Source organism: Primulina huaijiensis, chromosome 16 (assembly GCF_012295235.1).
Source record: "Primulina huaijiensis isolate GDHJ02 chromosome 16, ASM1229523v2, whole genome shotgun sequence".
NCBI lineage: Eukaryota > Viridiplantae > Streptophyta > Magnoliopsida > Lamiales > Gesneriaceae > Primulina > Primulina huaijiensis.
In genome coordinates, this window is record NC_133321.1 from 14,531,628 (window position 1) to 14,597,739 (window position 66,112).

Genomic DNA, 66,112 nt, shown 5'->3' on the forward strand with positions numbered 1-66,112 from the left:
CAACTGCAATTCGTCCTCAAATAAATGCTTTTATGGATGGCTTCAACGAGTTAATTTCTCGTGATTTGATATCGATTTTCAATGATAAGGAATTGGAACTCCTGATAAGTGGGCTGCCAGATATTGATTGTGAGTGTTGAACTCTTGGTCTTTATTAGTTCCCTTTTTTGAGAGTTCTCTTGGTCTTTATGATGACCCTTTTTGGAGAGTTCTTATTTGGGCCGATAATTTTGGGCCTGCATCGTTTCTTATTTTGATTGTCGAAGTTGATTATACTACCCCAAATCCAACAAAAGAATGTTGTATTTCAGTGGATGATCTGAGGGCGAATACAGAATATACTGGTTACACTGCTGCTTCCCCTGCAATTCAATGGTTCTGGGAAGTTGTTCAAGGATTCAGCAAGGAGGACAAGGCTCGCCTCCTGCAATTTGTTACCGGAACCTCAAAGGTGCTTCACTTTCTGTTCTCATTTAATCGTTTATGCATGTGAAACAAATCTCTTTTGAACTGTTCCTCACATCTAAATTATATTGAATCCTGAATTGATAAGATTTGATGGCCTTTTTTTTTAAGTTTTAACATCTGATTATGAATAGACGATGTATTTTTCCTTTGCCTGCTGGATTAGTCCATTTTTTGTTTGGTTATAGGTATTTATTTATCTGTATCTGGGAAGTGGCATAAAGTTGTTTTTATTTTGTCCTCGCCCCAGGTGCCTTTAGAAGGATTTAGTGCCTTGCAAGGAATTTCAGGATCTCAGAAATTTCAAATTCACAAGGCTTACGGCACTCCAGATCACTTGCCTTCTGCTCACACATGGTAACTTAATTTTTTCACAGGCTTGTGATTTTTTATCCGAATGGTCAATTCCTATCCCTTGTGGTGGCCCTGTTGGTCACTGTAGAAATCCTCTATTATGGGAGTACCTCAAGGTTTTCAGTCGAGATCTTATCTCAGTAACTATTTCTAAGAACACTTTGCAATAACATCACATGTGGGGCTCATCATTATCTCATCTCTTATTTTGTTGCTCTGATGATCTAAATTTGTACGTGCTGTGACTTATTATGGAACCAATTATAAAGTTTTTGAATTTAATAATGCAGTTTCAATCAGCTTGATCTACCAGAATATCCATCGAAGCGACGTCTGGAGGACAGACTGCTTCTTGCTATTCATGAAGCCAATGAAGGATTTGGATTCGGTTGAGTCTCTCACCTTACCATCTTTGAACGAAACTTTTGTATAGATAGTGTCATCATCATCATGTTAAAACAAACATATTTTACAGTAGAAATTCTTGATGCCATCTTTTCATTTCTAATTAGATAAAATGTTACAATGTATAGTGCATTTTTTCTTCATGGCCATAATTTTTTCGGATGTGGTTTTCTTGAAGATGTGCCCGTATCCAAGTTTTGTTTTCATTATTGAAATTTCTAAGTTACATGCTTTCCAATGTTTTTGTTCCGAGGAATAGCGTTATTTGTACATATATTTGTTTTACTTTTTTTATGCTTAAAAATATCTGATCAATATCATCCACTATGAAAGATAGAAGTAAAGCAATAATTTTGCTCAAAGTTGCCGGAACATGATTAATTCTCATGATTTCGTTTTTCGTGAACGGGGAAACCGAAAGAAGCGCTGAAATACTTTTAGGAAAATATTAGAAAACAGAGTAGCATACGTTAGGATTCGGCACATATGTTACTTAAATGTAAATTGTGTCAATTTATTTGTGGTGATATTTTTGAGAGACGTGGGGTTAATATTGTTTGTAAAAGTTTATTTTGGATAAAAATGTTAATATCATATGGTTTGATTTTAGATGAAATGTGAAAAATCGAACTGACAGAAAAAAATCAAAATTTAATTAAATTAATAATTATGTTTGAAAAAATAAAAATTTGATTAAATTAACTATTTAATTATATTTTTATTTAGATTATAAATTTTGAAAATAATATTTAGTGAATTAAGCATCATTTTTGTTAATTATTAGTTATTATTATTTGTTTAATTCATTTAGAGTTGATAATGCACAAGTTTGATTTAAAAAATTAACCAAAAAATAAGATATTATATTTTAAATATATTTTAAGTACTTATTTAAATAATTGCTTAAATTGAATAGATTGAACCGAAATTACAAAACAATTTTAGTAGAAAACTTAATCGAACTGAACTAAGTAGTCTGGATATCGAATTGTATATTTTTGAAACCAAAAATTGAAATAAAATTGTATAAAGCCGACCAGAACCAACCCTACCGATGATCACCAAAGACAAAAGGGAAGAACACATTTGAGAAAACATGAAAACATAAAGAAAATCGGTGATGAAATTTATGTTATTTTTGGGAAGGTGAATGCTTCAAAGGGAGAATGAATAAATACTTTAAAAAAATTTGTTTCTAACAAATATTTTATAAAAAATAATTAAAAGAAAATATTTCGGAGAATAATGTTTTGAACTAAAACACACTCTTGTTTTTTAATTTATTTATTAACTTTTTGTTTCATATTTTTTGTTATAACTAAAAAATTATAAATATGTTACATATCCATTGTGGACACCTATGTGATCATAACGAAACTATGAGGTTTTTACAACAATAATAATACCATAAATAATGGACAACGAGTGATCTTATGGAGGAAGGAACAAGATTTCTAATATTCATGAGTTGTATTGTTTTCCAAAATAAAGTGTACTTCAAAAAAGTAATACAAAGAACGTCGAACAATCCACCACTACTCCGGAGATATGGAAACCGGCTGCCCCTTTTCCCTGAAATTCATCAACGATGGCTTCGAGAGCACACACAAAGGCGAATATCTGCTGAACCATCTCTATTTTCACTTGGAGTATGTTGAGTGCATGGTCACTAGCGCTTTCGCTGTAAACGTATCAATTTCTCAGGTCATGTTGTGCAGATAAATCATAGCAATGAAGAGAGAAAAACTGACACAATGAGCTAAAGAGCATGATATGATTTCAACCAAGATTTCTTGGATATTAATGTTGCACAAGTTTTATCACATATTCAGGCCTGAAAACCGAAACTACATTCCCGAGAAAGAACATGCTTCTAGGCCTTTCAAAAATAGACTGCTAGTCACACCATTTAAGCTGACTCTTGTAGAGTTTTTTAGTTTTTGAATGGACACAGATTACCACGAATCAAAATAAAGGTAATCTGTAACTCATCAAGATCGCCAGCTACTAATGCAACCTAGCTCATCACTCTGGGCTAATTAATTTTGGATTAATAATGTGTACATATTCTCAAATCTAAGCAAAGTCACAATGAATAAGATAAAATATTCAGTTTTCGACCTTAGATGTGTCACGTCGAGATCGACATCCCTCCAACAAAACCATTAATACGTAAATAGAGCATATTAAAGTGCCAAAAGAATGCAACATTGGATGAAGATGTTTGTAGTTCATTTCTCTTGAAATAACGACTAAAATAAAAGAAAAGGGAAAAAACATATACCTTGTGCTTCTTAAATTTTCTATCTCCGTGGCTAGGACTGTCGAAGCTGATTGATTGTTCTGTGATGCTGCCTTCTACAGGTAAAGCTTTGATCTCATCATAGAAACTTTCGGTCAGACCATTTAACCTGACATAATCATAATGGAGGGAGCATCACTTGATCAGTCGGTCAACATTGCAAAGGAGAACTAAATATCATTTGAAAACAAAATTTGTTCAAGATAATGCCACGGAATCTCATAAAACGTTGATCATGTCAGGTCCACACAAAACTTACCCACTTCTGGAATTCTTTAAGTGCCTCATCTTCTTTTTCTCAAATTTTGTGAGAGGAGCACGACTAAAGAGTTCCTCTTCTTGTCGCGCACGTTCTTCCATCTTTGAGACGTACCTCGTCATTTCTCTACTTTCTGTTCCTAAAGTTTCCCTAACCTGTATTTAGCCATGATCAAACACAGATCCATACGGTGGAGACAGAAAATTGTCGAATAAACATAAATGATCCAACAACCTCCTCTGGCCTTCCCTCCATTTCATTCATTAACTCTCTGACATAAGCACTCTCATTTGCTTGTCGCATAGTCTCCTTCTCTTTTCTCAAAGCATTTCTCTCCTTTCGGGACATCTTACCTTCCTCCATAGAAGCAGGAGCAAATTTGGGGGGTCGGTATATGCCAGAATCATCCTGTGATAACAATTTCAATTGATCTTGAAAGTGCAACAAGAAAATGATAGATTCTGACGTGTAAGTCATATTTATATATAAGCGTGACAATGAATCTTGTGGAATATTATCGACTTACATCCTCAGTAGCATTCGTTTTGCTCACAAGTAATTCAGGATTTGGTCGATACTTTAACAAATCCTCTTTCTTCTGGGTCTCATCAGCCTCCTCGACTGAACCTGGTTTCTCCAATGTGGTTGCTGTAGTGTTTGTTAGCTTTTGAATTTGGTATTGGAGCTTTTTGTCAATTGGACGAATCTGCATATAACCAGGTTCTAAAGTAAACATCCTATAGATAAGGAAGATGATGAACCATTTTCAATGCTAAATTATGAATTGGTATCTTGGAACTTGTCTGCATATATATAGCATGCAAAGTAGAATCAATTATGCATAAACACCAGGACACATCAATGATTCTCATCTATTTAAATTAATTTTTTTAGCTGTATTTTCATTCCACTTCCACATTTAGGGAAGAGGGAGAGCGCATAAGGAGCACCTTCTCTAAAAATAATTTTATCTCAATAAGACTTCTGACTACCGGATGCCCCTGAATTGATAATCCTTTTGCCTTGCGAAGTAGATAATAGACAAGTGACTGGCAATAGTTTAAAAGCAGTAGATGTTTGGCCTCGAGATAGCTTATTCCATCCGAAGTGGGGAAATCATCAGCTTTCACCTGTACAAAAAATCACAGGACAATTATGAGGCAACAAATCAAATCCATTAGTTTCTTTTCCCCTATCTTAACCTTACTTTCACAAACTAACAAGAAGGAGTCCAGAATTCATTCTTTTGAGTATACCAGGGTGTATATAACTGTGATATAGACAGTAGACAATCAAGACCCAAAGAACTGAGCAAATAAAAGGTAAATAAAGAGTGTTCACAACTGATACTTGGGGTCCATATATTTTGTTTAACAGGAAATTCCATTTAAAAAGGTCGATAAAAAATGTATCACAACACCCCTAAACATCCAAACCTGATCGCCTTTTCCTGCAATCCCTATTCCTCACTGACTACTCTCGTTTAGCTTTCAAAGGAATCTCAAGGAACTTCGACTAATGCTGAAACTTCAAAACCTGACATTTGATTTGCTTCAAATATCCGACCAGTTTCAGGGGAAAAATGACAGCCTAAATACACAAACATGTCTCCACTAGAGGTCCAAGGGAGGCAGGCACAGGACATCCAAGTAATGTTGAGAACTCGCCTCAAATTCCCACCGGCGAATGGTGATGTAATTTAGCACCAAAAATAAAACACTCAAATCAGCCAAAAAGAGACCAACTAGAAAAAAATCAGGGTATAATTGAAAAACCAACAAGATTTATGAATTATGTAATTCCAGGGTTAGAGCTGCAAGAATTAGAAGTTACGACCACACCCCATCCACCTCAAGGCAAAAATAAAATGGAAAAAATGAGGGAGATTATAATTCCTCAACCAACCAATCTAAGTAGCAATTAAGTACCACGAATCCAATCAATCCCATTAAAAGCACCTAAATCGGGTCTCTTAAAGCTCTATTAAGCAAACCGCATCATCTATATAACCAAGTATTTTATTCTACCCACAATAGAATAATGCAAGCGAGGAGTCATACCTTGACAGTCAAAGCCTGGATTTTACTCCTCACCATATCCAAGCCTTCTTTAATCTCTTTCAACACAGCAACCAACTGTGGAGAATCTCTTGATTTTCACGTCGAAAAGGGGGGAGAAAGCATAGTTTCGATCAGAAATACTGGAAAACGTAACCTGAAATTGAGTATCAAACTTACGAACAAAACAATAAAATAGACATACCTGATAATTCGTTCGTTGCAGAGTGCAGATTTGTCTACCTCCGCCATCCGCCGCGGCTTGACACAACTTCCTAACAAGTTTTCCGGCTAATCAAAGAAGACTCCGACGAGAAGTAGGCTACTTGAATAGGGTTTGTGTTGCTGCTGTCTTCGGGGTTTTAGGGTTTTTTTTAATTAAATAACACAAAAAATATATAAAAAAACAAATTAAAATTTTACAAAGCTAAGGGGCCCAAGTAGGTCTGGCTTAGGTTCGGTCCTGACCCGTGGTCAAGGAGTTTGATCTGGAATCATGACCGTACTCCGTATTAAAGATGGTTGGTTACGGCTTTCGGATTAAAAACCTGTTGACTCGGTAGGTCTTCCGGGTTTTTTTTAAAAATAATATAATTTAAAAAAAAAAAATTTCCAAAACTACTGCAATCCGCGCTTACGGAATATTGTAGCGACGGAATATATATAAAAACTGTCGCTAAACCGTCGCGAAAATGGAATCCGCGACGGTTTATACCGTCGCTAATTTTAGCGACAGTTTTAAACCGTCGCTTTATTTGAATCAGCGTGCACATGTACGTCGCAGATAATCTTGAACTTTCAACGGCTTGCAACTTTGCAGCTTGCAATATAAGCTGCGGAAAAAGAATTTGCGAGCTACGAAAAGCCATTTTTGTTGTAGTGAAGATAGAGAAAAAAACAGACAATAAACTCATCAAAAAATAAGTTTTTTCAGAAACCTCTACTATTCAACCTAGTTTTTTTCAGTGATTCAGGGGTGGTTGATTTGGTCAGCAGGATTTTAAGACTCCGTCTTGGTCGAACATACACAGTTTTACAAATTTGCTTAATGTTGGTCCGCAGCGTCTTGTACATGACATTCGACCACAGAATGATGTTGAGGAAAATGAACAACATTCAATTGAGATATCCCAGTCTTGATGAATTTCTTGTTTGTTTTTTTCTCTGTCTTCACTACAACAAAAATGGCTTGTCGTTGAAAGTTCAATATTATAGGCGTACATGAGCACGCTGTTGATACAAGTATGCAGGGTTAGGGGTGTTCATCGGTTGATTCGGTTCGGTTTTCGGTTTTTATTTTGGTTTTTTCGGTTTTCGGTTTTAGAAATATATAATCCGATATCCGAACCATTTTTCTTCGGTTTGGTTCGGTTTTCTACTAAAACGGTTTGGTTATTTCGATTTTGGTATAATTATTTAAATTAATAATATAAATATATTGAAAAATATAATAAGTTAACTTTCTTTAAGTTTTCTTAGTAAAATATTTAAATATAAGGTCTAAATTAATTAAACAAACAACAATCAACTAAAATTTGTTCAAAATTGTTTTTCATTCACTAAATATCATATCAAAATATATAATATAAATAAAAATATAAAAATATTATTAATTTAATAAAATTTCGGTTTTTTCGATTTTTTCGGTTTTGTTACATATAATCCGAAATCGAACCAAATAAACTTCGGTTTTAACATTTATATCCGAATTACAAAATTCGGCTTCCAGTTCGATTCGGTGTTCGGTTTTTTCGGTTTGGATTTTCGGTTTTTTCGGTGGTATTTCCAATTAGCGACGGTTTATTAAAACCGTCGCGGATTCCAATTAGCGACGGTTTATAAACCGTCGATGATTTAATTTTAGCGACGGTGATTCAATTTTAGCGGGTTAATAAACCGTCGCTAATTAGCGACGGGTTTTGATATATATTCCGTCGCTAAAATATTCCGTCGCTTACGTGGAATAGCGTCCGTGCTTACGAAGCGTGGACGCTGCTCCACGTGAGCAGCGTCCGCGCTCCATAAGCGCGGATCAATCTATCTATCAAGTTATTGTTGGAGTTGATCGACTCCAAAAGTCGACCGTTTATTATTATTTTAAAATTAATTTGAAATGAACAACCATGATTTTTTGGTTATTGATGATAAACGGTCACAACGACGTGGCCGTTGTTCAATGGGTCGACCCAACCCGAGTAAATTTTCAACTATTTAATTTCCGAATCTAAATTTAGAGAAGAAATAGCTAAATATCTTTTAGTTTTAATGATAACTTATCTTTTGAAAATTAGTTTTAAACAAGTGCAAATCCTTATATTAGATATATCCCACGAAATATACTCAAACACACACTAAGGCAAAAACTTGTGTGAGACGGTCTCACGGGTCGTATTTGTGAGACGGATCTCTTATTTGGGTAATCCATGAAAAAGTATTACTTTTTATGCTAAAAGTATTACTTTTTATTGTTAATATGGATAGGGTTGACCCGTCTCACAGATTATGATCCGTGAGACGGTTTCACATGAGACCAAGACCTTAAAAAATAGTTGTTGAACAAAAAAAAGAATTGATTAGAGAATTTGCTAGTTTAAATAGTAAGGTTTCTTTTTGTATGAATATTTGGAGTGATCATTGTCAAAGTTGTTCATATATGAGTAGTACATGTCATTGGATTGACAGTTTTTTGAATGTTAAAAAAAACTCACATATAAATGTTTTAAGGAATCACAGACGACGCAAAATATTTATTAACTTATATTTGTTATTTTAGAAGAATATGGTTTAAATTATCAAGTTTTTTCAATTTTTTTTGATAATACTATTGCAAATTCTTCTATATTAATGAGCTCATTAAAATATGTAAATAATAACTATGTGGAAAATTTTTCATATTAGGTGCAAGTGTCGTATTTTAAGTTAATATGTTCAAGATGAACTAAAAAATTTAGAATAACATATTAAACCAATTAGGACCGCAATTTATTATCTATTGACACATTCCCAAGCTATGAAACAATGAGACAAATTTTGCAAAATAAATGGTATGAGGCCTAACGGTTTGCATGAGACGTTCTAACTAGTCGGAATTCAACATATAAATTGTTATTATCATCTTTTGAATATAAATAACATCTTCAAGTTCGTGATATTTATTTGTTTTCAATCAATTAAACATATATTATTTGTGAAATTTTAAAAGTGTTTACTGAAGTTAGTGACCAATTATCTGGTGTTTATTATCCTACTTCTCATTTATTTTTAACACATTATTGCAATATTGCATTTATTTTTAGTGAACATATTAAATCTAGTGATAATGATTTAGTTCAATGTATTTATGTCATAAAAATAAAATGGGAAAAATATTTTTTAAATAATTTCTAAAATATTATGTGGTTTTGTTTTAGGTGCTAGACTTAAATTAGATGATTTACAAGAAATGTTAACATTATATTATGATTCTTTAGACCCTACTACGGAAGCAGTTTCATCTATCTCATTGATTTTGTTTACTACTAAAACTCATTTATATGAAATTTATCATGAATATAACACCAATTAAATATGGTGGACAAAATGTTCCACATGAGACACCATACATTATCACTAGTAATATTTAGGGGTGAGCATAGTTTGGTTAAAACCGAAATAATCGACCGGACCGAAAAATTCGGTTTAAATGGTTCGGTTTTTCGGCCAGTTACGGTTTCAAAATTAAAGAAATACAGGTTTTTGGTTCGGTTTACGATTTTGATCCCTAGAAAACCGAAATAACTGAACCGACCATATTATATTTAACTATAGGACTTTTTGTATAATGAGTTAATAAATGAGAAAGATCTTTGTTAGTTTCAGTAAGTTTATATATATTTAAGTTATGCTTCAACATTGTGATTCATAATAACTATTGTGATGAATTTAATGTCATTTTTGTTTCTAATTTTGAAAACAAGATTTTGGAATTTGACCATTGAAAGTTCAAATTGTTACTGAAGCTCATATTGTTAAATGTATTGAGATTTGAGATGCAAAATCTATGTACATTTTGGAGTCTTAGAATTGAAATTTAATGAATGTATATCCTTTTATTGAAGAGCTACTGTTTGAAATTGTATTTCAAATTGATATTGAAGCTTAGATTGTTAAGTCATAAGTGTATTGTAATCATACATGTTATACTCATCTAGTGTCATTGTTTATTTTATATGTGTTGCATCCATCAAGCATCAAGTGATGTATAATTTTATTTTTTAACAAAATATTATAAAATCGTATATAACAGACCATATAAACTGAACCGTATTACAAAAAAAATCGGACCGAACCGTAATAAAATTGTTTGTTTTTGGACCAGATATATTCAAAACCGAACCGTTGTAGAGAAAAACCGGACTGAATCGACCGACGCCCACCTTTAGTAATATTACTTCTAAACACAATTTTTATTAAGGGAGTAGACGAAACATACACGAGGATCCTCATGTTCCAGTCAGGAACTTGAGAATCATTTTACTACTACTTCGATTTTTATGAAGCAGATGAGGAAAGTTTCGATGTCACAATCGCAAAAAACACAAATATAACCAATATTGTCTATAATGGGAAAAAAAATTATAGCTTGCCCTATTTCAACAGTTGCAGTGGAGCAATCTTTGGAATCCTAATATTTGCTAAATCATTGATCAAAACCCGATTATAACCGAATACAAAATGTTAAAAGTGATGAAGAAGACCAAGATAAAATTGAGGGAACATCTAGAACAACGACGAGAAGAAATGTGAGTGATTGAGCATCACAACTCCTAAATGTTTGTATGTAAAGGTTAGCGAACTACGTAAACTTTGATTCATCCACATCAAAATATGATAAATTGGTAACTTATATAGTTATAACTATATAAATGTAAATGTAAGGCCCGAGATTTTATCATGTTAATCCGAGATTATTTAATTTATGAATTTTGGAATGTTGAGTCATATTCCATGGTTTTACAATTCCATAGGATTGAAATTGAATTAAAAAGAGTTGTGAGGACAAAATTGCAAATAGTGAAGACTTCAGGGGCTAAAGTGCAATTAATGACTTGAGTGGGACACTTGTCATGCATTTGATATAAATAAAGTTTCATTTCCTTCACCATTTACGGGAAGAACCGAGAGCTCCATAGAATTTCTCCAAGATTTCCTTCCAAAGCCTAGAATTCGATTCTACAAGATCCGGTTATCAGAACTTCGATCCGAACGCAGTTATGTGATCCTCTCGTCAAGAACTTCAAAGAGATGTAAGTTTTATTATGTTCCTTCATGATTTGAAATTATGATATTGGAGGAATTATTATTTGATCATTATTATGTGTTCTGGGAATAATAGACATCGTAGAATCGAAGTCAGATCGAATAACAAGTTGATTTTGGAATTGTTATGATTTTCTGATTCTATCGATTGAAATTGGACAGATTTGGATTCTTGATTGATTACAGATTGTAGCGGATATGGGTTATGATTGTAATTGATATCTGTTGATATTGTATTGACCAGGATATCGGGATTGTGACGTTATGCCGTTGATTTTGAATTAGATTCAAATTGATCAGATTCAGTATTGAATTAGGAATGGAATGTTGATATTATTATTCTCGATATGTCGTTTCAGATTGACAGAGACGGTCTTGAATTCAGAACTTCCAATTCTTCAGACCTAGATTACGAAATAAAGGTATAAGTCAATGTTAATCGGGAGATTAACTTGAGTCAGATTGGACTCTAGTTTCCCTAAAACCACATACTTTATTTTATTGCATTAATGTTTGCAATGTGGTATGCTTGGTCTATTGATTTATAGAAAAAGCAGAGTATAGCAGATAGCTATTGAGCGAGAGTCACTGATAGAGGTGCCTGATGGTGATCGAGTGGTCACGGGCACATTGCACATTGTCAGAATAGGATAGGCGGATGTGCCAAGTCTGTGGCGGATGTGCTAGGATACTGGATTGTTGACTTATATCGATGTGGCTTAGGAGTGGATCGACTCTTATCGCTGAAAGTCGATATATGTGCCAAGGTCCAGGAACCGGGATCCCTAGATTAGAGATGAGTCGAGTCGGAGATGACGAGTCAGAGAGTTTTATCTGTATTCACTAATGTGTCGTAATTTATGATTCATGTTCCTTGATACATGATTTATGCTTTTGTATATGATTTTATGCATCGCATGTATACATGTTTATACGGGATTATATTCTCACCGGAGTTATCCGGCTGTTGTCGTGCTTGTATGTGTGCATGACAACAGGTGGGACATGATCAGGGTCGAGAAGATGAGGAGAGATCGTGATTAGAGTGGAGACTACGGACATTGATGTAAATAGAGTTTGAACACTTGATATTAGTTGTTGAACCTTAGTTTTAGTTGATTGCATGTTGTACAAGACTTGTACTGTTATACTGATATATATATTAGATAAACTCCATTACGTTCTGCACTGTATAAAAAAAAATTTAGACCCAAATTAATTAATTTGATCCAATTATCTCAATGACGATTAAGAAGATGATTAGCGTCCGGGTCACCACAGTAAGTCTATTTTTATATTTTTTGTGATTTAAATATTTATTTAAATAATATTTGTTTAAAAAACAAAAGGGCTAAACCGGACCTAATCGACCAAAAGCGGGCCGGTTAAGGGTCGGAGAAATCTCGACCCAGACTCGTGACCAAGTCTAGGTCCAAGTCTGAAACGATGACTTAAAAAAATATATTTATTTATTTATTTTATTGTCCTAAATTGTAATATTTTTTTAACTTAATGTTATTTGTATTTTTTAAAATTATAATATTTTTTATTATTACTAAAAATATATGAATCTTTAATTATTTTTTTAAAATATCCTCGCTCATTTAATACAAATACAATTGTTTCATATCCAACCATCGCTTTATTATAAACTAGCGATATGTCACATGCGTCGTCATGTAAATTACATGATATAAAATTATTATTATTTGTTTAAAAATATTTTTATTTCATAAATTTGTTTTTAAAGTAAATTGATTTAAATCATCAAACACAAACTTGGGTTTGAGGTCAGTCGNCATACACACACACACACACACACATATATATCACTTTAATTGTGAATAAATATATGTCACTTTAATTGTGAATTTATTTTGACGTCCTTATTAACTATCTTAATTATTTATTATCCAATACATTTTATGTAAGGAATATAATAAACCTTAAAAACTATATATGTTTTGGTTCCATGAGTCGGCTGATGTTGACGTCTTTCTCTATATAAGTTACTTCGTGTGTGTTTTTTTTTAATAACTAATCAATCCTCAAAGAGGTAAAAAGAGTTATTGGACCTCCCAGGAGATAGTAGACAACAAATAAAACCAACAAGGTACCAACAATTTGTTAGAGTATGTGCCCGACAAGCCAACTTGTGGCTAGGGCTTTTATTGACTCTAATGTAAAACAATCTTTATTTTAATAGTATTTTACGATTTCATTTTTTATGGCATTATACTTTATCTGTATACCCATGCAAGCTGCATAGATAAAGTCCTTGAATATACAATAGGTACCATGAGGTCTGCGTCGCAACGTAAGATCATGAAACTCGTTAGGAAGTGTACCGTATATTCTAAACATGTTCCTAGTCGAATCAGCCGCCTAAAACAAGGATAAAGGTCGCTCGAGCTTGAGACTAGCATCTGTGGTGTAAACGCTATGTTTCATTGGTAAGGGCATGGAGATGTCCATTCACACAGATGGGTGATCATATGATGATGCACTGAACAACCCTCCCTCGGACTGTCCAAGTGGTTCTCACTTATCGAGTGGAATAGTCCGCAGTTATGGTTGTACACCATTAGTCCTTTGACCCAGGACAATGTAGGGGCTATACGTACTAGCATGCACTTTGATCCGTTTACCGTCTCCATCGAGGGTCATCAGGTGGCGAGGTTGGGTGTAGTTTCGAAATACGTAGGAGCAAATGCATTGTAGTCGGGGATTCACCGTTCGCTTACGGGTGAAGATATCCCATGTGATCTGATGAATTAATAGTGCAAGGAGTCTCTGGCCAGAGCAAGAAATGTGTTTTAGGGAAATGTGTTTTCCTAGTTGCACATACCATGCCACTATTAGTACTCAAAGATAAATCACATCGTTATCGAATTCATATGCAACTCTCGATATACCAATGGTTGCAGATTCGATCGGGATATATGTGTTGAAGGGACCGTATTGTACGCTAACCATGATTAAAGGTTCTTGCAGGCACTATCAGTGATACCTAGGGGATCATGGGGCGATGTTACTAGACGCTCTTACTATGATCCGATGGGTGCAATCAGAAATGAGTTCTGACATTCTTGATCAAGGAGTTGATGAAAAGAATGTGTTTAACTAGGGTAAACCCGAATAAGAATAAATGTTATTCTGAATCACATAGAGATGTGAACCCACGGCTAGCTGTATCCCTGAACCATTGAGGGTCACACAAGTATCGGATTCCGTGTTCCCGTTGAGATAGTCAAATTTCAAGAAGTTGGAATTTGGCGACTATAGTTTGATGGAGATCAAACATGAAGCTTATAAAGGAGTTTATGAGCCGATTCCATAGGATGGAAGAAGTGGAAGTTAGCATGATTGCTAAATAAGGAAGGAGAGTGGAACTGCCTGTTTTGTGAAGGAGTTCACTAAAACTGGCAGCTGCCCAATATGGTAAGTGAAAATTTTGATCTTCGAAAATTTCAATTTTCATTATATGAACAAGATTTATATCCTTGGTACATCGGCGCTTTCGGATCGTCGATCGGGGTTATAATGAGTTCGGAATTATTTTTTTTGTGAATTTGGAATTTACTAATTAAATGATTGTGCTAGTAGTGGTGACTACTAACATGCATAAATTCTCATATATGTTCTAGAGGAGTCTAGAATTAAATTAACCAAAGAGTTAATTTATAAATTAAATAATGGTTATTTAATTTAATTAATGTACATGTATATTTTATATGGTGATATAAAATATGTGTATATGATATTATTATATCATGTATTATTAAAGGTTAATAAATACATTATATATTAATTATATGAGAATTTAATTATAATGAAAATATAAAGTTCTTGTGGGAGGGGGACTCCTAATTATATTGGGAGTCTCACTCTATAAATACACCATAAGATGGAATAAACATAGAGAGAGATTTTATTCCATAAAATCCACAAAATTCCTTCCCCAATTGCATACACATGTCTCGGCCACCATCTTGAAATTTGGAAGAAAATTGTTGGCCAAAAGCATATTAGATTTGCTTAATTATGGATTGAGAATCTATAATTTTTGTTAATGATTTATTAAGAATTAATTAACATAAAAACCATGATTTTGATTCATGGAGCTCTCGGCCATACTTCAAGAAGATTAGGGAAAATTTCGGCCATGTGATCTCTTCTTCCGTCGCCGCTCCGTTTCGTCTCCGGATTTTGGAAATTCGGAGGCTTTCAGTCTCAACGCACAAATCGCTTGAGATTTCTAGTGCAATCCAAGCGAGAAAAATAGTCTTCGATCGTGGACCTGATTAGATGATCAAATTTGAAGAGCCGTTCGTAGGAATTTAAAAGAAGGGCTATCTCCGATTAAACACCGGAATAGTTTGGAGTCCAGTGTTAAGAACGCAAAGGTATAATTCTAAACGCCCTATGTATGGTTTTACACACACGACGCCCAAGAACAAAATTTTAACTTCCGCTTGCGAGAATACGATGTACCAACACAATTACATCAATATAACAATAGTTCAGTAGCGTTCGGAATACAAGATAAATCCGAATCTTGATCTTCTTCACTATTTCTTGAACATGTAGCTTCTCGCTATCAAACATCACTCTGTTCCGTAGATTACATACATGGTAAACAGTAGCTTAAAGTGCCGTAATACGCATTTTGGTAAGTGTGGAATTACCTCTCTACATAGTCCAAAAAACCATCAATACTGCTGCCGGTGTTCCCATCGTTTTCTTCATGTGCAGCCATTCATGTGTTATTGCTTGCACTCATCATGGCTGGTATTTTTTTCCTTCGCATTTGTATCTACGCGCGTGCAAATTTGTTACATGCACACCGTGTCATCTGCAAGTCTAGAGACGCCTATTGTTTTTGTTATTTCCTCTCTTCAATGGGTCGATTCAAACTTTTGTCCATATATACAAGAACCAGCAGGCTTAGGAATTGCTAAGTTGAAAGTTAGGGAGGTTATGAAGTAATGTTGTGCAGTGTTGTTCCGTTCTTAATTAAATACATTTTCTCCTGTTCGGTTGCTGTTCCAATGCGTATGTTTATTCTTTTATTGGGAGCCAAAAAGTAACAATTTTTTTCTCATGTCATTATCTAATCTTCAGTTAGTGGACGTTGCACAATATTTGCCTTTCAGGTTTTGCTTGTATCTCCGCAGGATTGCCTTTCTAATCTCGGTATATAGCGTGTTTGTTTTAGTCATCATTCACGCTTTGTCATGTGTGGTCCGTGTACATATACCTCTGCGATTTCCGCTTATGCTGCGAGGTATTCAGTGCTTCGTATGTGCTTCATTTGGTTTGTTTATCCATGGTTCGACTTCGATTATATGGTGTTTTATCAGTGAGTTTAATGATTGCAGTGGTTGTGCTGTTGTTGGGTCTAGTGATACATGTGGTGATCGGGCCATCCCGCTCTTTGTTGGCGAGTTACCTTATGGCTCCGTTTGGTTTGAAGGATAGGATAACTAAATGATTAGTAATTAGAGTGATTAAAAAATGAGATGTATAGATTAATAGTATGTTGGAATAAATAACATGGTGTTTGGTATGATTTTAAAATGATGGATTGATTTTGTAAATTTTATCGTAATGACCAACCGTTTTGTTAACAACATTTATAGTTTTATGTTATCATGTACGAACAAATACTGTTGTAGCTATGAGACCAACGATGCCAATGGATATCAAATTCAAGAGGTTTATTGAACTCACTCCTGAGCATAACGCAAATGAAGATCAACGTAAGCTTAGACCAACGTTAGCTTCATCTTCGACCATTATTTCATAATGTTTTCAAAATAATGTTTCATTAACTTTGTGAAAACTCTGCAGATGTAATTGGTTTTGTCAAAAAACGTTCGACCACTTCGTATTTGCACGAGACCGAAGACTGGAACAATTGGACATTTAAGAGAAATTGTCCTCACGAATGAACGGTTAGTCATGATAAACAATGACTGAGTACAGGTAAAAAAAATTCTTATCTTTGTTACTATATTTTACCCATTTTCTGTTACACACTTTTAACGGTTAAATTTTCAACAGGTACGAGACTATAGATATTGGATCGTGGGATGATTTAGCTGTCAATGAAGGCCAATTGATGGGATAAACGGAGGCTCGTACCTATTGCAGCTATATGCAACCTCAGAATGCGAACACACTATAGTTATACTAACCATCGCCTCTCATTTCTACTTTTTGTTAGATGTTTCTCAATTGAAATAAACACCAAAGACATACTTTCTTCTCGATCCACAATGCTCCAGAACAGTTGAAATAACTAATAGTTAGATCACTTTTAATATTTCTTCATCGTAAGGCATTGCATCTAATCGTAGCTATGTTTTAAGTTTGCAAACTTTGTTTCAGAATCATTGTTTGAATACTATCGTATTAACCACTTCCTATATATTAACAATGAAATCAACAAACACTACGTCAAATATTACTGCAGAATAAAGAATAAAATGCTGTTGAAAAGTTTGTGCGAACCAGCGGGGAAATTAAGCCGCTGACTTGGTCTATCTGATTTTTAGTTTAGTTACATTTATGCTTCTCTAATATCTATTTAAATTACACTGTAAAAACACAAAAAATCAGAACCAAAATTCTACATACTTTCACTCATTCACTCTTCTTCATCTATAGCAACTTTGTGCTCTCGAAATATTCTGTATGAAACCATTAAAGAGCATAACAAAGAGACAAGAACAAAATAACTAAATTTGCTCTCTTTGTTTTTTTAGAACAACTACTATTGCATTTAGGAAACAATAAAGAAGACCAAAACAACTCGTCTCTGTTTTATGATGCCTGCATCCATTGTTACGAATCAGCCACAAAAACCAGTGGAATGTCTTCCCTTGACTGTACAAATATACCAATTGAAATAATTCCAAACTTTTAATTAACTATACTTTCGATCTTTGTTAAATATATCCTGATCACTACACATAATGATACGCCTATTACATACCCTCTCAGGTATAAACTTACTGTGTTGATTGAAGATGGAACTGGAATCGCAATAATAACTATGTTTGGGGAAATTTTCGCATTGTTCATTGGTCGTTCTGTTGAAGAATACATCAAAATCTGCAATCATGTAGGCAAACATACATATAAATTGAGATTAACAGTTTACCGCTCATTGGAGAAAAATAACGTTTTTAGCTCATCATATCATTTACAAGTGTATAATATAATGTTATATATCTCACATATGGTATAAGACATCGATGATATAATTATCATAACAAATAGAGTCATAGATTTCTGTTAAAATTGGATATGGCCATCACAAACAATTAAGATATGGTTTCAATAATTGTTGAAAGCGTTCGAAAATCATATCCTCTTCAATCCAAAAATATCCAAACAAAAAAAATAGTTCATTAGGAAAGCTAAATAATACAAGCAAAGAAGGATCAAAGAGCTACACTTCCACATCTTTGAGAGAAAGATTCCCGTTCCAACATCAACTTTATTTAATTTTTTTAAAAACAAATATTAACATAATTTTTTTTCAAATAAAAAAAAATTTAAACATCAGCTAACCATAAAGACTAAAATAAATTTAAAAAACATGAACGTCAACAAACAATATATCTACTTTAGGCCATGTATATCTGCATTTTCTTCAATTATTTTCATATGTCAAGGTAGTTGTCTGTCATTCCACTAGTATCCTTCATAAGAATATCGTAATCTATTTGCTTTAGCCAATTTTTCGTTTTGATATTGTTGCTTTTGTCCCCATTTCATGTTGAATCCTTCATCTTCTATAACTTTGGCTTTGTTTTTTCTATTCCCCCTTTGATCCCTATTGGATGTAAGCCAATTTCAGAGTCGCCATCGGTATTCGGATTGGTTGAAGAAATATGAGCCCTTGATTCAGAAGTCCTCGTCTTCTTGTCAGTGCGACAACCAAGCGACTGGGAGCTCATTTCTCGCCCTTGCGAGAGACGCTCTTTTCTTTGTTATCCTCCTCATCATCCTCGTGGTTTATGTTTTCTATCCGGGGTTGAGAGCCTATCATTGAAATTGGTGTTGTGACTCTCTATCGGATCCAGATAATTGGTCGGAACATGAAAAATGAAGAATTAGGAACAACATTCGAACCAAAGAGAATATTTTGTGAAAATTGTTTTGCATAAGCAAATCGAGAAATGTAAGGATTACGACGATAACAAGTTTGAATTTTTTTAGGAGCCGATTAACATGAATTACCAGCATATCTAGCCTCGATCTCAGATCGGAACAGCTATGTCAAGAATGAGACCAGTATATACATAGCTACCAACTGTTGATACATATTACATCATGCATCTTGCCCCCTCATGGGACGATTTGGCTATTGGAGACGGGGACAAATCTTAAAATATTTATATATCCGATTTGTTGGAGGAGGAAATAATGAGATCGTACAATGGTTACTGCTCTACGGGTGAGTGCCTTACCCCAAAAGAGCGAGCAACGGTGCCAAGCATTCACAATCTTAACCCGATGAAAACATAGATATAATTATTCCAACATAAAAATTATGGCAGACATGCATAATGGATTATCATTTCCCAAGCAAACGCACAGCAAAGAAGGGAAGAGGCACAGCAAACAAAACTTTTAACGGATCACGGAATAAGGTTTCTCAAATTTTCGTCAGCAGAAGCCTTACTCGAGTCAATCCGAGGAAATTTCAACTCATATTTGAATACTCTGGAATGCTTTCAAAAACACGTAAACGTAAAAATATACACAAATATGACAAGAAGTCCACAACTATAGCTTATTACAATTTCGGTTTCAACTCTTTGGTCTAAACTCTTGTACTCTCCGCACGACGCAACACCATTGTAAGGCACTTCACCTATGACTAGTAAGCACTCGTGGAATGATTCATTCCCAGCAGGCAGCAGCCATCACATCTTTATCAAAATTCTTCAACCATGGCAAGTCAAAATCCATAGTAATCAATAAATTCCTACATTGCTAGTGTTTATTCTAAATTCAGACCATATCCGGAAGCGCCATATTTGCCATGTTATATTCGTGATGCAAGAAAATATTTTCGTTTGAGCACTTGAAGACTTCAAAAAACACTATATTTCCCATGTTAAAATAGGGATGCGAGAAAAGATTTTCGCCTTGGAAGTTGAAGACTGGACTTCTGAAAACATCAAGTCACACAAGTCCAACACCGTAACAATTCAAACAAGTAACAGATTTGAAGCGTGTAGCAACTGGAGCTAACAGCTTTACAGTAGAGCATACAACTACAAACTATGCTTCTACTGCCAAAAAATAGTGAAAAGTGATTAGACAAATAGAGAGTACAAAGTTGGACAATTAGATAAGCATTCATTCAGTAAGAAATCGAGCTAAAGCTCCATACAAGAAATAAGGCTAAGGGAGATTATACTTTTCCTTCTTGGCTATCAAAAACCAGAGCGGCTCCGTTAACTAGAATTCTACATAGATGCTGCTACTGTCAAGAAACATAGCTCGGCCAAATTGAGCACAAAGCTACGCTATCACACCACAACATGCAATAAGTGCATCAAATTTCTACAGAAACTAACGAAAAACACACATGGGCAAAGGATCATTCTGTCAACTTAATGGTGAAAGACAGAATGTACAAAAAGATGCAACATTCAGCAAAATGACTAACCTATCTTTCTAGGCCTTCCCCTCTTCCTTTTCCCGTCTGTCGAGACCAAGGATCCCACTGCTGAAACTGGTATTGGCGCAGGAATATTATCCGGGGGTGGGGGAGGGGGCTGGGGTGGCGGCGGCTCTGGTCCACCGACTTCCCCAGCATCCGGTGGCCCTTCATCCTCAAACACTGGTGGTGGCATCCATTTCTGAGGCGATTCCACAATCCCGGCCACGAAACCCATAGGAAAGAACCCCCAGCAGCAGTAATAGGCCTCCTGCCCCGGTACCGTGGGTGGCAGCGACAAAATCTCAGTTGCAGTAAACGCCTTCTTGCAATTCTCACTATCACACCTCAAACAACAACCCTCGTAAGCCCTGGGATACTCGTACAAATTGTAACAATAAGGACATGCCGTCCAAAAACTGGGTGACAGCTTGGCAGTGGGAGTTCCAGTGGTGTTTTTTTTATTCACTTTTGTAGCACCAGAACCTCCGACTCCACCTCCGCTGCCCCCTTTGGTATTGCGTCGGACGGGCAATTTCTGGTGGGAATTATCTCCTTTCGGCTGTTGCGGCTTCTTCTGCTGTTGAAATGATTGTTGCTTCCTAGAAGCGACCAAATCCACCTTTGTGAAACGAGTGAGCTCCCCGTCGTACACAGCTTTTTTCGCCGGATCGGAGACAACGGCCCATGCATCAGAAACGAGCCGGAAAGCTGAATCCGAAAAGGGTAGCTTGTTCTTGTCCGGGTGGAGGAGGAGACAGAGGCGCCGATACTGCTTTTTTATCAGTTCAAAATCATGGGTTCTCTGAGGAGGGACTTGAAGAACGGAGTACCAGTCGCTGTGGTTGTTGACTCCCTTATCTGAAGCTAAAAGAACCTCGGATACCGCTAAGATCTGTTCGGACCCTTCGAGAAGAGGCTCGGTTTCCTGAGCCAGGATGGCGAAATCTCTGCAGCCGCTCAAATCGTTGTTCCGGAGAAGCTTTTCGGCGATTCCGAGGAGCCGTTCTGCCTCCGTGCGGCTGGTGGTCGTGTGATGCTCCATGGGTTTTTTGATTTGTTTGACAATGGTGAAATTCTTTTGGAATTTGTACTACGTGAAACCCAGAGAACCATGAAAACCAAGATCCCAGAATAATTGGGGTTAAAATTGAGATAAAAATAATTATACATTGATCCCTGTAAATTATCTCTCTTGACAATTAATCCCAATACAACAAATAAAATTAAATCAAACGACCACTGTTATTTGAATACTTTTTTCAAAAAAATTAAAAAAAAGATAATTAACAATAACAATATATTAAAAAGATATGTTAAAATAATTTATCTATACAACCATCATATTATCAAAGCATAATAAATCAATCTTTTGATTTCAAAATATTAATGCGAATCATTCTCATTTATTTCTTGATTTATATTTCAAATAAAAAAAACTAATTGCGTACATGAAAATGTACGACTTGCCATTATTATCTTTGGATCCGAGTCAAAAATGTAACGGCCCGATTGATTTGGTTCATGTCCTAAAATTTACTAAATACGACATGATACATTATTATTTGGACAAAAGTTTGTGTGAGACGGTCTCACGGGTCGTGTTTTGTGCGGTAGGGTTGAGAGGTGATCCACTAGATGTCATCTCTGATGTGCGTTTTTATGTGAAATGTTCAATTATTTCTATATATATATATTCTAATATTTCCTTTTTTAAAAAAATTGATCAATTTATTATAGAAATATGATCGAACCGAGTTCATAACGAGCTGAGATGGTGCCTCGACCCATAAATAAGGACTAGTGCGACAATATGTATTCCTAGCTGTAACATAACCAATGAAATCGAGGTTGTCCATCAGGAGCAGCTTGTGTTGAGTAACGGCATATGCAAATTCAGACAGATCGCTTTCTGAATTTCCAAATGCGTCAATCACATTTTTCTAGTCTGATTCAAACACCACAATCTGGAAACCAAACTGCACACCTTCCTTTCTTCGACAGGCAATCTCCCATGAAAGACAGAACATCGACAACCAAGAAAATCACCATATTCATCCTGCAAAACCATTTCCAAACCCAGGCCCCACTCGGAAAAGCCGCATCTATATCACCACAAAAAAATGTGGTTTGCGACGGTCGAAAACGTTGCTAATGAAATTAGCGACGGTTTTTAATTAAGGTTTTTAATTTAATCCATTCATTAGTGACGATTTTTTATTAAGGTTTTTAATTTAATCCATTTATCGGGTTTTTTTTTTAACTATTAGCATTTTAAAAACTGTAGCAAATTTCACGACGATTTTTTTAGCGACTGTTTTTTAATCAAATTGTCGCTATTTGAGCAACATAATACAAAACCGTCGCAATTAGTGGCATTTTTAGTGAAAATCGTCGCTAAAATATTTTTTAAATAAAATAATATTTAAAAAATTTATAATTAATAAATTTTNTATATTTCAAATTCGAGTGATATACAAACTAAAGTGTACAATAAATACAATCAACAAAATATAATAAAATTCTCCAGTGTGTCGGTCTCGTAATCGTCATTATCATCATCATCTCCATCATCGGGCCCGCCGTCGTCGTCGTCATTATAGTCGTAGCCCAAGTCATGTGATGATTCGATATACTGATGTGAGTAACTACGTCCATATAAAGATCTACGCTCGTGCGATGGTCTGGTGACGAAGCAGCCGCTATGTGATCCTCTTTCTGTGAAGCAGTCGATATCGGAGGAGTTGCATGAGTGTAATACACTGTCGTGTTGCTGCATAGGTGCTCCTTGAGACATGTCAGCAACCAGAAGGCGTACTTGTTCTTCCAAAGAGGATATTCTAGTCCTCAATACACATACATACCTAACNTATATGAAAAACTTGTTTGAAGCGTAGACTTATAAAATTGAAGCCGATAACCAGATCTGTAAAATTTAACAAAGACACAAGTTATATCAATTAAAAATGAAGTTTGGGGAACCAAGGCAAGAAATCGTCTATAACATAGAAAAAAGACGAAAATCGTTGAAAAAAATGAAAAGAAAATGGGGTATATATAGTCAATTAGCGACGATTTTTCCAAAAACGCAGTTAATTTGAATATGATTTTCAGAATTCAAAATCGTGACGGCATTTAATTTAGAAAATATGTCGCAATTAGCGACAAGATTATTTGAAAAATCGGCGCTATGTAATTAATGTGACGATTTTAATATTTTGTCACTAAAAGCGACGAAATATTAAATATATTGCTGAAATTAGCGACGGTTTCCTAATTTTACAATTGTTTTAAAAATCGTAGTAATTTGCCCACAGTTTTCTTAAAACAAGATTTTCTGAAAACCGTGGGCAAATTCAATCAAAAAATCGTCGTTAATTTTAGCGACTAAATTTGCAACACAATGAAACAGTTGCTAATTTATTTTGCCACAAGCGTGTTTCTACTTTGTAGACATAGATTGAGCAATCATCATCACCAATTTTCCAACTAACTTCCATACGAAGCAAAACTTGGGAGCTCAAGATGCTACGCCAAGTCTGGGATTTAAGAAATCCCCTTGTGGATAATATTTGGCTTTGAATGACTTACAAACAAATGTGTCCGGGTTGGAGTTAAACTTCCAACCTTGCTTCCCGAGCATTTCCATATTATAATTAAAGAATTTCTGGAACTTCCTTAAGCTCGTATGGCATATCCTATCCGCATCCAATTATTTCTTTGATCCCCACCAAAAGGAATTCTACTTTCTTTGGAGTTCTCCAGCAAGAGACACTGAGAGTATAAATGCACTCATATAATAAACTGAAAAATTGCATTAATGAACACTTATTTGCCCTATTTAGATATAGCTTTACTGCTCCACCCTTGAACTAGCTTCCACATTCGACCCCCGAAGATAAATAAAGATTGTGCGCTTGTTTATGCCAATCAGACTCACAAGGAGAGTGGATCTCCTTAATGCAAGCTTCTCCCCGGAGTTATCGGTCCTACAACAACATCATTGACAATAATACTGTAAGTACCCGAAGAAATGGATAACATAATCTATTGTCGATGAAAATGCATCTTAGTATGAGTTTCTCCAAGAATTCCCAATGTACTCGGTCACAAGCTTTACTTATGTCAAATTCAAAAACTACCTCTTCTTTCTTCGCGTGATTCTTTTTTTTTTTCCTGTATAATGAATGGCCTCGAAGGCTACGAGTACATTAACCAGAATTGATGAACCTCCAATAAAACTGACCGTTCATGTGAGATAATTCTGGGCAAAAGAGTCTTCAACCTGTTGGCCAAGACTTTTGCAAGAATACGATAAATCACATTGCATAATGAGTTTGGCCGCAAGTCTTACATGATCTCCAACGATCACACTTTTGTTACACTGATTATTATTTTATATGTTTGCGAGACAAATATTTGGATTTGATATTTTTATGTTGTTTGGATTTGATATTTTTAGCTTATGAAGATGTATACTATTTGTTGTTTTACGAAACAAATTAAATTTCATTGGAATATCTTTATTCATATATATAAATGTTTTATCGTCTAGTAAATAAATAAGATAACATCTGAATGTTATTTTTTTAATTGGATTTGGTTATTTTGATGTCATATAATTTTATTTCACAAAAAAAAATTCAATTTTGTGATATGAATATCCGACTCATAAAAAATATTACTTTTCATTTCAAATATGGATCGAGTCGAATCATATCATTATCATAAATATAAATATATGAGTATTTCTTTTTTCATTTTAAAATATATACAGGACAATAGAAGTATTTGGTACAATTTAAATAAATTTTCTTCGCCAAACATACTTTATATTTAAAATACAATTTGAAATCCACGTTTATCCAAACAAAAAACATGAAATCTATGTTCATCCCAATCCCAATCCCAATAAGAGATTTGAATTTTAAATCCTACAATACTTGAATAATTAGTATATATAAAATATATAGTGAAACTAAGTGAGATGTATTCAATTCAGAGTTTTGATAACTTTTAATGACTTTTTCAAATGATAGACTTTTATGAATTTGATAGATTTTTATTGACTTTTACAGAATCTAACATATTTATAAACAGATTTACGTGGATTCGTGTAAACTTTTTTACAAGATTTTTATAGACTTTTGTTAAATTTTTTTATATATAGAATTTTATAAATTTTGTACTTAATTATAACATATTATTTTTATTACTTTCTTTGAACCAGTAATTAATTGACATACATAACATATTCAGTTTGAAATAGTTTTTCAATATTTATATTAATAAATAAATTTACTTATTTAAAAGTTTAATCATTTAATCCTTATATGTGTATATATGTGGGTTTGTATGCATGTTTGTAAATTTTTTAAAATACATCAATTGATTAATCGGTAACCTTGTTTTTGAATTGATAATATACATGTGAAAAGAATATTATTTAGCATTATATTATAGCTTACATATTAATTGAAAATGCTAAAAAGAATTTAAAAAATCATTGTTGTTAGGCTATTCAATTATTAAGAATTAAGCGATATTTTTTTGGATTATCTTTTATTATTATTGAATATTACATTAATTTGTATAAATCATAAATTTAAAATCACATAATCAATTCCAGAATTCAAAATTTCATATGATATTAAAATGAAAAAGTATTAAATGAACAATCAGCCAAAAAATGAAAAATTTGAAAAAGAAAGATGAAAATTTATATAGAGATACATTTCGAAAATTTGAGAGAGTGATAGAGATAGATGAGAGAAGATAAGAAAAGAGATGATGTGAAGCAGATAAATAAATAGCTTGTGTATGAGTTAGAACTTTTAAAAATTCATCCAAATCTTTGGGTTGAACAAAATACAAATTTTAACAATTTATAGTTGTACCTTATGCTTTAATGTTGATATGTTAATGAATTCCATGAAGTTATTAAAAGTCTATTGAAAATTTGAATACGTCTAGACTTTTATAGAGTTCTTAAAAGTCAATGTTGAATACTACTTGACTTTTTAAAACTATATGAAAGTCTATTTTGAATATCATTAAACTTTTATAAAATATGTAAAAGTTTTAATCGAATACATTGTAAATTTTAAAATTTACAAAAATCACTAAATATTAATAAATTTCTTATATTGAATATAACCCTAGATATTCAAGGTAATGGGGTAGAAGCAGTCCCTGTCAAATTGACTTGTTAAATTTCGTTCCGGCCACGCTCTGCAATTCGTCTTGCTGCCACGCGCTACCAACCGTAGTCAATGGTATTCTACAAAAATTGGCTCGGGAACGATCGCCGAACCTGCCCGAACCCCCCTATGTTGGGTATTTTATTTATTGTCTGAACCCTAATCAACCAAACCCGCAAAATATTCCCAGTAAGTGGCAGTGCTGAAACCCTAGCCCGATCGATTTACATTTCGGTCTTTATATTATTTTCCATCTCCACGTTTGACACGTTAATTTAGAGTCACTTGAAGAAAAAAGGATGAAGGCTTCGTGCAAATCCCTTGACGTTTTCGAGTTCAGAGAAGAAGATGAGCTGACCGAGATGACTGCCAGAAATTTGGCTAGCAAATTTAGAAAGTCCCATGCTCTTGATCACGAGTATTCTTTTCTCGATTCTGGTAAGTAGTAATGTCTGGTTTTGTTTTTGAGTTTTTATGGGGAATTTTTTGGAGTGTTTCTCTTCTGGGAGCTGAAATTATGTCGTATGAAATTGAGTAGTGATTCTGGATTCAGTATTTGGATAACCGCACCTTTTTTTCTATTGTTTAAGCAAATGTCCAAGTGATTCTTGAAACAATTGTTTTCAGTGCTGGCGATGTGTTCATTATGCATTGATTACAATCTCATAATTGAAGCGGTTATTGTTCAAAAGTGCTGGTAAATAGAGATCGAAAAGTATGAAAAATTTGGAAAAAGATGGAGATTACCGGGTCAGTGAAGGTTAACTCATGCACTAACTTAAATTAGTGGGCATGTGGCCCAAATCCAGTGTCAACAATAATTACCCTTGATAGTACTTTCCATGCTTTAGCGCATCCTCATATTTTGTTAATTTTGGCTTGCTCCTGAAGACCTGGTAAGACAGCCTAGGAACATGTTCACTAGAGAAACAGATCTCTGAAACTTGGAATATGACATAGAAATATGACATCACTCTTGTTCGTCCAGTAATTGTCAGTTAGTGCTACACTTTTTTAAACTTCTATTTTAAGATTAAGATTTTGTGTATTATTTTCGGAAAAAATTAAAGTTAATCAAATTCACGGAAGTCTGTGTTTCTTATTACTATGTTCTTATCTAGATTTTGTTACCTATCTGGCTTACAATTTGAAGTTGGTTTTCTAGTTTCATGCCAAAAATGCATGCAATAGCATTTATCTGCCTCCAGTCATTTTCCGACATGAAAACAGTTTAAGAATGATTCCATTTTCGACGCATGAATCTGGATTATAAATATGAACCCTCTGAAATTGTACACAAGCACCTGGGAGCTGTGTAGACCAATTATATTTTATAGACCTTCAAATTGTTATCATGAGAACAGTGGACCCAATCGTTAAAATGTTAGTTCTTATTGCCACGAGATGCAATTTAGATCTAGTTCTAAGATTCAGTTCATGTTGGAGCCTTTTCAAATCATTCATGGAAGTTAAATCAAGTTGTGTCTTTTCACAGCATTTTCCTTTTCTTTTAAAATTGCTTGAAAATGATTTCTGTTTATTGTTATAGTTACCCGGGGAGCTGAAATTCATACAAAGGAGATTGACACTGTAATGTGTGAGAATGTAGATGCTGCTGACGTTGATCACAATGGTGCTGCTGCTGGTTCGTTTAGTCCTTCGGAGATTGAAAATCTTGACGAGGAAAAGATGCCTGGAGCAAGCAATGAGTTGCACAATAATTTTGAAACCCACGAACAAGCTTCAGATATTAAATCTAATATTCATGAGCCTGAAAGTGTCTGTCCTCTTGTGGAATGTAGCCTAATCCCTGTAGCCCCTGCTTGTTTGAAGGACCAGTCAAAATTTCCCTTTTCAGAGTCGTCGTTTGATGTACTTTTTATTTCATTTTCTTTTAAATTGTTTCCATGGAAGAACGAGTGCTCCTGACAGTAGGTCGTTCTCTTTTGAAATGCATGCAGGATGAGTTTGCTCGCTTGGCTTCAGACGCTGATGAAAACAAGAGTGAGGGATCTTCATCTGCTACATTTTCTTTCTCGCCTTATTTAAGCCTTTTCTTTGTTTTCTTCTTTTGTTTGTTTGTTTACTTTAGTGATGATTGAGTATAGTTTAACTATGGGTGTTTTGCAATCCCGTTTTCTTACTGCATTTGTTGCATATTCCCAGCTTCTTCTGATGGACTATCACCCGTTGACTGCTTCAGTGGCTGGGATATGGTAAATATCTTCCCATTTTTAATTTTCCCATTTAGATCAGTAACTAGTTAATCATTCATTTATACATTTAGCATCAAGGGACAAGATGATACGCAGAAACTGCTGAACACCCGGGCAAGACTGAAAATTGTAAAACGTCTTCGTTATTGAAAATAGAGTAAGATTAATAAGATATTTGAAGTTAGATTACTGAAGTATCTTTTACAATCTATCACTCTTTTGCCAGTTTTCACTTGGTAGGGTAAATTTGAGGCCAGAAACGGAAATTCGATCAAATATGGCGACGACAGACATATATGTTTCTTTAATCTTTATTAATTACAAACATGTTTGTGAAACTATGACAGTTCAGAAATGAGGCCGCCGAATTGACATTGAAGTGATATAACTTGTCCATGGACTCTGCTGTGATGACATTTCTCTAAAGACTGCTTTTTAAATTCCATGACATTGCTTATTTTAGCCGACTGATTTAGCTTGATGTGAATTAAATTACTAAGACATCCACATTGTCTTGCTCCATAGTTGTGTTCTCTTTTCTTATTGATAGGGCGACAACATGTTCGTTTTAAACACTGATTATGTATCTTACAATGGTCCATGCTATCGAGATTCTGTTGTGGCGTTTCTTTAAGGCTGCTTTATTGGTTTCATGATATTGCTTATGTTAGCTCTCTGAGTTAAGGTTGGAATCAATTAAATAACTAAGCCATCCACATTATCTTGCTCCATATTTTAGTTATCTGCTCTTATTTGCAGGGTGATGACAGGGGACGAATCATATTCATCACAGATTATATGTATTACCTAGGTGCACGCTATCCAGATTCTGTTGTGAGCTTTTCAAGAAGTTTTGTTGAAGTTAAAAGTAAAACCACTTATGGAACCAAAGAAAGTATTCGTTTTCAGTTGGAAATTGATGATATTGTCAAAATAGAGTCTCGGTGGAGTGCTCGGGTTAGTTAAGATGTGCTGTAGGTCATTCTTTATGTTTTTCCAGTATAATATTGCGATAAGTTAAAATTTGATATTGGCATTTATGACCTTCTCAGCTTGAGACCGGGATCATTAGTATATTTTTCATCTCAAAAAACATAACTCATGATGTGGCAGGTCACGGTGCTTCAGGTTGGTTTATTGTGCTTGCTTCATGTGTAATACCTATCATGATCGTATTTTATCATCTGATCAAGTTAATATTTTGTGTTGATTTACTAAATTCCTATACAAATGCAAAATACGTGTTCTCCTGCGATAGTAAATTTATATCCATCTATTCATCCACAGTCCACTCTGCACTCTTCTTCAAAATTGTGGAGACTGCTTATAAATAAAAAAATGTTTTGGAACTGATCTGCTTATGCTTCCCTCTCAGAGCTTTGTTTGTTTACTTTAATTCATTATATTATTCTTTGTTCTTATGATTTTCTTTTTCTTGAACAGGATGATCTTCCACTTAACTTTGATTATATTAACCTTTGAAGTTTTGAAACATTTTTTTTGCCTCTGATCTTAAGTTAAAAGGCCTGGTTCAAATATGTGTTGATAAAAAACATCCTTGAATGATATTAAGAATTCTTGTTTGAACAGATTTTCTCTTTTCCCCCTTTTGATCCCTCTAGAGTTATGTTGCTACTTGAACTGTTCTCATTCTTGTGATGCTGCATGTACAGTTTCCGGAATTCATGAGTTGAAGTTTACAGCTGTTGATTCTGATTGGTATGAAAAGAAGGAAGCAATTGCATCTCTTGATGTAAAATATAAGGCACTATGGAATAGTTTGCTTGAGTGAGTCTTCAGACACGCTTTTTGTTCTCTTAAGGATGCCACAGTTGCCATGCAACCAAGTATATTTTTCTTGTGTTACAATTTATAGATAGTGTTTAGGAGTTGGCTGACTAAATATTATATTATTTATTTGCGTGTCTCTGTTTTTTTTTAAAATTTCAAAATGTTCAAGATTTTTTTAAAGAAAAACACCGCCAATAGTCACAATTGTAGTTTAGTTTCGGGGAATTATAGGTCCAAAAGACCAATACCCATTTTTGAGGAGTCAATGGCGGATCTTATCATGTCTTGATTTCCATAAGTTAATAGTGGTAGTGCATATAATCTGATATATCAAAATGTCATGAAATTTTCCTATTCCCGCTTTCTGTAGCATGCATTTTAGGCATTTTGGATTGACTGAAGAAGATGTTTTCTTTTTTTCTGGGGGTGGGGGTGGCCTGATTTATATGTTTTTGCTTGGTTGTTGTTGAACTTTCATTTGCCCTGATATTAAGTTCTGGTGAGCACTTTTTAGGTTAAAATATTTATAGTTTGGCTGGTTCATTCTTCATTTATCCCACATTTTTACGTTTGAAAGGTGTATGAACTTTAAAATGGAATAGGTGAAAATGATTATCGTTTTAGGATTATTTTGATAATTGCTTATTTGATATGAGATGATTAAGTACATAAAGCATTCAGGAAGTGGTTATTGGAATTTGTTTGACGAAAATTTTGAAATGATAATAGAATAGTTTGGATTTATGAGTTGGAAACGAAAATATGAAGAAAAATGCGATGAATCTCTTAAGTTTATTGATTTTTTTTAAAAAATAATGTAGACAAACAAACTTCCCATTTTAGAGTGGAAAGCAGTGGAAAATTTCTCCTGGAAATTGAAGCAAATAAGGCCATAACCCCATTCTCTTTGATTACACCCTTATTTTATTCTACTTTTCTACTCCACCGAAAAATCATTTTTGCTGAGTAGTTTTCTTAGTATTTTCTACAATTTTATTATGAAGCACACTTGTGGGCATAGATTACATACATCTCAAGCATTTATTCTTACCAGGAGTTTGCAGTCCCATGAGTTCAGCCTTTGCTTCTCCTTTTCAAAATTTCTGTAACATCTCTTTTTAGTTTTCACGGGTGTGTGCGTTGTTATAGTATTGCTCTGATCACTTGAGTTTTTTCCATATTGCTTTATTGGAATTGGATTTGTTAATTTTGGACTGAGGTTGGCATCTCTAATACCGCATAGGACATCGGTTGTTGTAGTTTGTTGACTGTCGACCTTTTTATTTCAATTTGTATTGTCCTTTTGTATTCGATAAGAAATCCTAAGGCAATTAGCATACCCTTTACATGTACGTCTTCACCAGCTTTCAAATATTTAAATAAATTAAATCTGTTAGCTTTGTCACGATTCTGATGGGGTAGTGTATTTTCACTTGTTTTCACATGAAGCATTGGATTAGAGAAGTGCTCAACTTTACCTAACTGGGAAGCTATGTTCACAAGAAGCTATTTTCCCAAGTGAGTGAAAATGCTCTTTGATGTTTTTATTTTTTTCCTTATATAATTTTGTGTGATTTGTTATCTATTTTAATCCCTGATCCCTTCACTGAATCTCTATGATTAGTTTGATTGGCACATTTCCATTGTTTAGTGTCATATTGATTTCCCACTTTTACCGCGTGTCTTTGGAATCATTTCAGATGTATGGAAGAGCTCTTTTAACATGTTCATTAACAGCATTAAATATTAAATATTGTAGTTCAAACGAGAATTATTTCCACTTTGGGGGAATCATATTGCACAATATTATCATGTCAAAAGATATAACTTACAAAATGGGGCAAAGAACGTAGGAGCTGAGAGGATGATAACTACTACTCATTTTGTTTATAAGGTCTATTATCGATACTATATTTTGACTTTAGTTTAAACATCCTCACTTTCCCTCTACAAAAAAACGACAAAAAAGGAGTTTGTATTGAATTCTATTGGTAGAGCAAAAAAATACTACATAAAGATGTATATATTCTTCTTTCCTGTTCGATCATTATCTGAACTTAGTTTATTCAAATGTGCAGTTTTGATAAGCCTTTTGACGAAGTGATTTATCCAAAAGGTGACCCAGATGCTGTTTCTATAAGTAAGAGAGACATAGATCTACTGCAACCAAATACTTTTGTGAATGATACAATCATAGATTTTTATATCAAGTAAGTTCTACATATTCACATCAAAACTAGCTGTTTATTACTAACTGCTTACTTAGTTTGCAAAGGGGAATCAAATTAATGGTAAAGGACTGCCCTGGTTATCCTCAGCTGATAATGTTAAATTGGTAAATAAGAGAAAACGGTAAAGTAAGAGTTTACCTTGATATGGTGGTTTGTTTCATTATGATTTTATTCCTGTGGACTATTGGCTGAGGATTGAGTCAGGTAAGTACAAATCCTTTTTTATTGGCAGTTTAAAGCAATAAAATCAGTCTAGTGCAGAATAATTCCTAAATATTGTTTGGTTCTAGATTCTCAGTTTCTTTTTTTAAATGTTAGCTGCTGTTTTCATTTACTCATTTTCTCCTTCATTTGATTTGATTGAAGTTTAACCTCATGACAGATACTTGAAGAATAGACAAAGTGGAGAGGAGAGGGTTAAGTTACATTTTTTCAACAGTTTCTTCTTTAGGAAGCTTGCTGACATGGATAAAGATCCATCCAGTGCTTTTGATGGCAAAGCAGCTTTCCAGCGAGTTCGTAAATGGACAAGAAAAGTGAACTTGCTGGAAAAGGATTTCATATTTATTCCCGTCAACTACAAGTAATAAAGCAGTAACTCTATTACCAACCTTTTCGATTGATTTCTTGAGTTCTAACTTCTGGTATCAGGATATAGAAAATAGTGGTTTACAGTTTATTTGTATGTCAGTTACCACTGGAGTCTTATAGTGGTTTGTTATTTTGGTGCAGTCACGAAGTATACAGGCAAGTAGTTTCGCACTGACGGCCATGTTCTAAATAAGAATTTTCTGTTCTTTGACATTTTTCCTTTGTCAATTTTAGATGTCGATGACAAGTTGATTAGACTACCCTGTATATTGCATATGGATTCATTCAGAGGAACTCATATGGGCCTCAAAGATCTTATGCAGAGGTAGTTTCTTTCATTTATTAGAGATGGTGCATTGAGAATGGAAGGACTTGAGGCATGTAGAGGATAAAAATTGCTTCCATTAAGGCTGTGCTTTACTTGTTTGAGATATTACTTACTCTGCGATATTACTTACTCTGCATTTTTAAGTAAATTTCGTGAAGCATAAGGAGGAATTTGTGACTATAAATAGTACCTTATGAAGGCCAATTCCTTGGGAATGATAGTTTATTGTCCAAATACCTGCAACTGCAATAAGTTAGAATTAATCGGATATTCAGTTAGCCATTTACTAAATATCTTGTTATATGTTACGGTTTGGTTCAACACCTTTAACTTTTACTTCTATTCAAATTTTCTATGCTTGCATTTCCTTCTGTTCTTACGTCATTCCGTACACTTTTTGATTATTTTTCAATGTATATCGTGGCATGACAGTTACTTGTGGGAGGAGTGGAAAGAAAGGCAGAAAGAGACATGTGAAGATATGTATTCAAAATTCAGAAACTTAAAGTTTGTCTCTCTTGAGGTACCTTTCTAATTCTACATGAATACATTGAACAATGAGAGTTCACAAAATATCTAGCAAGCTTCCGCTCTTTTAGATAGGCCGCCATCTCCTTCAAACATCTAGTAGAATAGGTACTGAATTAAAACTACTATCAGTTAATACTTAAAAATAATCGCTGCTACCATTGTTTTATTCAACACACCAATAATAAGAGTGTTATATTATTCATGCTACTTGTATTCTTGTCACTATTTTAGTTTTAATTTATTTCTAATAGTTTCACATTCACATGATCCTCACATTTTTGTTCTTGTTACTTTTGTTCTCCGCGAAAAACTTGTGGGTAAATTAGTGAAGTGGGCTATAATTGGTCAGCCTCCCCCCCTCTAATTTATTTATTTAGTTGCAGCATTTTTTAAAATTTTGGTGCTGTTGAGCTTAGGCTCAGTAAATTTATTTTAGCAGTGATTTATGTCCAACTAACATCCGCATGTTCAGCATTTGATTCTACTTTGCACTGAACTCTTATCTATCTTTTATCTGACATATTATAATCAACGCATTTGATTACATTTTTGTCATTGATTTAATAATCTGCTAGTATGGAACTTATGGCATGTGTCTTCATGTATTATGATTAATAATTTGATCTTTATTTTATTTTTTTGGCTCTGTAGCTACCTCAGCAGCAAAATTTATATGATTGTGGCCTTTTCTTGCTTCACTATGTGGAGCTTTTTCTGGACGAAGCCCCTACGAACTTTAACGTGTACAAGATAACGCCATCTTCCAATTTCGTAAGTATAATGCTTTGTCTTAACTTCTGAATCAAACACACAATCCTCTTATCTTATTGCCTTATAAATTCAAGTAGTAAAAACATTCCTATGATTGGCCAATTAAACTTCTATGGCATTGCAACGAGCAATACATTCAAACCTAGCATTCTATTTAGACCCATAGCCTCTTGAATGACACTCTATGTTTTTTCTTTCACTTATTTGTTCATGCAAAATCTTTTTGTACGAAGTGTCTAAATATTTCCTGGTATGAACCATCTGGTGGAAATGACCTGACCAAGAAGACCAAAAAATTATCCTGTCATTTTTATGTTATGTTTACCTTAAATTGTGGGTATTGTAATTTATTTTTCACTTAACTTATACTTCCCATAAATTTTGTGTACCTTTTGGGTTTTTAACTGTGCATGGAGTCACGGACATTGTTGGGGACTATTTGAGAGGAGGGTTATTGAAACTTGAAAGTTGCGGAAGGTTATTGGTTCTATTGTCCCTTAAGCCTTGAAGTTCTATCATCCATTTTCGTAGTCATACCAGACTTCATTATATTTACCACCAAAGACAAAGCCTTACAATACTTCTTTTGAGTTTGTTTATGAGACTGATCCTGACCCATTTTTCCAAATCCCCTGTATGTTGTCCGTCCACTCTGTTTCAAAGGAAATGGAGATCATAAACATAATTTTTTGTTTATTCAATTACATAGCAAATTGTGAAGATTCTAGATGGATTGATATTGACATGGTAAATCCTTTTAAATTATATTCTGAATGTGATAAGCACATCAAGAGATAAATTATATAGTAAAGATACAAGTGTTCACTTTCATGTGAAGTGCGACTAATTATATACTTGATATCATCCAGTTCATGGACATGATCATAAATTTGAATCAGAAGAAGGATATAGTTTTTGAGTTATTTAACTTTCAATCTGGTTTGTTCGAAGTTAGCCCCCCACGCGGATATATTGATTGAAATGCTTGACTTCATGTTTAAAATTTCTTATCGCCAATTTAAAACTGAAAAAATGTCCTAATAGTTGTCTTTTTTGCATGATTGAGGCAATTTTAATGAGCCGATCATGATTTCACTGACAACCCTGATAATCTTACGAATGGTATCTTTTTTGCTCTATACTAATATGGTCTTTCAGCAGATATCTTTTTTTTTCGACATCATTTCCTTCTCAGGTTAATGGTTGGAATTTCAGAATTCTTTTTCTTTTTTCAGATGTTCCTTTGCAGCAAGGAACAAACACATTAAAATTCGTATGCCAAACTGACCTAGTGTCTGTTTTCCAGCTTCAAGCAGATTGGTTTCCTCCTGGTGAAGCATCCATGAAACGGGCTTGTATTGAGAGATTGATTCATGAGCTCCTTGAGACATGTTCTGAAGAATGTTCTTCATCAAGTGAAAGTGACATAAATAATTCACCTAGTGCTCCGACGACCGCTAATTACAATGAAAATGAGCATGGAATTGAGATGACTTTACTACCAGCTACACAAGTTAACAATAACCAATGCACCAGAAATTCAGGATTGAGTTTGAAGAATCTGTTAGAGCCAGGATATGTGTCAGGGTCATTCAGTGGCATGCATTCTCGAGCTTTTGAGCAGATAGAGTCTATTGATGATGAATTGAGAAGACCTGTTTCTCAGACCAAGGTACTTTAAGATACCATCAGTATGATCAAGTGCTTAGGTTTGTTATATTCTTAACCTTAGAGTAAATATGAATGCCATTTGAAATTTGGTGGTTTGTGCATCGTCTACGAGAAATAGGGGTGTGCAATGGTCAGTTCGGTTTTGGTAAAATTCGGTTCGCTTTTTCAAATGCCGAATCCGAATACCAACCACTTTGTTTTGCTTCGGTTTGGTCTTCCAGTATTATGGTTTGGTTTGGTTTGGTTTGGTTTATACGGTTTAAATAATAAATTGAAAAATAACTATTGTCGTATGCTTTCCTAATGAATCAATTTTATGGACGAAAAATCAAAGCCGATTGAAAAACCGTTTAAACCGAACTGAATAAACATAAATTGACGGCACCCTTACCGACAAATACATAGATATACATATTTCCGCATTTTGATACATATGTGTTTATGCGTGCTACTATAATTTTATTTTGAGATGAGAACTTTATGAATAGAAAGCTGCTGGGGTTGTCCCTTATTGTTTATATATTTGGAAATTTGAGATTAATTCTTGAAAATAGGAGCAAACCATTAATGTAAAGTTTTTTTTTTTTATTTATTACGTGTTTTTTTATGTTTTACTGACTAATGTGGTTCATACTCATTCCGGAAAAAGCAAAAATGTTTTCTTTGAGACTAGGAATTGCTTGTGCCAAACTTCTCAATTTCAATTTTGCGTGATCTCGTGGATCAAATTTTTTATTTGAAGATTTAAATGGTAGAGTCAATCATGTTCTGGCCAACTTACATTCTGTTTATTTAGTTCTTTCCGATTATGAGTTCTGCTTTTGAGTATATAAACCACTGCAAACGGTTTTTCCCCTCTTAAATCAGTGTGTTGGGAACCAGTCTTACTGCATTTTAAACACCGAATGAGAGCCTGGATGGTGATATTTTGTGTTAGTAATAGTCTCTCTTCGGTCAGTTGCATTCAAAACAATGCGCTTTTTCTCATGATCGTTTATGCTTTTTGACAGGAAGAGAGAGAAGCTGGCGAACATTTTGTGCATACTGGATTAGCGGAATCCTCCTTCCAGCATGTAGATGGATTAATCCCTGTTGCAACCGTCTTTCCTTACTCTTCTAGAGAATTTAGATTAGAGTCTGATTGTGAAGCTATGCTAGAGGATGATGGCCTGTCCCCTGCACCATCAAGTGGTAACTCCGATGATGTCTCGGAGGTAGATGCTGATGAAAAATGCCATTCTTTTGAAGCTGTTGGATCTTATGATGAACCAGATGGACCAAAATGTATATTATCTGGAAATATTGATTGCTCAACCGTTCGCATTACCTCAGTGTCGGGAGAATTGGTTGGTACGTCCGAGTCCTGTAGTCTATTAGGGATTAGTGACCAAAATGAAGGTTCCTTACTTTTGAAGAATTTGTCAGAATTTTATGAAGAAACAAATCAGATACAAGGTAATGGCACATCATCTCTCGAAATCTCGCCTTGTTGCCCTCCCTTTGCTTCTGGTGGCACATTGGACGCTACAGAGCGTGTCAGCCCCTATCGAATTGTGAACTCCACCGATCAGGCATATCCTCCTACACTTGATGTACCTATATCGTTAACCGATGATGTTGATGATGCATCTGTTTCAGAAGCATATGAATTTCATGCTGCGAAAAGAATGCGGGTTTCTCATCCCAACCAAGCCGAGGAACTAACATGTGATTTATCAAAGGACTTGCATTTGTGAGTGAGGTTTTAGGTAATTGCTGCACTTTTTGGTCATTTAAGATAACAACTGCTAAGGATACCAATGGCATTTGATGGGGTTCTATGCTAGTGAATCTTAGGACACAGCTAAAAGCTTCTCGATAGACCGAGCTTCATTCATCTGCATAGATTATTATGTCCATAACGAATTGCTAATTTGTGATACGATTTCTGGATATGATACCGTGCTTTGAGTTGATGTTTGTCTTCGTGCCTACCGGACTTTATCATCTTCTGCTTCTTTGATTCTCAGTTTGTTCCACCATTATGTTTCTTTCATCGTGTAATCTCTATGGGGGTGTCGTTTTTAATCGTGTTCGTGTATATATTTGCCTATCCATTTTACAAATTATTGTAGGGGTGTATTTTTCACTCCCGTATATATTTGTTGGTGCATATACTTCAACTATCCTTTTTTTTCTTTTTGTTGAAATCATTGAAATGTTAATACGCGATTGTGAATGATCCTAGTGAACAGACCTTTCAATTTGTATGGGCCGCCTGGCATAGCCATTTTACCAACTTCTCAACATGCCACTTATGCCCATACACAATCCAACGCACTCCATGAAATTCATGGATAAATATGATTTCGAAATACTACTTCCATATTTAGTCGGTGGTGATTCAAATTGTGGCATTCTTGACGATGTATAGAAACTTTTTGACATTTTATGATGAATGTGGTTCACGAAAAACATTGAGAGGTGCTGATGAACTATAACACACATGACACCGAATTTCCAAATTCGAGATCATTATATATATTCCCCAAACTCAAAAATAAAAACGAAACAAACATCATCAGGTGGGGCCGAGGATGATTTCATGATTAACCAAATTAGAACAGACCGGAGTTCTCGTAAGGTTATACATGACGGCAAAAACTTGTGTGAGACGGTCTCACGGATCATATTTTGTGAGATATATATCTTATTTGGGTTATCCATGAAAAATATTATTTTTTATGCTAAGAGTATTACTTTTTATTGTGAATATCGTTAGGACTGATCCGTCTCACATATAAAAATTCGTGAGACCGTTTCACAAAAGATCTATTCATATAGGACATAAGGAAAGAATCACCTGAAAAATTGACAGCTCAAAAAATATAAACCATAAGAACGATTTTGGCAAATATTTATTTACTTGCTGACTTTTGAGAAGTGTAGAAGATTCTTACTATTCAAAAAATATACTCGTTAATATATCTTCTTATAACTAAGAACATAATTTTTTATACAATAACGATATTATTTGAATGATATTATAGAAAAAGATAAACACTAAAATATTACGTGCAATCAATTTATGTCCATTTTTATTTTTATTTTTATTTTTATTTAATAATGTATTTGATAAATAATATTTTATTTTAAAAATAAAAAAATTGTACATAAGATTAATTTTTAAAATTAAATTTTTTAAACAGACTCGTCTTCAATTTTTATACTCTCATTTGACAATATTACCCTCTTCTTTTTTTTTTGTGGGTAAATTCATTAATAGTTTTAATGACTAAAATAAGTCATATCTTAACAATTTGTAATTAAATTTGTCAGTATTCTTAAATGAAAAATATTATTAATTAAATAATTACTTGCTTTTATTTTTAATATTTATTCCATATCTTTCACACATTATAAAAAAAGGCATCTATTTGAATTCGGACTTGACCGGCGGCATTTCCTCAAATTCAAACTGTTCTTTTCGTCTTCACTTCACTACACTTCTCTCCCCATTCGATTTCAAATCCAATCTTCGCCTCGCCGCCGCCCGTCGCTTCTCGTTCTCTCTCCCCTGAAGGTAATTTTCACCTCGAAACTCCCAAATTTCGGATCTTTTATTTGTAATTTGTTTCTGAATCGTGCACCTGTGAAAATGACGAGTTGTTTCCATCTACTTCCGTTGATCTGCTGTTACATTTAATTTTAAGGTTTTGAGATCTTTTACAGTTCTGGTCACGGTATTACATTTTGTTGTTCGGAGACGGAGCTTCGGGTTTTTGGACAAGTAATTGTGATGGAGAACGGTGATTCATCGCAGAGTGTGAGGGTTGCTGTGAATATCCGGCCGCTGGTTACTCCGGAGCTACTCGTGGGATGCACAGACTGCATCACCGTCTATCCGGCCCAGAAGCAGGTATTGAACTGGTTGATTACAATGTTATTGAGATAAGATAGTATATTGATCTACACATGGAAATAACTGGAAAATATATTTAAAGAGATTTGATCTAGAACTGATTTTTCTGCTCAAATTTATGTGCAAACAGGTGCAGATTGGATCACATGCTTTCACATTTGATAATGTATTTGGTAGCAAGGGAAGTCCATCTTCTTGCATATATGCTGAATGTGTAGCTCCACTGGTCGATGCCCTGTTTAGTGGCTACAATGGCACTGTACTTGCCTATGGTCAGGTGCGGTATTTACACTTACAATTGAGTTATTTGTAATATACATTGAAAAATAATAATTTTCATACGAATGTTATCTTCTATTCTATGTTGCTAGACTGGGTCAGGGAAGACCTACACAATGGGCACAAATTATAATGGTGAAGGACACCAAGGTGCTGTTATTCCTAATGTGATGGATACAATATTTTCAAAAATGGAGAGCATGAATGAGTGCACCGAGTTTCTGGTTAGAGTATCTTTTATCGAGGTAGACGATTATAAATTTAAGGTTTCATAAAGGTTGTGTTTTGTTTCTGGAGTTGGTAATTTTTTTAAGTTTAATTTTGCAGATTTTTAAGGAAGAAGTATTTGACTTACTTGACCCGACTCCGGCTTTTTCTAAAGTTGAGGCACCATCCATGGCAAAGACTGTGGGTCCAGTAAGAGCTCCCATTCAAATTAGAGAAACTGTGAGTGGAGGGATCACACTGACTGGGGTTACAGAAGCAGAGGTGAGGACAAAGGAAGAGATGGCTTCATACTTATTGCAGGGTTCACTATGCCGTGCCACAGGGAGCACAAACATGAATAGTCAATCAAGGTAGTTCTTTTTTTCAAACATTTTTGTCAAGAATACAAATTGTTCTATCACCATGCCATAGATGTACACTTCTCTCATTTTTTAGGAAGTCTGAAGGAAAATGAAGTGCTTGAAATCAACCCGTAAAATTGATGGCATTTGCAGTGTTCAAGTTTGTTGTTTGAACTTACAGAACTATTTATATAAATCCTTCTCACACACCTAATTTTTGCTAGTCGATCACATGCAATTTTCACAATATCCATGGAACAACAAAAAAAAGCTCGATCTTCAAGTGGAGATGATGTTGGTGATGAAATTTTGATAGCCAAACTTCATTTGGTAGACCTTGCGGGCTCCGAACGAGCGAAGAGGACAGGTGCAGATGGTACACGATTGAGAGAAGGTAGTGCTTCACATCGAGGAAGATTTTTCGATTTTGTCTGATAATTTAGTTCACTTAATTTTTTTTCTATTATACTTATTATTGTTCTTTTAATTAATAAATGGCGTGGAGGGTAAGATTTGTGCATTTATTGTGTTATTTTGATGGTTTCCCAAAAAGAAGGGCTTTTATCGCATAAGATTATTCCTTTCATATTTGTTTTTTATGGTTCACCACTAGACTTTCGTCTTGTTCAGATAAGGAAATGTTTTTATCTAAGACTTTTTCTTAATGGATGCTTCAAATTTATATGTTATGTTTGTCTAATGTCTATGATTAGGAATTCACATCAACAAGGGGTTGTTGGCTCTAGGCAATGTCATCAGTGCTTTAGGTGATGACAAGAAACGAAAAGAAGGATGCCATGTACCTTACCGTGATAGCAAGTTAACTCGCATATTACAGGCAAGGGTGTATTCGAGCTATTTCTGGTTGTTTTCCTATTATGACTAGAAAAGATACTTGGAGAAGTATTTTATAGTCATGCACAAAATATGTTGTGGTCTTGCTATAGTCCTTAACTTAGAATGTCAAATGTCGTGATGTAAATTTGTTATTATGGAGGAAACAATTATCAAATTGAGCTAAACCATTAACCTAAGTACTGTTAAGCAATGATGAAAACACATATTTACATTTTATTTATGTGGTTAGATTTCATGGCTACTTTAACTCTATTACCTTGATCGAACAAAACATTGAGGATATTAAGCTGTTCTTTTTGTAAGGGACATGCCTGAACGATGTGGAGAAGCAAAAACGTAGAAGGCTCTCACATAAAAAGCAACAGTAGTAAAATTAGTTCAAATGAGCTTAAAGCAGAATTGATATTAATGATATAATTCGACTTGAAAATCTCCACCTTTTAAATCAAAATGGTGTAGTGTGGGATTCTTATGTCAATTTGATTCCAATTTTGCATTAATGCTACTGAAAGTTGTACTTCTGCAGTTTATTTTATTTTTTTATTTGTATGTCAAAATTTGTGGTGGACTTGTATTTTTTGATAAAGTTCCCCCACTATTTTATTTCCATCAACTTTTTTGTGGTACTAAATAGTTTTTCGTGCTTTGCAGGATTCTCTTGGTGGAAATAGCAAAACAATAATGATTGGTATGCTCTTCATATGGTGTCTCTCTCTCTTTCCGTAGTTTGTACATCTCTCTCCCTTTGTGCTTAAAGAATGAGGGCTGCACTATGTAATTAATCATATAACATTTGGTGAATTTTCAGATTGTTATAATATTATCTTGTTTATATTATAGCTTGTGTAAGCCCCGCTGACACGAACGCAGAGGAGTCGATCAACACATTGAAATATGCTAATCGGGCTCGTAATATTCAGAATAAAGCAATCGTAAGCTTCATCGTTAATATGTTAACTTTTTGTTAGAATAGATTTTCCTTGTGTTACATTGTAATCCATTTATCAATATGAATTTTTCATCATCAAAGGATAAGACTTATATGCCATGGTGCTCTTATGTTTCTTTAAACTTGTAGATCAATCGTGATCCAGTGGCAGCTCAAATGCAAATGATGCGAAATCAAATTGAACAGTTGCAGGCAGAGTTGCTTTACTTTCAAGGGGGCACCACTGCCCCATCAGAAGAAATTAAAGTACAATAGAGATTCTTATTATATTATTAATTTCCCATGCATGAATCCTATGTATCATTATGAAGGGGGCACCACTGCACCATCAAAAAATGATTAACTTTGATTCTCCCCTTAGATATTTAAGTCTAATCAATATGTTCGTATGTAATGTTTTTTTCTAAACTTCTACATATATAATCTTAACATGTTCATTCCACGATAGTTCTAGTTTTTGACTTCTGATTTTTACTCCATTTGTTTGGTCTGCAGATTCTTAAGCATAAAATATCTTTACTTGAAGCAAGTAAAATATCACTACAGGAGGAACTTCAGGACTGTCGAATGGGTTATGAGAATTTGATGCAGCGTGCTATTGATGCTCAGGCAGAAAGGGATATGCTTATTTTGAAAATTGAATCAGCTCAACAAAATGGAGTACTTTTGGATGAAACCAACACTAAATCAGATAAGGTTTGATTTGAATGTTACGAAATGTCATTTCTTTTCTGTTTATATTTCTGAAATCGAGAAGTGTTCTTTTTCTTTTTAATTAAAATTCTTTCATCTTGCAGGACTTTGATATGATCAAAAGCTACGTCACTAAAATTCAAGAACTTGAGGGACAACTGCTACGGGTACAAAGTTTAGACTGTTCAAGACGTGGTGATAATCATGAATATGTTGCTTTGGAAGATGATGGGAGTCACGGAAGTTATTCATGCCTTCTTGATTCTGATTTACAAAATGTTGAAAATGATGGTATGCTATTACCAATTGTTGAGAGTTTCAAAATTTTTGGTGGCTTGTGTTTTGACAACTTCTCCTTAGTTTGAATATGTGACAATAATACAAATTATCTATGTAAATGCTACGGATACTAACTTGGTGCAACCTACTGATATTTAGACAAAATAACACATTTTATGTGGATAAAATATGTTCTCCATACAATTTACACAGGTGGGGTAGAAGATACACAAAAGGAGATTGAACATTCTTCTCTTCAACAAAAATTGGATAAGGAGCTCAAAGAATTGGACAAGAGACTTGAAGAAAAGGAGGTAGACATTGTTTTGGAATTTTCCAGCATCCAAACATGAGCATTTAGGTTTTTTTGGATCCTGTACTTTACAAGATATCAACAAATAACATGAACATGACCAACGATTGGTAATCTCCAAGTAATTCCATATAATCTAATGCACTTCCATTATGCTAATAAGAAGGTGATAAGAGCTTTCGTAGCAATTTATCACTTCAATCATTTTAGATATTTGAAATTTCATTTGTGTCTTATACACACATGCATAGATTGTTAGGCTCTAATCCACACTTTTTGAAGGCTGAAATGAAGCGATTTACGGGCCCTGATACCTCAGTTCTTAAGCTGCATTATGAGAAAAAAGTTCATGATTTGGAACTTGAAAAGAGGGCCTTACAGGTATTACCTTTTGCGTGTATTACTTTAGTTGAGCTGAGAATGAAACATGTACTTTTCAAAACATTATGTATTGTAGAAAGAGATAGAAGGTTTGAGGCAGAATCTCTCGGACATCTCATCCAATTCTGGTGACAGTGCTCAAAAATTGAAGGAAGAGTATCTTCAAAAGCTCAACATACTTGAGAGTCAGGTAAATAATCTTGAAAAACATGTTTTTTTATATATAATTCTTGTTCACAACTCTAATTTTCCTTTAGGTTGCCGAGTTGAAGAAAAAACAGGATGCCCAAGCTCAACTGCTGAGACAAAAACAGAAGAGTGATGAGGCTGCCAAAAGGTTGTTGGATGAGATTCATAGGATAAAGACACATAAGGTTCTGCTTTGGTATCTATCACTCTTGTCTACAAAATAGTAGTCTTTCTTTTGCACTTATGCTCCTTGTCATTTGAAGGTTCAATTACAACAAAAGATAAAGCAAGAATCGGAACAATTTAGACAGTGGAAAGCTACTCGGGAAAAGGAAGTACTTCAGGTACTTGTCTACTTCGGTTTAGTTTTTTAAGATTCTTGACGTCTCAAATTGAACCACTTCATCTTTGTTTTTGTGGCATTTTACTCAATAAGTTAGTTGTATACTGACTATGACAGCATGATAAGTCTATATCTGCCAAACCTGCTTATATTTGCTGCGTAACATTATCATCTTAAAAGGCTACAAACTCTCCACGAAACTAAACTTGTTACTTGTGTTGTTTTTGTAGCTAAAGAAGGAAGGAAGGAGGAACGAATATGAGATGCACAAGCTGTTGGCACTCAACCAAAGACAAAAACTGGTAATTTTCTGACCACACAATAACTTGTTTGTGATCGTATTGGAAAAAATACACTACGTGTGGCGTTTCAGGTGTTGCAACGAAAGACCGAAGAAGCTGCTATGGCTACCAAACGCCTTAAAGATTTGATGGATTCTCGTAAAGCGTCACGGGAAGTTCTAGGTTAAATTATTTTGACGTAGTCTCGCTGGGTGTAAATTTTAACGCTTATGATTTTTGTTTTCTTGAATTATCTGATATATTTTAATATCTGTAGGTGCAATAAATAGTAAAAATGGTTCTGGGATTCAGGTACCTATCTATCTTAACACGAAGGGTTTGCTCGATGTTTTTTATTATTGATTATATAATTCTGCATATACTACACTTGTTTCCTTGTTCATGAATCTAGCTTCCCTTTAGTTCAATTCTACATTCGTTATCTTTTGTTTAAGGCATTACTACAAGCGATTGAACATGAACTTGAGGTTACTGTTCGTGTACATGAAGTTCGGTCAGAGTATGAGCGACAAATGCAAGAGTAAGTCTAGCAACTCATTTTAGAATGGTTCTTTTATTTTGTATATTTTTTATTGGGCTTCATAGTTACTAGTATTCATATTACATGGTTTGGAGAGAGAACCAGGGGAAGTATAATGCTGATGAAGTTCCTCTCGACATATTCCAAATGTAGAATGCATCTTATGTTGCATACCATAAACAATTAAATCCTTCATTTCCATGCTACACAAGGAACAATATCCCTAATCTGTATGAGAATAAGATGGAGCCAATCAATGCATAAACATAATACATATTTGTGGCATCAAGTCGAATGATTTCGTTCTTTTGTGGCTATCTTTCATATTTAAAATTATATCCTAGGTGGTGCTGTGTTTATTTTTCTCAAATTAATTGTATATAGGTCCGACCCATTAATTTTTTTTTACTTCTGTTTGTCAATCTTTTCCCACTCTTAATAAATTGTACGTCTTTTTTATTTTATTTTGAATTTGTTATTTATATACATGTATATATAGGAGGGCAAAAATGGCTGAAGAAATGGCAAGATTGAAGGAAGAAGCATTGATTGAGAAGACAAATTTAAGGTTTGAAGTTCCTTGCATTTCTTGTTGACGGTTACAATGTTTTCCTTATGAAGAATTTGCATTAAGTGCAAGGGATTTTCACTAAATCTTTGATGGTTTCTAACTTTCTACTGCAGTGAAAGCTCTCAGACGATGTCTCCGGGTGCTCGAAATTCTAGAATTTTCGCTCTTGAGAATATGCTTGCTACTTCTTCGAGCACACTTGTTTCCATGGCATCTCAATTATCAGAAGCAGAGGAATGTGAGCGAGCATTTAGTGGTAGAGGACGGTGGAACCAAATTCGTTCGCTGGTGGAAGCTAAGAATACCATGAACTTTCTTTTTAACTCGGCATCAGCCTCCAGGTAATAGGCTCTTTAAGTGATGAAACCAGTCTTGAAACCAAATGAACTTTTCTTTATGGATGACATTCTAACTATGCTTAAACAGATGCCAGCTGAGAGACAGGGAAATTGATTGCAGTGAGAAGGATGCAGAAATCAAAGATATGAAGGAAAAAATAGTCAATTTGGTCAGGCAATTGGAATTACAGAAGGCCGAATTCATGCGTCAGGAGAATTTAATAGTAAGTCATACTATGAAAAGATTGATTTTATTTCAATCATCAACATGCATATGATAATTTTTTTGGAAATGAATGAATATAAATAATAAATTGGTGTCATATCTAGACCGTAACAATAACATGACAACTACTTTTTCGTTTTTAAATGGTTATTGTTTTTTTATTTGGCAAAAGAATAAATATACATTATTATATGAAAATTTGTTTTTTTAACCTATTTGTGTTGATGGTAAAATGTTGTTGTCTAATCCATTAATAATGTGATATTTATGATAAATTATGAATCTCTATGTTGTTATACATGTTTGCGTGCATACAACCTAATGTTCTGTATCCCGCCTTCGGGTGCCATCCTTTGTGTTAAGGATCTTTCTTTTGTTTATTTAGTTTTAAAATAATATAAATTCACAATATAGTTTTAGATAAAATTGAATTAATGAATGTGTATAAATACTTTTAATTTAATATTAATATTTTGTATAAATATTTATATGGAATTAATAAATGATTATTTAAATAAATAAAACGTAAAAGTAATTAATAAATATATTAATTAATAAATAATTAGATATTTGGTAATAATGAATAATGTAGAAAAATCAGCAATAAATATTGTAAAATATGTATACATATATTTAATTTGGTTTGAAATAGAAGATTTATGGATGAGTTTGGTTTAGGAAGTGTTGGTTAATAATTATATTTTTCCTGATTGATCTTTTCGTTTCTTAGTCTTATTTCATCTATGATTTGATTACTTCCAAACTTAAAATTATGATGCTAAATGTGAATAATTGAAATATTTCTGACAGAACTTAGCTTGGAAGAGACACTCCATAAAAAAGACAAGGAACTTTGAAGCAAGTCTAACAAATATTAGCGAAGGTCATGCGTATGCTTTGCGGCCCAAGGTATGGATGCCCTCATTCACATCAAGAATCTTGCAACCTTAATCCAACAAAAATAATTCTTACTTGTTAATTTACAATCTGTTTGTTCACATATGATTTTGCTTTGTCATGAAATGTGAAAGCTTCTCTTTATTAAAACAATAGTGGAGTACTTACTGAAAACTAGTAATCTATACATGTGATAACTCACGTGTATTTATTTTTAACCTAATTAATTATTATTTTTCATAAATGTTTAAGTTATTAATTATTAGGGCAAACCTGCAATAACTGCATACTTCCCTTCTCAACTTTCTTCTTAATCCCTATCCCTACAAATCTTTGTTTTGACTCCCCAATTTTTTAAAATTTCCAAGAATACCCTTACCCCTTCACCTATGATACGTGCCATTGTTACACCTATCGAGCCTGTTTTTGAAGGCATATAGCCCCATAACATAGGGCTACGCAAGGTTTCCAGCCTATATACCATGCTTAAATGATCATTTTTTAATAATTGGCACATCATGCTTCCGTATAATAAATTAAACAGTTTATCTTTTTGATTAGATTGTCGTCGGGTTATATCCATCGTGTTTTACAAACTTCTCTTCACAGTGTAAACCACGCAGTCGCAATAGATGGTTCCTGACGCAGATAACTTCAACAACACTTAGCACAACCTTGTTTCGTTGCCTCAGGGTGTTTAATAAAATAGTTTAATTTGAAACTAATACATGAGAGGGGCAAACACCTTGGTTCTGTTATTCAAATATACAAAATATTATTATATAGTAACCTCCTGTAGAGGAGAGAAACTTGTTTAACTACTTATAGTAGCCGAAATTAAAACACACATAAGCTAGAAAGAGAAATATTACAATGTTTTGAAAGAAAATGAAGAGGTTGGCAGAAAGAAGATGAATGCATCATTCAACCTCTTCATTTTCTTTCAAAACATTGTAATATTTATCTTTCTAGCTTATGTGTGTTTTAATTTCGGCTACTATAAGTAGCTAAACAAGTTTCTCCTCCTCTACAGGAGGTTACTATGTAATAATATTTTGTATGTTTGAATAAAAGAACCAAGGCTTTTGCCTCTCTCATGTATTAGTTTCGAATTAAACTATTTTACTATACACCCTGAGGTAGGAAACGAAACAGGGTTGTGCTAAGTGCTGTTGAAGGAATCTGCGTTAGGAACCATATGTTGCGACTGCGTGGTTAGACTATGAGGAGCAGTTTGTAAAACCCGGTGGATATAACCCGACGGCACTTTGGTAAAAAAGTAAACTGTTTAATTTATTATACGGAAGTATGATGAGTCAATTATAAAAAAAAATTGATCATTTAAGCATGGTGTATAGGCTGGAAGCCTTGCGTAGCTGTATGTCTTGGGGCTATATGCCTTCAAGAACAGGCTCGATAGGTATAACAATGCCACGTACCATAGGGTATTCTTGGAAATTTTAAAAAATTGGGGAATCAAAACAAAGAATTGTAGGGATAGGGAGTTAGAAGAAAGTTGAGAAGGGAAGTAGGGAGTTATTGCAAGTTTGCCCATGTTTTATTATGTATTAGATGATATATATTTTTCTTAAAATTCACCTTTTCTTTTTATTTGGTTTTCTACAATATAAATGATTGTTTTATTCAACCCAAGGGATTCCGGAGCTCAATGGTATTTGACGGCGGATTGAACGGACATGATATGTTGGAAGACATGGATACATCTGATGAATATGAACCAGATGTTTCCGATCTGTTTACTGATGATGACACCGATTGGGAGAGTATAAAGAGAAAAAAGCGACAGGCTAGGAAGGGAAATTCTAAAACAGACAACCCTTTAGAAATTTCCATGGATCTTGAAGGAGAGAATCCCGAGAGCTCAACAGAGCAAGTTTGTTGCTCTTGTAGCAGAAGTTCTTCCTGCAAAACTTCAAGATGTGAGTGTCGTGCAATGAGGGGCAATTGTAACATCTCGTGCAACTGTGAGCCCACTAGATGTAGCAACAGAGAAGAAGTTTATGCAAAGGACTTTGAATCTGCAGGACCTATTTCTGGGACAGATGATGCTGAACAAAGTCATGGCCTTGCTTCTCGTGGTGCGAGGCTACTTCAGAATGCTTTATCTGAGAAGCCTGCCAACACGAATGATGGAGGCAAGACTAGGAAGCCATTATCCGACATTGGCAATAACATGGTAAGTAGTATTCACCTCTTATTTGAAAAAAATTGATATTAATCTGACTGTTGTCAAACTTACGTATAACAACATCCTTTTTAAGTTGCTGACTTGAGTTCTAATTATGTATCAAACCATGTCAACTTATTTATTTTCCTCTCAACTTTCAGGCAATATCCGGTCTGCCAAAACCCATGAACAGGAAAAAGTGGCGTAAATCCGTTATTCAACTTGTCCCTGCTCCACCTTCTACATCCCAAGCACAGAATGTTGAAGCGCCAATGCAACCAAAAAGTAATGACGAAAACGATATCCCTTCGAAGTTACCAAGAGCAATGCGCTCGACTTTGACAAATAGCAATCTTTTGAAGGAGAGGAACTCGGATCAAGCAAACGAACCGGTTGATAAAGACACTTGCCCTACAACTATTGGAAGTCCAAATCAGCAAGCAAGAACAAAGAATGGGAAAGAAAATAATGCACTGTAAACTGTTGTACATGCTTGGGCTTGGGATGGAGTTTATGATTATGTAATCTTGTATTATCTCTGTCTCTGGCATGTTAATGGTTGGTTTAATTTTTTTCTCTCAAGTTTATTGATTTACTTTATTAGTCATTTTTCCATGTTTTTGACATTGTCAGTGACAATTGTTCATTATGTTGTTAAATAATGTGTTCGTTAAAATGTTTTAATGTGCGTGAAAAAGTAACGGTGATATTAACTAATAAAATTTTATTTGAAATATGAAATTTGAATGTATTTTTATGTTAGATTGAAAGTTTAATGATCAGTTCTGCACTTTAATAAAATTAAGTTGTGTGTATTTAAAAAATATGTTTCATTCATTTTATGTAAAATATGATGACAGTAAAAAAAATAATATTTGATACATGGGAAGCACTTATTATGATTTTAGATGGTGTTTTTTTATGTTTTAATTTTGTACAGAATAATTTAAGAAATGAACTTGATGAAAAGTTTTTTTTTTTTTTTAAAAAAAAATGGTGCCTGTCTATCAAAATTAGTGTTGTATGATGAATGACGTTATGTGATTTTAGTTGATGAAGGTTATAAAAAGGAATAAGATTAATTTTCAATTTAATCATTCAATCATAATATGGTTAAATTGTTGATAACAAATGTCTGAATTTATTTTACATATATTTATCAAATCACAACTGAGGGAGGTCTAATTCAATATATATTAATAGACAGAAACACATTCCAACCAACTGAAAAAAAAAATTATATCGAATTTGCGATTAACTAATCCAATAAACATACGTAAAAACTCATATAAGCAAAAAAAAATATAAAATATCTATGATTATAAGTCATATAAGAACCATAATTTCAACATCAATAATTAACATTAACATAAAAGTAATTGAATCAATAAAGTATTCAAATTTTAAATAGTCATTTACACATAATCTCACTATCCATGTAAGTGAGTTAAAATTTCAAAATTTAATTCATGAAATCTAAAATATCTTTTAAAATTATTTTTATGATGTGCATTTAGCGGCTCGATATACATTCAAATTGAATTCCATAACAAAATTTATCATGTAATTAATTAAAATTCAATATTGTACATTATCTTGTTAAACAAGATTCATTGCACATATATTTTTTTTAATCGGGAAAAATTTATTGTAATTAAGTATCGAACATGAGATTTCATCTTAAATTTGAAATCTTGATGTCAAATTTGACACAAGTCATCAACTGAATTTCAAAATTTAGAACAACGAGTATGCATCAAAATTCAATAAATTATGTGTGCGTAATTTTTTTTATTTACAAAAGACTAAATTTTTTAAATTGAATGTGGTGCAGTTTTGTTGTAGTGGAATTGTTGTTTCAAACGAAACAATAAAGACTCAACTAAATTGAAAGTAAAATAATATGAATTTTAAATATCATAAATTCATGTTTATAAGCAATATAGATTTCTAATTAAAATATGGAAAAAAAATCATAATATTAAAAATAAAATAATCCTAATGTTAGTGGGGTTTTATAAGAAAGAAAAGTTATTGGGGTCTTCTTGATATTTTATATCTTTCAAGGACCAAAGTGTAAATTAAATCGTAACCAAGAATCACATGTATATGGCGGGTCGATGGAATGCCAGGTTGCCCCACAGTAACCATCGCCATCTCCACATTACTATAATCTCTCTCTCTTTGTCCTACGAACACTCCCTTCTCATCTACGACCATTTCTTCCTCACTTTCTGTCTGACCATATTCCAGGATAATGAATGCTCAATTCTCCATCTACTTCTGTGATGGGCTCTACATGGAATTATCTAATTTAATCGAAAGATTCGTTTTTTAATTGCATTTTGCCAAATGCGTGCAGCTTGTGGAGCAGATATTGGTTCCGGATCGGAGAAAGTCTGATAGGATTATAATGGGGGCTTCTCCGGCCAAGTTCTTGTTTGGATTCCTCATCGTTTCCATGTTACTATGGATTATATTCATGTAATGTCCGTGTTTTTATTTGAAATTCGTGCATGTGGTGTGATGTGCACTCTTGCCAGTACTTTCTGTTGAAATTATGATGCGCTCGAAATAGCTCATGCTAGTTCTTGATTTTTTAGCAACGGTGATCCTTTTCTTTAATTTTGCGGTAGGATTTTGATTCCTTATTTTGATCATCACGTCCTTGTGGACCTGGTTCTTTATTTATTAGCTCGTCAGATGGTTATGAATGTTTTAACTTGAATAATGCATCCAAGTGAATCCTAAATTTGTTAAAAAAAATTGCTTGTGAAATTTGAAGTTCTTCGGGGGGACTGAGCCACTTCCTTCCGGCTGATCCCTCCTCTGGATGAATTTACGCATTTCTTGATCAACCATATGTAGCTGTTCGTACTTCAATGTGGCCCTCGTGGCACATCAAACCTCCTTTCAACTTAAACATTATTGTTTTTATACTGGGCACCAGAACACATAGTGAATGTCAAAGCATCCACATCTTACTACCAAACGGTTGGAAATGGATTTTGGTAAATTGATAGCTTTTCTATTCTCAAGTTTGATTTCGAAAATAGATGGTGGTGGTATCTTTGTGACACCATGATATGATTGATGGAGTGCTAAACAACTGATAAAATCTAAAGTCAGGGCATATAGATGACTTTTTTCGGGACAAATTTAAATACTTAATAATTTATCATTCACAGAAACAGTTGTTAAAAATTGCTCTTGCAAAACATTTAGCTTGCAGCTGCTTTCCGAGTTTGCTCTTTTTGGTGGTGGTATGGCCGTAAGGGTGGCATAAAATAATGGAAGTTAATTTACATTGAAGGCAAGGTTGCACAACCGAGATGCTTATGTGAATCTTCTTTTGAGTTCCTCATAATTTCCACATGAAAGATACTGATTATATTTGGGTGACATTGCTATTTCTTGCTTATCGTTCCATCTCTGCGTACACATTTAATATTGTAGTGGTGCCACACAATATATGGTTGCTAACTGTTCTGTTTCCTTCTTGTATGCCGGTGTCTGCTGTGTTGTACAAAACACTCATTGTTTATGAGTTTTCCGAGTCTTTGAGTTTGTTCTTTCTTTGTGCAGGGGCTTGTTTCTACTTGTGACACAATTTGAATATTTTAAAACTATTCATGCAAATTCTTCATTAATTTTTTGGATGCGCTACATGATATTAAATTTGTCAATCAATGAAGGATTGCTTTACTATCATTTGACTTTTGTTGATGCATCTTGTTTCAGGTTTGCTTCCAGGTTACTGGCGTGGGTCCTCAGCCGAACATTGGGGGCATCAGTTGGATTTCGTATTGGTGGATGGAAATGTTTGAGAGATGTTGTTGTGAAGTTCAACAAGGTATTTCTTATTTTAACTAGTTTCTCTAGCATATCTCTAAACAAAGATTATATCAATTGTATTATTGAAAGCTACATTGACTTTTCTAAATGTACGAAATATTTGTGGACACTTGAATTTTGAAAAAAAACGTTGAGATATGCGAGGAAAACTTTGGAATCTTCCAGGTTATGTGTTGCTCATGTAGTTGTAAATCTAAGAGGCATTTTAAATAGTCTCTACTTTGAAGAGTTCGAACAATCGGTTTGATCATGTAATAACAGTTGTCACTGACGAAACTATATTTGTCACATCGGTAATTTTATCGATTTTCCGTTTTGATGAAAACATTTTTATCAAATGTTCATATGTACTGCAGCAGTTCATTGTTGAAATTTTTTTGTATGTTCTGACGGGTTGATGATTACAGGGTGCTATTGGATCCATATCTGTAGGAGAAATCAGGCTAAGTTTGCGGCAATCTTTGGTCAAGCTAGGAATTGGTTTTATTTCCAGGGATCCAAAATTGCAGGTGTTGATATGTGATCTAGAAGTTGTTATAAGGTCTTCAAAGAAAAGCACACAGAAATCTAGATATAAAAAACCTAGAAGCGCAGGCTGAGGAAAGTGGATGGTTGTAGCTAACATGGCAAGATTCTTGTCAATTTCTGTGACTGACTTGGTTTTAAAGGTACAATGAACTTGTTAACATCCATGATTCTTCCTGGCCTCTTTAGTATTATATCGCTACATTTTTCTCGTTCAATTCTTATTCGAAAACATCAGGAAATATTTGCTTTTTTGTCTACATTTAATCATATCTATTTGTTTTAAATAAATAATTGTAATGAAAAGAGGATATATAACCTTTTGGTTGACTGCTGCAAAAAAAGGGTTTGGAGAGAGATTGTTGAAATATCAGAATCTCATAATGCTTTTGTGGAGGGAAGACAGATTCTCGACTGTGGCCTTATAGCGAATGAACTTGTTGAAGAGGGAAGGAGAAAGAAGAAAAAAGGATGGGTGCTTAAGGTAGATTTTGAAAAGACTTACGACAATGTGAATTGGGATTTCTTTGATTTTGTTTTGATGAAAAAAGGGTTTGGAGAGAGATGGAGAAAATGGATCAAAGGATGTGTGTCGAACGTAACATTCTCGGTTATGATTAACGGGAGACCGAGGGGTAAAATTAAGGCGCATAAAGGCCTTAGACTGGGAGATCCATTGTCTCCTTTTTTGTTCAATCTGGTTGTGGATGTATTGGGGAGATTGATTGATAAAGCTAAAGGAAGAAATCTTATAAGAGGGATTGAGGCGGGTAGAGACAAAGTAGAGATATCTCACATTCAGTTTGCGGAAGCCACACTATTCTTTGTGAGGAATGAGAATCACATCAGGTTCTTGGTTCAAGTGGTGATATCATTTTGTCGTATGTCTGGATTAAGAATCAATTGGGAAAAAAGTGCGCTTTTGGGTATTCATTGTGATCAAAGGGAAGTTGACATGTTGGCACAACAAATTGGATGTGGTACTGAGTGTTGGCCAATTACTTATTTGGGAATGCCTTTAGGTGGAAATCCGTTAAAAGCTTCATTTTGGGAACCCATTGTGGCTAAGATGTCGAAAAAATTGGCAAGTTGGTAAAAAGCTTTTTTGTCAAGAGGGGGAAGATTAACATTGATATCATCGGTTTTAAATTCAATTTCGATATATTATATGTCTCTTTTTAGAGTTCCAAAAGGTATAGTAGAGTTGATAGAGAAGATTTCAAGAAATTTTTTTTGGGATGGAGCGGATGGAGATTTGCATAGTCATTTGGTCGCGTGGAAACATGTGTGCAAACCTAAGGAAAAATGTGGATTGGGTGTGGGCAATATTATCTTGAGAAACAAGGCCATGTTGGGGAAGTGGTGGTGGAGATTTTGTGCGGAAGATGGGACACTTTGGAAGAAAATTATTGTAAGTTTATATGGTTTACAAGAGAATGGGTGGGATGCAGGGTTGGCAAGGAACGTTACATTCAAGTGCCCTTGGAAATTTATTTCCCGTATATACCCGACTTTTCAACAGCTTGTCTCGATTGAGGTGAGAGGGGGAAATAAGGCGAGATTTTGGGAAGATAGGTGGGTGGGGGAGTCGTCTTTCAAAGAGCTTTTTCCAGCTTTATTTCAGTTATCAACAGTTCATAATTTGCCTATTTCATATTTTGTGTCGTTCGATAATGCAATTTCTACTCATTCTTGGGACTTTCATTTTAGGAGGGCAGTCAGCGATCAATAACTTGTTCAGTTGTCCGAGCTATTATGTGTGTTAGAGTCAATTAGGTTGATTGAAGGGGTAGATGATTTCAGAGTGTGGAGAGGGGATTTTTCTGGTCTTTTTTCGGTTAAATCATTCTTCGAGTCTTTTTTTCCTCCTACACGTTTTCCGATTTTTACTCATCACGATCAAATTTGGAAAGTACCGGTTCCAAAAAAAATTCAAGTTTTCTCGTAGACTGCAACTTTGGGTAAGCTACCGACCTCGGAGACGATACAAAAAAAGTTTCCCTCAATTGCTATTTGCCCAAATTGGTGTGTTGTGTAGAAATGACAACGAAACTCAGGATCATATACTCATACATTGTCCTTTCACGATCGGATTGTGAGCTAAAGCTTTGCAAGAATTTGGATTATTTTGGGTATTGCCGAAGTCAACAAAGGATTTAGTTGGTATGGATTTGGGGCGACTGACTGGAAAGAGGGGAATAACTTTTTGGCAAGTCGTGGTTCATTGCATATGCTGGACAGTATGGTTGGAAAGAAATAGAAGAATTTTTGATGAAATAGCAGAAAATAGAGAACATTGCTGGGAAAGAATCAAGATAACAGTAGCTACGTGGATCGGAACTCATGATGACTTCAAGAATGTCTCCATCTTTGATCTATTGCGAGATTGGGCTTTTGTGTTTCATTAAGTGATATGTACTTCATGATAGTGGACTTCTAGTCCACTGATGTAATTGTTCTTATCATATCATTAATAAAATATCGTTTCTTATAAAAAAAAAACTCTCATCCAGGTCTTTTACATTTGGAAGAGGTAATTACAATAAATCTGCAAGAACATGTAATCAAATGAAGTGATCACAAACTTTATTGTTGATAATCTTATACAAACTATGTAGGAATGCAAAAAAGGGAATTCTAGCCAAATAATTACTAAAGGAAAGAATAATAAAGTTGTAGTTATTTAAGAAAAAAGTAAATAGTGTTAATGTGCGATAGCTCCAGAGTGAGAAATTACTGCTGCAACACACAGTAAAATTTAATTTTTTTTTCGAGGTAACACAGTGAAATTTACTTTAGGCCACTCAACAATTACACTATCCTTGCATTAACCTCCTACAAACAAAACCTTGAATTCACCAAAAGGGTTCATAGAACTAAGACTTTGATTTAATCTTTCACTGGATAATTAGGTACGAAGAAGCACAACAATTTGAAACTCCAAATCGATTTAAGTACAACCAAAAAATTTCCCCTTGAGCATTATCTCCAATTATACAGAAGCTGTAAAATAGAAAGAAACGAGGACCATATATTTAGGTTACACAATTATTGCAGACAACCATAGATTTTTTATTGAATTATTTGAGATAATTTTGATCGGTTGTATGTTTGTGTTATATGAACACTTAAAATTAGAGATAGGGGGATGAAATGGGTAGTTACGAAGAGGTCATATGACCATAACACATTAAATTGATGATGAATAGTACTAATACAAACGAAGAACAAATTAGAAAGAAAATAAGTTTCTACCGATATATTACAGTTTTCCATAACTTCATATGCATGTTATCATAGATACGATAATACAATTAGGGGAAAGAGGGATAGTTATATTTATTAAGTTCCTGTTTTTAGAAAAATGAAGAAGAAATAAAGTGTAGTGTTATGTATTCAAGGGAAAAGCTTCCAAATTATATGACATTCTTAGATTATTACAATTTTATTCACTTTTTTCTTCTCACGGTCAGGATCTCCAGTATTATCATGTTATCTACTAAAACACATTTCAAAGATCTTAACATTGTAAGTTGATATTGAATTATGTAGATTCGATAGAGAAGTGTGTGATATGATTATATTCAAGGTTTCTTGTTGGAGCTCGATGATTGTAGAGCTTAAATCGCTTTCGGTCTCAGATTTGTACAAAAATTGGGTCTAGCATTATGTTAATCTATTTTGAATCGGTTTTCATTTTGTCTTTTGTGGACCTCTGGTTTGCTTATTGTAACTAATTTTATGAATCATTATAATAGCGTTTCTTATCAAAAAATAGATAAATGAAAAATATGTATTTTAATACCTCAGACATCTAAAGCTTCCTTGGATGTCTTAGAACTGAGAGTAAACATATCTAAAGATGGTGAATCAGAGGGAGGCTTGTTTGTAAAGTTGCATCTTGTTCCCATTAATGTTCACTTAAGTCAATCGCGAGTGACATCTGACCAGTCAGTAATCTCTGGCGGATCTATCACTACTAGCCAGTTTATAGACAACACCTGTCCTCCTTTTAGCTGTGAAGAATTCTCTCTCTTGTGTGAGTTTGGCCATAGTAGGTAAGCCTTAGTTCACTACTACTCTCCTTTAATTTTCTTTAGTTTTGTATGAAATGAGATATTGATGGAAATATTGGATTTCAGAAATTGTTGGCTTAGGAATTTATGAAATGGAAAATGGAAATGAACTCTCAGACTTTTATTTTTGGGAATTTCTACTTCAGAATAATCGGTTTGCAGATATTCTTAATCTGTCTCGTGAGAAGATTGTTATCATTTTTATTGATTAGAATCTATGGTATTTAGTTATTAAGCCATGGATTACTCAGTTGTTAGCGGGATAAAAATATTATTACTGGGATGCTCCTTTTCATCCCCTCGGATTTCTCTAAATCTCAATATGAAGTGGTTTGTGAAGGTTTTTAATGAACTTTATAACTGGTGATGCAGGGAAGCAGGTGTAGTTGTTAAGAATTTGGATACTACATGTGGAGAAGTCTGCATAAATCTATGTGAGGATCTTCTGTTAAAGGAGAAGGATGAGTCTGACTCCTCTCCTTAGCCTTCTGCAGAAGTTTCCCCAGAAAATCAAGAATCGGCGCTTGCAAAAAAAGCCATGGGGAACCAATGCATTGTCTGCTGTATCTAAGTACAATTCTATATTTCCAGAAAAGGTTGAGTAAATTTTTCTGTTCGTAGTCTCCTTACTCAGTAATGTCTACTAACATGACATATGCATCGTTTGGCCTGTTTGGAGGGCGATGATATTACGACAGCGTTAATCAAGCAATATTTATATTTTTCTTTGTTAAGTTTATTAGCTTGTCAAATGATGTTGCATTCTGTAGTGTGCATATAGGACAGTTTAAATAAACCTGTTCTGTAATATCCAAGCCTAGTGATCGGTACGGTTTAAGATTTCATATATTTATGGACTATTTGGTTATGTTTAAGCATAGTTTTGATGTTAAGGATTGTGATTTATGGTTTATAGTATTGTTGTTTATAGTTGATGTGTGGCGTTATTGTAGCGTCGTTGCGATTTAATTCATGGTAATTCGTATGTTGAGCCAATTGTTATGAGGCCAATTGGAGTGGTTAGATACGACATAGAGGTGTAACTTTCTTATTTTGAGTTTTGTTCAAATAATTGTGGAAGGTAAGCCAAAAGTGCCCTGAAGTGTGTCGTGTGTTTCTATGTTCCGCCAGTGACACATGTTGGGAGATTTAGCATAACTTTTTACTCAGACCTCAAAATGATCTGATATTTAGAGAGGTTCAAGAAAAGACATAGAGCTACAACTTTGTAGTTTACCATTTTTCCAAATTATGAAGGGAAGAGGCGTTTCGGAGGCGATCTTTGGAGAATCTGTGCGCAGAGTAATCAGAGTGCACCCGCACTCCAAAAGTTAGTGCACCCGCGGTGACCAGAGTGCACCCGCGCTCCAAAATGTAGCGCACCCGCGGTCTACTGTTTCAGATTTTTGGATGAGGTGCCGAAGGCATAGCGCACCCGCGGTGCAAGGGCTAGCGCACCCGCGGTCTATGAACAGTAAAGACGTGTTTTCGAGATTTAAGTGATATAATAGAAGAGTTGGTTCACTTTTCCCTCATTTCTCTCCTCACTTCTCAATTCTTCACTCCAAGGAAGAGCTAGGGTTCTTATTTCCTTCAATTGTTCATTTGATTCAAGCTTCTTGTTGGAATTTTGAAGTGAGATCAAGTTCATTTTGGGTTCAAGGAGCTAAGGTAAGCTTATGGTTTAGTTATTGTTGGATTTTGATGTTGGGGGAAATTATGGAGATTGTGATTGTGTTGGTTTTATGAAGTTTATGGTATGGGTTTATGATTATTGAGATGTTGATGGTGAAGTTTATGGTTTATTGTTGTAGGTTGTGTACCAAGAGAGTAGATTCAAGGTTCCAAGTGTTGTAAGTGGAATTTCATTTCTTGTGCTCACATGATAATATATGTATTGTGTTTCAATGGTTTTAAAGTGTTATTCCCTTCCATTTGATTCATGCTATGTATTAATACACCTTGTTGTATATTAGAGGCATTTTATGTCTCAACCATGTCAAAGGGAATACAAGAGAAAAGATAGTCTTCAAAGTGTTTGTTTTAATGCCAAAGAGAGAATTCAAATGTTTTATTGGATTGATAGATACATAGCCAGAGATTGCATGCAATAAGTTGATCAACGACCATAGGCTTATATCCCTCAGAGTTATCGATTCATATCGATGGGATAGAGGCACAGAGACAGAGATACTATATAGATATCAATCCAACAGAGAAAAGAGAAATACCATCGTTATTATTATTCATTCTATGATATTCATATTTCAGAGTTGATGGTATTTAATGTTTTCAAAGCCACGTTTTACAGAGTATGGTATATGTACATTGCTATGTAAGAGTTCCACTTGCTGAGTTTCATACTCATTTCAGTTATTCATGTGATGCAGATAAAAGTGACGGGCCGGGACGTTGATTGGAGCCGGGGTCATATGCATAAGAGAGGGAAGGAAGAAGACTATTTTGCAAGTATTTTGACATGATCACAAAAATGATGTTTTGTATTTTGTTGCCTTATTTGATTGATTATGTATTAACTTTTGTTTATATATTGTAATGTATTTTAAATCCTTCCTCCTTCAAAGAAAATTTTAAATTTCCGCTGCTATTTTATGAAAACGGGTCAGAGCCTTACATTTATTGGTATCAGAGCACCGTTCTTCGGACCAATGCATATGACTTCGTCTACTTTCAACAGTCCGGGTATGTCTTCTTCTACATCTAATTATTGTCATTGGTTGATATGTATTATGTGAGCACATTGTAGGAGTATGCCTCCTAAGAGAAAGGCTTCAGAGGGTGAGGATCGTTCTTCCTCTAGAGTTGTCGATGAGTTCGGCAAGCTAAGGTCCATAGTGATCAGATCCAGCAGTTGCTCCGTATGCAAGGTACAGGCCAAGGTAGAGGTCAAGGGAGAGGCCAAGTGGCTCAGGCAGTTGGGACCGATGGGATCTTTACTGCTTTCATTGGTGGCTGAGTTTGCAGGAAGCACTGATCCATTGGTGGCTGTAGAGTGGATTAAAGCTCTTGAGGCGATTTTTGATCATCTCAACTATGAAGACAAGGATAGAGTTGGTTGTGCAGTGTTCATGCTAGTCAAAGCTGCACGCATTTGGTGGAATGCTACCAAGGTAAGTGTTGATGTTCCAGCATTGAAGTGGCAAGAGTTCACGGATCTTTTCTATGACAAGTATTTTCCGGATGCACTTCAAGTTCGGAAGGTGACTGAATTTTTAGAGCTGCGTCAAGGAGGTATGAATGTTGACGAGTACATTTTGAAATTCGAGGAGGGCTGTCTGTTTGCTCCTTATATTGCCTCGAATGACAAAGATAAGGGTGCTCATTTTATTAGAGGTCTTCGAGCAGAAATCAGAAGGGACATCAATATGTCTAAGGCGGTGACATTTAAAGAGATTGTGGCTAAAGCACTGTTAGCCGAGCAAGATGAGAAAGATATTGCTAGAGAGAGACAGGCGAGGCAGCAGGCTATTGCTCAAAGAGGTCAGGGTTCAAGCCAAAGAGGTAAAGGCAATTTCAAAGAGAAAGGCAAGTTGGAGCCGAGTCCTAAACCACCGACAGTTCCATATGATCCTGAGAAGCCATTGTGTCCCAAGTGCAGTAGGCCTCACAGGGGTGAGTGCAGGTTTGGTACTAATACATGCTACAGATGTGGCACTGCAGGCCATATTGCCAAGGACTGCCCAAGAGGATCGAGCAAGGAGAAGGTGCAGGGTCGCATCTTTACCATGACAAAGGAAGGTATAAACCATGATTCTTCTGTGATCTCTAGCACTATTTTAATTTCAGGCAGAGTAGCTACGACGTTGATTGATACAGGTGCTACTCATTCTTTTATGTCTGAACTATTTTTGAGATCTTTAGGTATAGTTCCTTCTGTTATTCCCCTCCAGTTTAATGTTGTATTGCCTTCGGGGGATGTGTTGTGCCCGACGTCTATTGTGTATGCGTGTTCTGTTCCAATTGATGAGAGAGTGGTTTATGCCGATTTGATTGTTATTCCGATGGTTGCGTTTGATATTATACTTGGCATGGATTGGCTATCAACTTACCGTGCAGTGATTGATTGCGTTGCTAAGACGGTGAAATTTGCAGATGATGGAAATAAGGAAGGTATGCTCGCCAGTGCAGGTACTTCGCTGGTCCTTCCTTTTATTTCACGTCTTGAGTCTAAGAAGTTGTTGTTTAGAGGTTGTGATGGATTTTTGGCTTCGATTGTTGATACGGATAGAATTGTGAAGTTGAATGATGATATTGATGTTGTGAGAGAGTTCTCTGATATATTTGAGGATGATGTGCCGAGTTTACCGCCGGACAGAGATGTAGAGTTTGTGATTGATCTAGTTCCAGGTACGGTTCCTATTTCTAAGGCTCCGTACAGAATGGCCCCTACAGAGATGAAGGAGTTGAAGACGCAGTTGCAGGATCTATTAGATAAGGGTTTTATTCGGCCGAGTTCTTCTCCTTGGCGAGCTCCGGTTCTTTTCGTCAAAAAGAAAGATGGGTCGTTGCGACTGTGCATTGATTACAGAGAGATCAACAAAGTGACTATCAAGAACAAGTATCCGTTGCCACGGATAGACGACCTTTTTGACCAACTGCAAGGGGCTACAATGTTCTCGAAGATTGATTTGCGATCTGGTTATTATCGATTTTTTTTTTAAAATCCTAAAGCCATAAATTTGAAATTATATACTGATTCCATGAAAAATCGATTTTAAACATTTTTTTTTCCAAATCCGATATACAAACAATATGCATTAACTTTAACGAAAAGTCTCAATGATTTAACACATTGATACAACTTGTTGGAGAATAACCATATGAAATCCCAGAATCCATCATGTTATATCATCAANCCAACTCGATCAAGGATCTCATACGGACCAACATATCGAGGAGACAATTTCCCTCGCATGCCAAATCGAACAGTGCCTCTAAAGGGAGATATTTTCAAAAACACTTTGTCACCTTTCTGGAATTCCAAGGGTCGTCTTCGTCTATTCGCATAACTCGTTTGACGATCCTGAGCAGCTTTCATCCGCTGTCGAATTAACTGAACCTTATCATTCATTTCCTGTATCATTTCAGGTCCAGTCAATTGCTTTTCACCAATTTCATCCCAGAATAACGGTGATCTACATCGTCTCCCGTATAAGGCTTCAAACGGTGCCATACCAATGCTCGTTTGAAAGCTATTATTATAAGAAAATTCAACCAATGGTAAGGCATCTTGCCATCCAATTCTGAAGTCCATCACAACCGCACGTAACATATCCTCTAACGTTTGAATCGTACGCTCAGTTTGGCCATCAGTTTGAGGATGATAAGCAGTACTCATAGCCAAACGCGTACCCATCGCTTCCTGAAAACTACCCCAGAATTTAGAAGCAAACCTGGGATCACGATCAGATACAATTGAGACTGGCACACCGTGCAGTCTCACAACATTCTCAATGTATAAACGGGCCATTCTCTTATAAGGATAAGTCCGTTCATACGGAATGAAATGGGCAGATTTCGAAAGCCGATCAATAATAACCCAAATAGCATCACAGCCCTTGGGCGAACGAGGTAAATGAGTCACAAAATCCATAGCAATATGTTCCCAATTCCACTTTGGGATTTCAAGACTATGGAGTAATCCTCCAGGTTTCATTCTCTCGGCTTTCACTTGCTGACAGACAAGACATTTCGAAATAAACTCAGCAATGTCCTTCTTCATACGTCTCCACCAAAATTGGGGTCTCAATGTCAAATACATCTTTCGACCTCCAGGGTGAATACTGTATTTGCTACAATGTGCCTCTCGAAGAAGGGCAGATTTCAAATCAGAATCATTAGGGACTACCAGCCGACCATTCAGTCGTAAAGAACCATCAGAAGAAATCTGAAATCCAGACTGATGTCCTGCAGATACAAGTTCTTTCGACTTCTGAATTTGCGCATCGCTTCGTTGGGCCTTTCGGATCTTAGATATCAAGTTCGGCTCAATTTGCAATGCTGAGACAGTGACAGAATTCCAATTCGAGTGAAACGTCCAACCAGAAGTACATATATCCTCGTATACTTTGGCGACACAAACAGATGCTAACACAGAATCATGCACCTTACGACTAAGGGCATCCGCAGTAACATTCACCGATCCAGGGTGATACTGAATCTCACAATCAAAATCTTTCAGGAGATCCATCCACCTGCGTTGCCTCATATTCAAATCAGATTGAGAAAAGAGATATTTCAGACTCTTATGATCTGAATAGATAACAAACTTTTCTCCGTACAAATAATGGCGCCAAATCTTCAAAGCAAACACAATGGCAGCCAATTCAAGATCATGAACAGGATAACGTGTTTCATGAGATTTCAATTGACGAGACGCATAAGCAATCACTTTGCCATGTTGCATCAGAACACAGCCCAAACCTTTACCAGACGCATCTGTACACACCACAAATCCTCCGGTACCTGAGGGAATAGTAAGCACAGGTGCTGTGGTCAATCTCGTCTTCAATTCAAGAAAACTAGCTTCACATTCATCTGACCAAATGAATCGTTGATTCTTCTGTGTCAGTTGAGTAATAGGTTTAGCTATTTTCGAAAATCCTTCAATAAAACGACGATAATAACCAGCTAAACCCATGAAGCTACGTATCTCAGGAACATTCGTAGGTCTCGGCCAATTCA

General features: G+C 34.8%; 6 protein-coding genes across 12 annotated transcripts in view; 4 read left to right on the plus strand and 2 right to left on the minus strand.

Moving 5' to 3' along the window:
- LOC140961436 (E3 ubiquitin-protein ligase UPL2-like) overlaps nucleotides 1-1,455 on the plus strand; it is a 16,526-nt gene extending 15,071 nt beyond the window's left edge. Inside the window, exons 14-17 of the mRNA XM_073419946.1 lie at nucleotides 1-129; nucleotides 312-451; nucleotides 716-822; nucleotides 1,110-1,455. The exon at nucleotides 1-129 is cut by the window's left edge and continues 97 nt beyond it. Of these exons, the coding sequence (XP_073276047.1) occupies nucleotides 1-129; nucleotides 312-451; nucleotides 716-822; nucleotides 1,110-1,212 (479 nt within the window). The 3' untranslated portion in view covers nucleotides 1,213-1,455. The remainder of the gene's footprint in view (nucleotides 130-311; nucleotides 452-715; nucleotides 823-1,109) is intronic.
- Nucleotides 1,456-2,609: 1,154 nt separating this feature from the next.
- Nucleotides 2,610-6,211, minus strand: LOC140962177 (uncharacterized). 2 transcript variants are annotated; one of them, XM_073421064.1, is made up of 8 exons: nucleotides 6,048-6,211; nucleotides 5,846-5,933; nucleotides 4,736-4,915; nucleotides 4,312-4,491; nucleotides 4,020-4,193; nucleotides 3,786-3,940; nucleotides 3,509-3,635; nucleotides 2,610-2,905 (listed from the first exon to the last, which is right to left on the minus strand). In XM_073421064.1, the coding sequence occupies exons 1-8, from the start codon at nucleotides 6,092-6,094 to the stop codon at nucleotides 2,894-2,896; spliced, it is 963 nt and encodes a 320-aa protein (XP_073277165.1). In that variant the 5' UTR covers nucleotides 6,095-6,211; the 3' UTR covers nucleotides 2,610-2,893. The 2 variants fall into 2 exon arrangements, with proteins under 2 accessions (XP_073277165.1, XP_073277166.1); XM_073421065.1 differs by having other exon boundaries at nucleotides 5,846-5,920; nucleotides 6,048-6,204.
- Nucleotides 6,212-18,650: 12,439 nt separating this feature from the next.
- Nucleotides 18,651-21,951, minus strand: LOC140962074 (uncharacterized). 4 transcript variants are annotated; one of them, XM_073420920.1, is made up of 2 exons: nucleotides 20,835-21,951; nucleotides 18,651-19,195 (listed from the first exon to the last, which is right to left on the minus strand). In XM_073420920.1, the coding sequence occupies exons 1-2, from the start codon at nucleotides 21,868-21,870 to the stop codon at nucleotides 19,107-19,109; spliced, it is 1,125 nt and encodes a 374-aa protein (XP_073277021.1). In that variant the 5' UTR covers nucleotides 21,871-21,951; the 3' UTR covers nucleotides 18,651-19,106. The 4 variants fall into 4 exon arrangements, with proteins under 4 accessions (XP_073277021.1, XP_073277022.1, XP_073277025.1 ...); XM_073420921.1 differs by having other exon boundaries at nucleotides 18,651-19,223; XM_073420924.1 differs by lacking the exon at nucleotides 18,651-19,195 and adding an exon at nucleotides 19,280-20,101.
- Nucleotides 21,952-27,048: 5,097 nt separating this feature from the next.
- On the plus strand, nucleotides 27,049-39,320 carry LOC140961184 (probable ubiquitin-like-specific protease 2B). The gene is made up of 16 exons (XM_073419529.1): nucleotides 27,049-27,463; nucleotides 28,575-28,897; nucleotides 28,987-29,029; nucleotides 29,192-29,241; nucleotides 30,001-30,198; nucleotides 30,294-30,369; nucleotides 30,915-31,029; nucleotides 32,482-32,550; nucleotides 33,111-33,242; nucleotides 33,646-33,846; nucleotides 33,955-34,010; nucleotides 34,089-34,179; nucleotides 34,615-34,705; nucleotides 35,365-35,484; nucleotides 36,791-37,156; nucleotides 38,166-39,320. Exons 1-16 carry the CDS (start codon nucleotides 27,325-27,327, stop codon nucleotides 38,889-38,891), a joined length of 2,796 nt encoding a protein of 931 aa, XP_073275630.1. The 5' UTR covers nucleotides 27,049-27,324; the 3' UTR covers nucleotides 38,892-39,320.
- A 1,259-nt stretch (nucleotides 39,321-40,579) lies between these two features.
- LOC140961714 (kinesin-like protein KIN-4C) lies at nucleotides 40,580-51,635 on the plus strand. 2 transcript variants are annotated; one of them, XM_073420377.1, is made up of 27 exons: nucleotides 40,580-40,717; nucleotides 40,867-41,053; nucleotides 41,187-41,333; nucleotides 41,428-41,580; nucleotides 41,663-41,913; nucleotides 42,129-42,298; nucleotides 42,618-42,742; nucleotides 43,414-43,450; nucleotides 43,603-43,694; nucleotides 43,841-43,957; nucleotides 44,207-44,407; nucleotides 44,509-44,695; nucleotides 44,897-44,997; nucleotides 45,279-45,377; nucleotides 45,454-45,567; nucleotides 45,635-45,751; nucleotides 45,830-45,910; nucleotides 46,140-46,211; nucleotides 46,283-46,373; nucleotides 46,468-46,502; nucleotides 46,646-46,731; nucleotides 47,231-47,299; nucleotides 47,416-47,643; nucleotides 47,729-47,864; nucleotides 48,677-48,775; nucleotides 50,418-50,960; nucleotides 51,113-51,635. In XM_073420377.1, exons 2-27 carry the CDS (start codon nucleotides 40,934-40,936, stop codon nucleotides 51,428-51,430), a joined length of 3,789 nt encoding a protein of 1,262 aa, XP_073276478.1. In that variant the 5' UTR covers nucleotides 40,580-40,717; nucleotides 40,867-40,933; the 3' UTR covers nucleotides 51,431-51,635. The 2 variants fall into 2 exon arrangements, with proteins under 2 accessions (XP_073276478.1, XP_073276479.1); XM_073420378.1 differs by having other exon boundaries at nucleotides 40,607-40,717; nucleotides 40,848-41,053.
- Nucleotides 51,636-53,093: 1,458 nt separating this feature from the next.
- On the plus strand, nucleotides 53,094-60,081 carry LOC140962067 (protein SABRE-like). 2 transcript variants are annotated; one of them, XM_073420912.1, is made up of 5 exons: nucleotides 53,094-53,435; nucleotides 54,693-54,804; nucleotides 55,214-55,474; nucleotides 59,142-59,389; nucleotides 59,780-60,081. In XM_073420912.1, exons 1-3 carry the CDS (start codon nucleotides 53,365-53,367, stop codon nucleotides 55,403-55,405), a joined length of 375 nt encoding a protein of 124 aa, XP_073277013.1. In that variant the 5' UTR covers nucleotides 53,094-53,364; the 3' UTR covers nucleotides 55,406-55,474; nucleotides 59,142-59,389; nucleotides 59,780-60,081. The 2 variants fall into 2 exon arrangements, with proteins under 2 accessions (XP_073277013.1, XP_073277014.1); XM_073420913.1 differs by lacking the exon at nucleotides 59,142-59,389.
- Nucleotides 60,082-66,112: the final 6,031 nt, after the last annotated feature.

What these genes read in the sequence shown, in the direction of transcription:
- LOC140961714 (XM_073420377.1), top strand. Translation starts at nt 40,934, where the DNA reads ATGGAGAACGGTGATTCATCGCAGAGTGTGAGGGTTGCTGTGAATATC. An exon ending in TCAACATACTTGAGAGTCAG is followed by an intron (nt 45,568 to 45,634) that starts GTAAATAATCTT and finishes ATTTTCCTTTAG; the next exon opens with GTTGCCGAGTTGAAGAAAAA. An exon ending in TCAACCAAAGACAAAAACTG is followed by an intron (nt 46,212 to 46,282) that starts GTAATTTTCTGA and finishes GTGGCGTTTCAG; the next exon opens with GTGTTGCAACGAAAGACCGA.
- LOC140962074 (XM_073420920.1), bottom strand. Translation starts at nt 21,870, where the DNA reads ATGGAGCATCACACGACCACCAGCCGCACGGAGGCAGAACGGCTCCTC. An exon ending in GGGAAGGCCTAGAAAGATAG is followed by an intron (nt 19,196 to 20,834) that starts GTTAGTCATTTT and finishes TTTCAATGATAG; the next exon opens with GCTCTCAACCCCGGATAGAA.
- LOC140961184 (XM_073419529.1), top strand. Translation starts at nt 27,325, where the DNA reads ATGAAGGCTTCGTGCAAATCCCTTGACGTTTTCGAGTTCAGAGAAGAA. An exon ending in ACAAGAAGCTATTTTCCCAA is followed by an intron (nt 32,551 to 33,110) that starts GTGAGTGAAAAT and finishes TCAAATGTGCAG; the next exon opens with TTTTGATAAGCCTTTTGACG. An exon ending in TAAAGTTTGTCTCTCTTGAG is followed by an intron (nt 34,706 to 35,364) that starts GTACCTTTCTAA and finishes TTGGCTCTGTAG; the next exon opens with CTACCTCAGCAGCAAAATTT.
- LOC140962067 (XM_073420912.1), top strand. Translation starts at nt 53,365, where the DNA reads ATGGGGGCTTCTCCGGCCAAGTTCTTGTTTGGATTCCTCATCGTTTCC. An exon ending in TTACTATGGATTATATTCAT is followed by an intron (nt 53,436 to 54,692) that starts GTAATGTCCGTG and finishes ATCTTGTTTCAG; the next exon opens with GTTTGCTTCCAGGTTACTGG. An exon ending in TTGTTGTGAAGTTCAACAAG is followed by an intron (nt 54,805 to 55,213) that starts GTATTTCTTATT and finishes TGATGATTACAG; the next exon opens with GGTGCTATTGGATCCATATC.
- LOC140962177 (XM_073421064.1), bottom strand. Translation starts at nt 6,094, where the DNA reads ATGGCGGAGGTAGACAAATCTGCACTCTGCAACGAACGAATTATCAG. An exon ending in TAAAATTATTTTTAGAGAAG is followed by an intron (nt 4,492 to 4,735) that starts GTGCTCCTTATG and finishes GGTTATATGCAG; the next exon opens with ATTCGTCCAATTGACAAAAA. An exon ending in AAACGAATGCTACTGAGGAT is followed by an intron (nt 4,194 to 4,311) that starts GTAAGTCGATAA and finishes TTGTTATCACAG; the next exon opens with GATGATTCTGGCATATACCG.